Below are 53,784 nucleotides of genomic sequence, written 5' to 3'. Positions count from 1 at the left end.
TCCATACCGATTACATCTCATTTGGGTAACTTTCTAAAATCACTAGATTTTGTGTTCTTGATGTTTTTAACTTATAAAGTTGTTAATTAGTGTCTATGGCTCAAGTCTAACATGAATATATGATTTATATGTTCGATTTTGTTATTTGAAGTAACTAGCATGAACATGAACTTTGGTGTATTTGATTTGGTGATTTGGTTGCTTGAATGTTGTTAAATGTTATAAGTACATGTATTAAATGTGTTTCTAGTATCGCTAGCTTCAATTTGATGTGTAGGTTGCTTTAAAAAACTCCATAAACTTGATTAGTGATTTTGGTGAATTTGAGTTAGGGTTTGATGAACTTGAAATGAGCTTTTGATGTATTGAATGCCATGAATTGTTGTTGGTAAGTGGTTAGTTAGATTGTATGCTTGATTACCTACGAAACAGCGTGTCATATGTATGCATTTAATTCCCGAATCATAAATGTGCATTTATAAATTTGAAGCATTAATGATGTGCATTGATTGATCATTTAAGTTGGAAAGTCGATTGTTGCAAATGATGTTTTCGGTTGGTGAAATGTATTTAGTTGTGTTCTTTGTCAAATTACCTTTCTAACGATATAAGATACGTGTTTTAAGTGTTTACGGTTCACAAATTACGCTTGTTTGAAGTTTGGCTCGACACTTAGAAAATTCAGCATTTCAGCACCTGGAGGACCAAAGTTACGGCCGTAACCCAGGACATTGCGGCCGTAACCCAGGCCATTGAGGCCGTAACCCAGGACATTGAGGCCGTAACATTTTGGTCTGTCAAAAATTGTCATTTTTCGTTTAATTCTAACTATGCTACGCACCTCCGATTAACATGAAACTTGTTCTAACATGCTCATATATGATTATTAGACTTAGAAAAATAGTTCGGGACCTGACCCGAATGTGTTGACTTTTTCGTTGACTTTGACCCGACCCAAGTTGACTTTTAATCAAACTTAACCAAATACTTATGCAATCATTCTAACATGCTTTTATACTTGTACCTTACATGAAACATGACAATTTGATTCACATGCTATTATGATCGAGTCTTAACGAGCCATAGGACTAATTGAACACTTTGACCGACCGTGTTTACCGATATTGATACAAAACTATTTGTTTAGGTCAAGACTAGCATTCGTTCTTGCACACGTTTACTTGTTGGAGTACTTTTACATACGTGCACTCAAGGTGAGATCATAGTCCCACTTTTACTCTTTTTGATCTTACATTTGGGATGAGAAAACATAAACGTTTCTTTTACTAAGTGAACACAAGTACAGGAAAACAAACATTCTACATACGAGTTTAGAACAAAATCCTCAATTCAATTATCATTAGTTACACTTGCCAGGTGTAAGCGAGAACTTATGTTGTATGGATCCATATGGGTTTGACAAATCCTCATTCAAACGGTTCGCTACCGTTTACGAATGGAATATATTTTTGAGAAACAGTGTATGTTCTAACACTATTGTGATGGGGTTCTATGGAAGGAATGTTAAGCACTGATAATTGGGTGCTCGTGAAACAAACTTTTGGAATGTATTACTATTATATCATGTTACAAATCTTGTGGTTCACTTGTACTTACTTACTTAAACCTATGATTTCACCAACGTTTTCGTTGACAGATTTCTATGTTTTTCTCATGTCCTTGAACATTTTGTGACACATGCTTCCGCTCATTACTTTTGATACTTGCTTGGATGTCGAGTATACATGCATACGTGGAGCGTCTTTTGACTACTTTTAAATTGGGTCTCATATGTTTCATTTGTACTTTAAACTTTGTAACGTAACTAGTTGTCGAACTACTTTGTAAACCTTGAAACATCTTTACTTTTGAAATGAATGCGACATACTTTTGGTCAAACATTGTTTTAAAGACTTATGACCATGTAACGGGACCTAAGTAGACGGCGCCGTCAATGACGATTTTGTCGGGTCGCTACAGCGACTACCCCACATTTCATTAATTTCCGGAGTGGTGTCTTAACACAGCGACTAACCCACTTGTTACGTATTATGTGGTGTCTTAACACGGCGACTACCCTACATTTCACGCCACACAAATAAATACATTATATACATACATGCATAATTATTCCACTCACCTTGGAATGCCCGCACAAGTCATGTACAACATGATCTCCGTCCTCAAATCCGAGCAAGTAACCACCTATATTACACATAGGCACAAATATACACATAAATATACATTCTCTAAAAGAGAATCCGTCACAATCATCCCTTAGCCAAGGGATCACACATTGCTCGTCAAAACTCACCCATTTAACACCTAATGGACATAATTCAATTACCACTTCGGGTGGTAATTTAAACCCACATTACAAAGTACAATTTAGTCAAAATTATACTTTACATTAATTAGACCAACCTAGGTTCCGACACTAGATTACTACTTAGGTAGTGACCATTTCAAATGCCATTTACACCAAAACCCCAATACGTGCAATATTGACCCATATTGCATTTGACCACGTTTGACTTATGTTTAAAATACCATTTTAACCCAAAATCACTTCTCACGATTTCTTTCATTCAAAAACGTCATTTAACACTTAACAAAAGTGTTTAACATCCATTTATCCAAAATTAGCGTCATTATCAAAATTCAGCCCAATCAAAGTCATCCCATTTTGACCAAAGTCCCAAAAAATGTCCAAACTAACCAATAATCACTAACACAAGTGAAAATGCCCCTAATACACCAATTAAACCAAATCACAAGTGTTAAACACTTATCTTACTCAATTTGACACATAAACCCTAATTTTGACCCATTTCAAAATTAGTCAACCAAATAAACCCAAATGTGTTTCAATACTTTCATAATCATTAAACCTAGTGATTAAACTCATTTTGCAAGCCTTAAACTTGACCAAAACATCAACCAACCCAAAATCCACCAACGACACTATAAAACCCGATTACTAGTAACACTAAACTCACTTCATGAGTTTAAATGGGTTTCTCAACAAACCAAGTTTAAACCCTAACTTTGAATATCAAATCAAACAATGAAATTCGGAGTTAAAACTTACCACTACATCCAAAACGTAGCCAAGAACGAGATGAACAACTTTAACACTAGCACTTTGGTGAGATTTCCACTTCTTCTTCTCCAAATCAAGCTTTCTCACTCTAAAAGTCACCCTCTGTAACGACCCGACTTTTTTGACTTTTAATTATATTTATTACTTTCACGAAACTGCGTATTTATGCGTACTAATTTAGACTATATACTGGGATCATTAATTACGTTAATTACTTCCGTTAATGCCTTACAACGTGTTATTAAGTGCTCAATCACTTAACATGATCCTTGAATGCATTTACGACCGTTAGTGTCACTTATTGAAGCGACCCATCTTAATCCATCCAGATGAAGTCCATATCGATTACAAATGATTCACAATAGTTGGTTACATCGCGATACTTGACCTCTATATGATACATTTTACAAACATTACATTCGTTTTAAAAAGACAAACTTTCATTTCGTCGAAAGTTGACAGACATGCATGCCATTTCATAATATATCCAACTATAATTGACTTAATAATAATCTTGATGAACTTAACGACTTGAATGCAACGTCTTTTGAAATAGGTCATGAATGACTCCAAGTAATATATTTAAAATGAGCAATTGCACAGCGGAAGACTTCTTTCATACCTGAGAATAAACATGCTTTAAAGTGTCAACCAAAAGGTTGGTGAGTTCATTAGTTTAACATAAATAATCCTTTCTATCATTTTAATAGACCACAAGATTTCATATTTCCAATTCTCATAAATATACGTCCCATGCATAGAGACAAAAATCATTCATATGGTGAACACCTGGTAACCGACATTCACAATATGCATATAAGAATATCCCCATCATTCCGGGATCCTCCTTCGGACATGATATAAATTTCAAAGTACTAAAGCATCCGGTACTTTGGATGGGGCTTGTTGGGCCCGATAGTTCTATCTTTAGGATTCGCGTCAATTAGGGGTGTCTGTTCCTTAATTCTTAGATTACCAGACTAAAAAGGGGCATATTCGGTTTAATAATTCAACCATAGAATGTAGTTTTGATTACTTGTGTCTATTTCGTAAAACATTCATAAAAGCAGCGCATGTATTCTCAGTCCCAAAAATATATATTGCAAAAGCATTTAAAAAGGGAGCAAATAAAACTCACCTAATGTATTTTGTAGTAAAAATACATATGACAATATTGAACAATGCAGGGTTGGCCTCGGATTCACGAACCTATATCATTCATATATATATTTAAACATATACTTGTGATCGAACACTTATATATATTACTATTAGTGATATAATTTTTATAACTTATTTATCTCCTTAACTATATTTATTTTATATATAACGATATTAATATAGATAAGTTATGTGTTTAAGTATATTTTTATATAATATCAACTGTTTGTTAAATTAATGATAATACTAAAATAATGATAATAATAATATTAATAATAATAATAATAATAATAATAATGATCATAGCCTATAATAATAATACTACTTATGTAATATTAGTAATAATATCAATAATACTAAGTAATGATAATAATATTAGTAATTAATAATTTTTAACAATAATAATTAATATTATCAATAATAATAACAATTATACTAATAATAATAATAACACTAATAATAATAATAATAATAATAATAATAATAATAATAATAATAATAATAATAATAATAATAATAATAATTGAAATAGAAGTAATAAAAAGAATATACCCTTTTAAAGCATTTTGTAAAAAAGAATAGCCCACAACGAGGCTCGAACCCGCGACCTCCCGAATACCCGCTAACACCCTATACCATCTAGCTGATTCAGTTTTTCTGATTTAGATGACAACTAAATATTTTTAACCCAATATTCCTGTGTGATCATCTTCTTCCTCCATCGACCCCAGATCCAAAATTAACAAACCTAATAACTAACCTAAGGTTTGTATTATAAATTGAAACATAAATAAACGGTTTTGTATTAATTAGTAAACGAAAAAAAAATTTAAAATTTAAATGAATTAAATAGCAGTAGCTGCTACTGCAGTTCGTGAAGAACACATATGCACTACCTAATTGATTTTGAATTCTAGATGCTATCAGGTTGTAGTTACAAAACTAAATATGTTCCAAATCCTTTCTTTAAACTTCTGAAATCCTCAATTTTACCTGAAACTTAACAGACAACTCGAATTAGTTTGAAGAACAAAGGTTGACTTTTTGAAACTTAAACTTTGACTCAAAAATTCATACTCGATATTAACAATTGGAAAATGGAACTTTGCAGATAGTTTAGATGAAGGATTCCCAATACAACTACAATTAAGGATTTTTAATTTCATTAAGAAATCGTTGTATTTGAAAAATTATATGAAAACAGGGCCGTACCTGTGTTCTTCAAGTGTTTTGATTTAAATTCGTTTAAATAACAGCTGTAAAGGATTTTTGTGGTTGGTGACTAATAATGTAGGTCATCTGATTTCGTTTATAATTGAAATTGTTGGGATTAAGTAAATATTGAAGGTCGACAACAATATATTCAGGTACAGAAGAAATTATAAAAAAATAAAAAGGGGAAAAGGATTTCTAACAGAATTTGTAGTCTTGTGATTGTTTGGAATCGATTCGTACTGGTTTCAAACAAGAAAACAAGATCATCTATAGGCTGAAAATGATTGAAAACTGAGTACATTCCATCTTGTTTATATATATATATATATATATATATATATATATATATATATATATATATATATATATATATATATATATATGTAACTTGTAAGTAACTGTATATATATCGTATATATCTGAGTATCTGATTAAATTTGTATTCTGCATTTTAAAGAATCTTAATATTATTAATAATACAAATTTTATTACTTAACATTAATATTAATCTTAATAATGAATCTAATATTAACAATATAATATAAATAATAATATTCATGATATCATAATAATGATAATAATAGCTTTAAATAGAATGGAAAGTTTTGTAATTAAGTTAATAATACTTTTAGTAATCATAATAATAACTAAGATCAATGATACTAATAATGATAATAATACTATTAATAATATTAATAATAATATAACAAATTACATGTATCCATGTTCATATTTATATATTTTAATTAGTAATACTAATAATACTGATTTTATTATTTGTATTAATATTTATTTTTAATGATAGTAATAATAACAATATTTTTAACTTAGGATTACTCTTAATATTTTAACATTACAATTTGTTTATTATGTAATGTTTAATAATTATGTACTATGTATAATCGAATTCTTATACATTACAATATACATATAATCATGTTCATATATAAAAATCATATACACTTATGTACAGATTTGTTACAACAATTATTTGGATCCTATTTTACATTTTTAATTCTAATGATTAACTTTGTATTTTATTATTTCATATTATTATATATATACTTATCTTCAAATTTTTTACATATATATATACACATACATATGTTACGTATAAATTTACACAATGGTTCGTGAATCGTCGAGAATAGTCAAAGGTCAAATGATTACATGAATACAGTTTAAATTGTTATGTGACTCAACATTACAGACTTTGCTTATCGTATCTAAATCATATAAAGGTTAAGTTTAAATTTAGTCGGAAATTCTCGGGTCATCACAGTACCTACCCGTTAAAGAAATTTCATCCCGAAATTTGAGTGAGGTGGTCATGGCTAACAATAAAAATGTTTTCATGACCAATATGAGTTGATAATTAGAGGTTTATCATCATTGAATAATAATGATAAAATAATTCGATTATTCTAAGAATACGAATGAAGCTATCGCAAAGAGTGAGTTGAAAAAAATAAGATTTTCCTTAGCTTTTGACGTAAACAGGGTTGAATTCTGGAATTCAAGGGATTTATAGAAAAATCTTCGAAATCTAAAAGATTTGATTCTTCGGCGAGTAAGGAAATTAAGATCTCTATAATTAAATACGGTGATCTGCCTTGATTACGCTGTCTGATATTTCCACTATAAATTAAGCTCTTCCGTTCAATTATTCTCATCATTTCTATACTTTCTTTCTTAGTTCATACATCCAAAAGATTGTGAAAATGCTTAAATCTAGTTCTAATCCTTGATATTTTTCTAATTATCATTTCTGTCATCCTTCTTTTCAATCTTCCACCAGAAGAATCTGTTTACTTCTAGTATTACCTTGGGGTGATACTATTCTTAATTATACCGTGTTTTTATATTGCTATTCGTATTAATATCCACGGTTTGTAATCTCCGTGTTGTTATTGGGCTTTATATTTTCTCTTATATTTCGAAATCCCTGCTTCCGTTTTCTATAATCATTGTCATCCACAGTTAATGCTCTCCTATTTTGCTGCGATTTATACTCCAATTTTCTATTTCTTTTAGAGCTTTGTCCCTTCGTTTCTTCTTTTTACGATTGGACATCTCTGGTAATGGTCCAGAATTCGTAGATATGGAGTTTCGAATGAATTTAATGTTCTAAATAAGAAAGAACGTTATAGCACGATTTGATTTGTCAAATTACCAGAATCACTAAGAATAGAACTATCAAGAATATACTTTCTTGATATGTTCAGAAGTTAAGCAAAATGAAAGAGTTATGTAGCATGACACATGATGACGTTATGATTTGTGAATCATCATGTCCCAATAGAAACTCAACATGACTTACTGTAATATAATCACGTTGATCAAGTGTCATTATATTATACTAACTCATACATCAGTTCCCAACACTACTTCAAAAACATTCATATTTTAAGCTCGAAAGTTTACAGAATATAGAAACTAACAGTTTCTATATGATGTAACACTGATAGCACGAAGAGATTATTGATTTCCGATAAGAATAGTTATGAAAATATCTTCAGAAATATGGAGGATATTTGTAATGAAAGATACGATAATATCTTTGAATATCTAAGATCAGAGGATGATGGAAACTATTGTCTGCAAGGGTTTAGAGTAAGGAGCAAGATATTCGCTAAAGACTTCAGCAGGCATTGAATCATTTGGATTCTTTGAAGTCAAACTTATTCTTTGTGATTTGTCCACGACTTCCTTCTTAGTTTCGCATAATCCGCTTTTCGGTACTAAATTTTCTATTGAGTGTTTCCAATACTCCATTATTTATCATCAAACTTTTGACGGTTAAGGTCGTTTACGGTGGTCTACGGTTTCTGCTGCTTCATTCAGCTTCCTCAAAATTTGGAGTATTGATTCGTTGACTGGGTGCTTTTCAGGATTTCAGAATAAAAGATCATAATTCTAAGATATAAATGTTATATGTATTCATATATCTGTTGATGTAGACATGCTGCGAGATTTCAAAATATACTGATTGCAAATTCTCGGTAATTAGAATGGCAATTATCGTTACATAACGCGGATGAGTATATGATAGGGTATTAATGAATAAATATAGTGATTTATCTAAGTGACTTTCGCCAAAGAGTAGTGAAGTTGCTGGTATGTTTACTGTTAATGTGGCGGGATATAAACAGTTCCCCGGTAACGAAGGCGAAAAGACAACGTATATATCAAGGTTATAATAAGGTTGTTTTCGCACGAAAAATTGAAGTTGACTTGTTGAAGCTGTGACAAAATTGGCTAATTTGGAAAGAGATTGCAAAGTTATTTTTGGTAATAATAACGCTAAAGGAATTAGCACAGCTCGTGTTAAACATTTTCTCAGTTTTCGAGAGTTTTCAGGTGCATAACTAGAGGCATCGATCTTTTCTTCCGTAGATAAAGTGTCATTGGTTCATCCTCTCGATTGAGGTGTTTTTAAGAATCATGAAAGGTTTGAACGCAGAATGTAATCGTGAAGATACAAATGAGGTTTAAGACGAAATCAAGTGGCAAACTTGAAGAATTGTTTAGTTTCATATGTTATAATTAATATTTTAATTCATTTTAATTGTCCAATGTTATTAGTCCACAGTCGATAGTCCACAGTCGACAGTCCAATAATTCATATATAGTTTAATATATAATATTCGAATTAATTAATACGTGTCGTGACCCGTATACGTCTCAGACTCGATCACAACTCAAACTATATATATTATTGTAGAATCAACCTCAACCCTGTATAGAGAACTCGATCATTACTGCGTATAGAGTGTCTATGGTTATTCCAAATAATATATATAGATGCGTCGATATGATATGTCAAAACCTTGTATACGTGTCCCGATATTTAAAGTGCGTAAAATAAATAACAGAAATAAATGATGATAAATAAAGTGCGTAAAGTAAATAACAGAAATTAAATGACGATAAATAAAATTGCGATAATTAAATTGCGATAAATAAACTGCGATAAATAAATTGCGATAAATAAATTGCGATAAGTAAATGTAATACGAAATTAACAGTTAGCTAGGAACAATTAGCTAGGAACAGTTAGCGTGGATTCTTAACAAAATTTCTCATAGTTAATTTGTTTGTTTCTAACAAATTTTATTTTGTCCAATGTTTTCTTCATTATGCCACTTGTTGGATTCTGATAAATCAAAATCCAAATATGAATTTGAATAAAAATGGTTATTCTGCGGTGAACGGATACATATATCTGTTTGTGTAAGTAGGATAGTAAATGACTGTTGAATCAGATTCGAAGAATGTACAGTGTAACTTGTTAATGTGAAATCTAAATATTCCTTAGGTATTACCTACCCGTTAAAATATTTTCACCATTAACAGTTTGTACGAAAGAATTTTTAATTACAATCTTTATGAAAATATACTTACATATATATTTTCTTCAGATGTAATCATAGATTTAATGAGTTAATATAATATTAATCTCAATTGATTTACCGTTATAACTAGAATACATAATCTCTAAAACATTAGAGATTACATAATCGTCATGAAGAACGAAGATAATTGATGTAGAACGATACGTAGAACGTTGATTATACTCGAGGTACAGAATGAGATGTTGAGGCGTGTGATGTTGAAACTTGGGTTGTTGGTGCCGGTGGTGTTGTTGAAGCTGTTACATTTTGCACTACATTTTCCAAATTGATTACTCGAGCGTGAAGTTCGTTGACTTCTTCCATTATTCCGGGATGATTGTCGGTTCGAACGAACGGATGAATAAAATCTAGAATTTGGTGTAGTATATAATCATGACGAGATACTCTGTAAATGAGAGAGAAAATGGTGTTTCGGACGGGTTTGCGGTAAGTGCTTCAGGTTCTTCGCCGAGAGGGCAATGTGGTGGATGGAAGGGATCGCCTTCTTCTTGTCTCCAATGATTAAGGAGGCTACGAACCCATCAGATGAATTGGGGATGGCTGATAGATTGATTCATTCTGGTGACACCGCTTTCGGAGCTTAGGTGAATATCCATGTCGGAATAGTTGTCGGAATAACTATCGGAATAGCTATCGGGATCTGAGGGACTCGAACTGGTTGAGGAATTCATCTCGTACGATCAGATGAAGGATTTTCGATAAGAAATAGATTATAAGATGTAAATTAGTACCCTGTAATACATAATTTACATATGCATATATAATACTAAAATCCCATAAGTTACAGAGGAATCTACGGAAGCTGTCAGGCAAAGGTAACAATAACCGATACGCTAAGATATGAATTTATCTATACACTGTCTATGCAATAGAGGCAGTAAGACGTGTCTAGAATTTAAGGATGATAAGCAAATAATTTTCGACACTAATGATAAGCAAAACTTTTGACATGCAGACACGGTCGAAGTCCAGACTCACTAATGCATCCTAACGACTTATCAGTTATACACACTAATGCAGACCTGGTTTGCTAAGACCACCGCTCTGATACCAACTGAAGCGACCCGTCCTAATCCATCCGGACGAAGTCTATATCGATTACAAACGATTCACAATAGTTGGTTACATCGCGAGGTACTTGACCTCTATATGATACATTTTACAAACATTACATTCGTTTTTAAAAGACAGACTTTCATTTCATCGAAAGTTGACAGACATGCATACCATTTCATAATATATCCAACTATAATTGACTTAATAATAATCTTGATGAACTTAACGACTTGAATGCAACGTCTTTTGAAATAGGTCATGAATGACTCCAAGTAATATATTTAAAATGAGCAATTGCACAGCAGAAGACTTCTTTCATACCTGAGAATAAATATGTCAACCAAAAGGTTGGTGAGTTCATTGGTTTAACATAAATAATCCTTTCTTTCATTTTAATAGACCACAAGATTTCGTATTTCCAATTCTCATAAATATACGTCCCATGCATAGAGACAAAAATCATTCATATGGTGAACACCTGATAACCGACATTCACAATATGCATATAAGAATATCCCCATCATTCCGGGATCCTCCTTCTGACATGATATAAATTTCGAAGTACTAAAGCATCCGTTACTTTGGATGGGGCTTGTTGGGCCCGATAGATCTATCTTTAGGATTCGCGTCAATTAGGGTGTCTGTTCCCTAATTCTTAGATTACCAGACTAAAAAGGGACATATTCGGTTTAATAATTCAATCATAGAATGTAGTTTCGATTACTTGTGTCTATTTTGTAAAACAATCATAAAAGCAGCGCATGTATTCTCAGTCCCAAAAATATATATTGCAAAAGCATTTAAAAAGGGAGCAAATAAAACTCACTTAATGTATTTTGTAGTAAAAATACATATGACAATATTGAACAATGCAGGGTTGGCCTCGGATTCACGAACCTATATCATTTATATATATATTTAAACATATACTTGTGATCGAACATTTATATATATTACTATTAGTGATATAATTTTTATAACTTATTTATCTCCTTAACTATATTTATTTTATATATAACGATATTAATATAGATAAGTTATGTGTTTAAGTATATTTTTATATAATATCAACTGTTTGTTAAATTAATGATAATACTAAAATAATGATAATAATAATATTAATAATAATAATAATAATAATAATAATAATAATAATAATAATAATAATAATAATAATAATAATAATAATAATAATAATAATAATGATCATAGCCTATAATAATAATACTACTTATGTAATATTAGTAATAATATCAATAATACTAAGTAATGATAATAATATTAGTAATTAATAATTTTTAACAATAATAATTAATATTATCAATAATAATAACAATTATACTAATAATAATAATAACACTCATAATAATAATAATAATAATAATAATAATAATAATAATAATAATAATAATAATAATAATAATAATAATAATAATAATAATAATAATTGAAATAGAAGTAATAAAAAGAATATACCCTTTTAAAGCATTTTGTAAAAAAGAATAGCCCACAACGAGGCTCGAACCCGCGACCTCCCGAATACCCGCTAACACCCTATACCATCCAGCTGATTCAGTTTTTCAGATTTAGATGACAACTAAATATTTTTAACCCAATATTCCTGTGTGATCATCTTCTTCCTCCATCGACCCCAGATCCAAAATTAACAAACCTAAGGTTTGTATTATAAATTGAAACATAAATAAACGGTTTTGTATTAATTAGTAAACGAAAAAAATTTTAAAATTAAAATGAATTAAATAGCAGTAGCTGCTACTGCAGTTCGTGAAGAACACATATGCACTACCTAATTGATTTTGAATTCTAGATGCTATCAGGTTGTAGTTACAAAACGAAATATGTTCCAAATCCTTTCTTTAAACTTCTGAAATCCTCAATTTTACTTGAAACTTAACAGACAACTCGAATTAGTTTGAAGAACAAAGGTTGACTTTTTGAAACTTAAACTTTGACTCAAAAATTCATACTCGATATTAACAATTGGAAAATGGAACTTTGCAGATAGTTTAGATGAAGGATTCCTAATACAACTACAATTAAGGATTTTTAATTTCATTAATAAATCATTGTGTTTGAAAAATTATATGAAAACAGGGTCGTACCTTTGTTCTTCAAGTGTTTTGATTTAAATTCGTTTAAATAACAGCTGTGAAGGATTTTTGTGGTTGGTGACTGATAATGTAGGTCATCTGATTTCATTTATAATTGAAATTGTTGGGATTAAGTATATATTGAAGGTCGAAAATAATATATTCAGGTACAGAAGAAAATATAAAAAAATAAAAAGGGGAAAAGGATTTCTAACAGAATTTGTAGTCTTGTGATTATTTGGAATCGATTCGTACTGGTTTCAGACAGGAAAACAAGATCATCTATAGGCTGAAAACGATTGAAAACTGAGTACGTTCCATCTTATATATATATATATATATATATATATATATATATATATATATATATATATATATATATATATATATATATATACTTGTATATATATATATGTAACCTGTAAGTAACTGCATATATATCGTATATATCTGAGTATCTGATTAAATTTGTATTCTGCATTTTAAAGAATCTTAATATTATTAATAATACAAATTTTATTACTTAACATTAATATTAATCTTAATAATGAATCTAATATTAACAATAAAATATAAATAATAATCTTCATGATATCATAATAATGATAATAATAGCTTTAAATTGAATGGAAAGTTTTGTAATTAAGTTAATAATACTTTTAGTAATCATAATAATAACTAAGATCAATGATACTAATAATGATAATAATACTATTAATAATATTAATAATAATATAACAAATTACATGTATCCATGTTCATATTTATATATTTTAATTAGTAATACTAATAATACTGATTTTATTATTAGTATTAATATTTATTTTTAATGATAGTAATAATAACAATATTTTTAACTTAGGATTACTCTTAATATTTTAACATTACAATTTGTTTATTATGTAATGTTTAATAATTATGTACTATGTATAATTGAATTCTTATACATTACAATATACATATAATCATGTTCATATATAAAAATCATATACACTTATGTACAGATTTGTTACAACAATTATTTGGATCCTATTTTACATTTTTAATTCTAATGATTAACTTTGTATTTTATTATTTCATATTTTTATATATATACTTATCTTCAAATTATATATATATATATATATATATATATATATATATATATATATATATATATATATATACATATGTTACGTATAAATTTACACAATGGTTCGTGAATCATCGGGAATAGTCAAAGGTCAAACGATTACATGAATACAGTTTAAATTGTTATGTGACTCAACATTACAGACTTTGTTTATCGTATCTAAATCATATAAAGGTTAAGTTTAAATTTAGTCGGAAATTCCCGGGTCATCACACTTATCGTTTAAAACGAGCTACGTACTTGGTATACGTTAAACTTTTGTCATAATTGGGATATTATGACTACGTAAACATAATTGTTATTTATTTATGACAATTACTTGGCTTGATGGTTTATTAATTACGCTTAGTGTTTACTAATGCTCACTAGTAGCTTTATTGGACTTAACACCTTATTGGACCTAGTTAATTAAAGGCCCAACCTACTCAACTTAATGGACTAGTTAGTGGGCTAGTTAATGGACTTATTAATCCATTAATACATGAGACAAAACCCACTTAATATTAAGACAAGATTACTAGCATGCTTGTGTACAATACTTACACATTTTTAATTTAATATCCCATGCCACCCAACATGTACCTACACCACCATGTACCACCACCCATGAAAAGCAAATGATCCCCCCCCCCTTTTCTCCCAAAACCGTCGGCACCCTCACCACCCCACCACCACTTTATTTTTTTTTAAACTCTCATTCCATCCTCATTTCATTTCATTAAAACATACACACACACACACACACACACACATATACACATTTTCTCTCAAATCTCTCTCTAGTTTTCTCTCAAATACTTGAAGAACTTGTAAGTGTTCTTGATCTTCTTTTCTTCTTTTTCTTCATCATTTTCATGAATCATCATCATTCTTACTTAAAGTTTCAAGTTTTGTAACTTGAATCTTCATAACTCTTGTAGATTCAAACTTTGTTTTGAAAAATGCAAGAACATGGAGGATTAAAGCTTCTTAGCTTTAAATCTTCTTTACTTATGTTAGATCTAAATTATTAACTTAAGATCTCTTTAATTATGTTAAAAGATCAAAACTCATGTTTGTGATCTTCATGTAACTTGTAGATTCAACTTTTTACTTTATGGATCTTCAAGAAAGTTTGAAATACAAGCTTACTAGCTTGAGATTTCTACAAAAAGTTAGTTAAGATCAAAGTTTATTAACTTATGATCTTCTTTAATTTCTTGTACTTTAGATTTGTGACTTGTGTTTTCATTAAATAAAAGATACAAGCTTACTAGCTTGAGATCTCATAAGTATTGTTAAGAATCCAAGCTCTTTAGCTTAGGGTTTCATTATTGTATTTGATCTAAGTTGTGTAACTTATGGTCTTTTACTTTGCTTAAACAAAAGCTCATTAGATTATGTTCACTTCACTTTACAAGATCTAAGTTTCATAACTTATGGTTGTGTAAAAGTTGAAAGTCTAAGTGTTATGACTTAGGGTTTCACCAAGAACATGAGATCTAGACTTTTTAGTCTAAGGTCTTTCATATTTAGTTAAGATCTAAGTTCTATAGTTTAAGGTCTTGCTTATTTAGTTTGATTCAAAGTTTATAACTTAATAGAACTTGTACTTGTGTTGAAACTAAGAAATTGATGTAACTTTGGTTCATCATCTTGCTCAAACTATCACATGAGTTGTATTTTATTTCTTAGTCTTAACTTTGTGTGTTGATGGTTAAACCTTGGTTAAATTGATGCTAAAACATCAAGAGTTGTAGACTTGAGGCTTATACGCATCAAGGATGAGAACCGTGATGAGCATCAAACACCAAGAAATCCACCGGAGCACTTGCTTTCTATTTTTCAGGGTCTGATCAGACTCCTGGACTTCTGGAAAAGTTAATTTCCAGATAGTTCGGTTCGAGTAGATGACTTTTCGTTTAAGACTCGTCTTAATCCGATATACGGTTTAGGATTTATAGCCTTCCGAAAGTCACTACGCCTTTGTAACGACGTGCTGAAAATTCCGACCTACTCATGCGTGAACCGTCTCCACGGTCAAACGACATCAATTTAGGTTCTAAAAATTTGATAGCAGTTAGAGGACTCACATACGGAGCCTTGGCCACTGACCGCGCGTCATTTCAGTTTGTATAGAGGTCGTAGCAGCAGAACGAAGTCAGCCTTTGTTTCGATCTCTATTCTTGATTGAAAACTTACTTTACATTTTACGTATGATGTTGATGATGATGATACTTAAGACTTAACTTACGTACTTTTAAACCCTTTGAGACGAATTACTGACTTAGTAACTTTTGACTTTGGTTGAGGACCTTTCGGACCAACTTACTTGCTTACTTACCTCGTACCGACTTTTACCGCATTTTCACTGTGAGTTATAGCTCCCTTTTTACTTTAACTGTTTTTGGGACTGAGAATACATGCGCTTTTTATATTTTACTTACTAGGCACGAGTACTTAAACTTTATATATGTGTGGGTGATATAACGGCATAAACTTTCTCCTTAGCTCGATAACGTTTAGTCACTGGTTTTTGAACCGGTGAACGCGAATCTTAGATATGGATCCATAGGGTTTGACATCCCCACTCGTGCTAGTCATGCTAGCATTTAATGGGTGTTTAATACTTCGTAAACTTATGCACTCGCCAAGTGTACTTTTAGGGGGTGATATTTATGTTAAGTTAGTTACCAAGTGCCCACGGTTAAGCATATACTTTTCATACTGTTTTGAATACGAAATCTCGTGGCCTACATTACATTAGTGTTACAATTAAACTATAGCTCACCAACATTCGTGTTGACTTTTTAAGCATGTTATTTCTCAGGTGCTTAGACGTTTTTCGCTTCCGCTGTATTAGACTCTCGGTGTTAGATTGCCGCTGCATTGCTTAGAGATGTCTCAATTACGAAACTTTTACTTTGCATTCATAACTTATGTTACATTGAACAATGGCTTTGTAATGATCTTTGTGTCACGTACTTATGTTAATGCTTTCTATTCGTAGAAGCACGCTATCTTTTGTAAAACGTTATCTTTCCATGAATGCAAACTTATTTTAAAACAGCATATAGTATTGTAACCGTGTAATGGACCTGTTGTTGATGATCCGTACACGTTAATTTTTTACGGGGCATCACACCCTCTCTCTCTAAAATAAGATGTTAGTGTTTTGTGTGGGTGAAAATGAGGCTTGAAAGAGCCTTGGATCAGTTTTGATGATCCCAAACCGAACCCAAAGTGAAAATACACAAATACCCCTCATTAAAACTCAAAATATCAAGAAAATCACCAAAAATACGTTCCAGCCGTAATTTGCGCCTACTGGTCGCAAATTACGGTCAGCCGTAAAAGTGGCCACAAGAATACACCCATTTGGGCTCTGAACAACCCCAGCCAGCCGCAAATGGCGCCTACCAGCCGCAATTTGCGCCTGGGCCCTTTTTCGCATTTTTCTGACACTTGTTTTGGTCGTAACTTTCAAACCGTAGCTCCGTTTTTGATGAATCAAATATCGTTAGAAACGTAATAAGGTGTACTATCCAATGGTAAGGTTATAAAAATTCAACTCAAACTTTATTTGGGGTCAAAATATATGATTACATGCCTCGTAATTCAAATGATGTCCAAAATAACGCGTAACTGAAAAACGGGATGTTACATGTAACATTCTATATCAGTTATATTCAATTGATTTTAAAAATCTACAAACCTTAACATATAGCATTACAACTCATACTTATAACCGAAGTTATAGACGAAACCAATTCTGATATTTTAACCACCCACTCATTTCTCCATCTCATTTAATCACTAATAACTTTTCGGAAGTTAAACAAAAATCATAAAACATTATGTAGTTAGAAGTCAAACCAATGAGCACTTTACTTATAGCATAACATCATTTCAAGTAATCAATAGTAACACCATACACCTATATATTTAGGAAAAACGCACATTACTTTTAAACAGACGATATATACACTTATATACATAAATTTTGAGTATTAATAAAAACAAAGATATCTACACTAACAATAAACAATAGAATATGTATATCATAACCTTTCAATAAATGCCAGAATACCTTGGGCGTGATTAGATGAGTCATCGTATTGCTTTAAATGTAAAAGAGGAAAAATTGCATATGGTATATGTCTTTAAAAATTGCATATGGTATATGTCTTTATGAATGTTAAAAATTGCATATGGAAAAATTGCATATGGAAAAATTTATGTGAAACTAGACTATCACATAAATTAGAAACTGGTCATGGTCTAACTGCTACAGATTCTTACTTAAGTGAAATCTTAGAAAGTTTGAACCATAGAGTAATAAGTAACAAATTAGACCCATAATATCAAACAAGTGTTATCACACACACTACAACAAAGTTGCTTGTTTCTCACAGTTTATTCTTCACACTTTATGAAAGTGAGCCAAAATTTAGCAAATTTAACATTCATAAGTGTGTGAAAACTTTTATAAATTTATAAGTATGAAAACACAAAAAGTCATAAAATACATCACATTTATAAGCATAGATAGAAAGTCTTCACATTCACGAGCGTAGATAAATTTACTCACGCTTTTGAATGTTAATATAAATATAATTTACTCACGTTTTAAAATGTGTAGAAGAGTAACAAAATAAAATATATAGATATAGATACTGTTAGAAGCGTGAACAAAATAATAATAATAATAAATAAAAATAAAAATAATATATTACGGAGTATATTAAATATTAATAGTTAACGTGAGTTTTGCTTTTCCTCTCTACCCGAGCTTTATTGCTTCTCTCTATAAAACCAGATAACAAAATGCCCTAAATCAAACCTAGAACTCAAATGCCCTAAATCTAATTCGTTGATTTATGTGACGCCCCGTATAAAATCAAAGTGTACGGATCATCAACAACAGTTTCATTACACGGTATAACACAATATGCTGTTTTAAAACAAGTTTTGCATTCATGAAAAGATTACGTCTTTACCAACGTCAAATGTTTTACAAAAGATAACGTGCTTCTACGAATAAAAAGCATCAACATAAGTACGTGACACAAAGGTCATTACAAAGCCATGTTCAAAAATAACATAAGTTATGAATGCAAAATAAAAGTTCCATGCTTGAGACATCTCTAAACAATGCAGCGGAAGTCTACACAGCGAGTCTGTAACAGCAAGTCTATAACACCAAGATTATAACAGCAAGCCTAACAGCGGAAGCAACAACGTCTAGGCACCTGAGAAATACATGCTTTAAAATGTCAACACGAATGTTGGTGAGCTATAGTTTTTTTGTAATCAGTAATGTAATGTAGACCACGAGATTTCGTATTTAAAACAGTATGAAAAGTATATGTTTATCCGTGGGCACCCGGTAACTAACTTAACAAGTAATATATCACCCCCTAAAAGTACACGTGGCGAGTGCGTATGTTTATGAAGTATTAAACACCCGTTAAATGCTAGCGCGACTAGCCCGAGTGTGGATGTCAAACCCTATGGATCCATATCTAAGATTCGCGTCTACCGGTTCATAAACCAATAGTTAAACGTTAACGAGCTAAGGGGAATCTTTGTGCAGTTATGTCACCCACACATATATAAAGTTTAAGTACTCGTGTCTAGTATGTAAAACATAAAAAGCGCATGTATTTTCAGTCCCAAAAATAGTTAAAGTAAAAAGGGAACTATAACTCACAGTGAATGTGCGGTAAAAGTCGATATGAAAAGTACGCAAGTAGTAAGTCGGTCTCAAAGGTCCTCAACCTAGTCAAAGGTTACTAAGTCAGTAAATTGTCCCCAAAGGTTTAGAAGTAAATAAGTTAAGTCTTAAGTATCATCATCATCATCATCATTCGTAAAAGATAAAGTAAGTTTTCAACAAGAATAGAGATCGAAACAAAAGGATGACTTCGGACAGCTGCTACGACCTCTATACAAACCGAAAAGACGTGTGGTCAGTGGACAAGGCTCCGTATGTGAGTCCTATTACCGCTTTCCTATTTTCAGATCCTAACTCGATGTCGTTTGACCGTGGCGACGGTTCAAGCGCGAGTAGGTCAGAATTTTCAGCACGTCGTTACAAAGGCGTAGTGCTTTTCGGAAGGCTATAAATCCTAAACCGTATATCGGATTTAGGCGAGTCTTAAACGAAAAGTCATCTACTCGAACCAAACTATCTGAAAATCAACTTTCCAGAAGCCCCAGGAGTCTGATCAGACCCCGAAAAATAGAAAGCAAGTGCTCCGGTAGGTTTCTTGGTGCTTGATGCTCATCACGGTTCTCATCCTTGATGCGTATAAGCCTCAAGTGTACAACTCTTGATGTCTTAGCATCACTTTGACCAAGTTTCAACCATCAACACAATGTCAAGACTAAGAAGAAATACAACTCACTTAAGAGTTTTAGAAGAATGATGAACCAAAGTTACATCATGTTCTTAGTCTTAACACAAATACAAGTTATATTCAAGATTAAAGCTACAAACTTTGATTCAAATCAAGCAAGACCTTGAGTCACATAACTTAGATCAAACAAAGTAATGAAACCCTAATCTAGGAAGCTTGGATCCCTTAATAAATAATTATGAGATTTCAAAGCTAGAAAGCTTGAATCTTTTATGTCCTTGAAGATCTTTAAAGCAAAAAGCTAGATCTTCAAGTTTCATGAAGATCATAAACACAAGTTTTAATCTTTTAACAAAATATGGTGATCTTAAGCTATAAAGCTAATATCCATCAAAGTAATGAAGATCCAAATCTAGAAAGCTGGAATCTTTTATGTTCTTGAAGATCTTTAAAGCAAAAGGTTAGATCTTCAAGTTTCATGAAGATCATAAACACAAGTTTTGATCTTTTAACAAAAATAAAGAGATCATAAGCTAGAAAACTTAGATCCAACAAAGTAATGAAGATTCAAAGCTAGAAAGCTTGAATCTTTTATGTTCTTGAAGATCTTTAAAGCAAAATGTTAGATCTTCAAGTTTCATGAAGATCATAAACACAAGTTTTGATCTTTTAACAAAAATAAAGAGATCATAAGATAGAAAACTTAGATCCAACAAAGTAATGAAAATTCAAAGCTAGAAAGCTTGAATCTTTCATGTTCTTGAAGGATTCAAATCAAAGCTTGAATCTACAAGATATAACAAGATCAAAAAGCTAAAAAGCTTGATCTTATGATGATGATGATGATGTCGTGATTAAGAAGAAAAGAAGAAGAAGAAAATTAAAACTTACAATTTTAGTGTGAGAGAGACTAGAGAGAAAATTAGAGAGCAAGTGTGTAAAATGAGAATGAGATCAAGTGTGAAATGAAGGAGAAGGCTTGATATATATAGTGGTGGAGGTGATGGTTGGCCGACGACCTAGGGGGGACAAGGGGGGACAAACTTTGTTTTTTGCATGGCGGTGGTCTAAATGTGGTGTTTGTTGTTGGGATCCCATGCAACATGTGTACTAATGGTTAACAAAAATGCTAGTATGTTGGCTCATATTAATGAGTTTTTGTCCTACTTCTTAATGGGTCATAAATCCATTAAAATTGGGCTAATTCAATGATCCATTAGCTAGAATAGGGTGGGCTTAAGTCCATTAAGATAAAAAGTCCAATAAGACTAACTAGTGTGCATTAGTAAATTACTAAGCGTAATTAAGCAACCAATAAGCCAAGTAATTATCATTAGAAAATAACAATTAGTTTTACGTAGTCATAATATTCCAATTATGACAAAAGTTAAACGTGTACCAAGTACGTAGCTCGCTTTAAACGACAAGTGACACCAACGGTCATAAAAGCATTCGGGGAACAAGTTAAGTGATTAAGCACTTAATAACACATTTTAAAATATAAACGAAAGTAATCAATATGAATTAAGATCCCATAATATAATATAGCTCAGTACGCACAAATACGCAGTTTCGTGTAAGTAATAAGCGCAAATATAAGTCGAAAAAGTGGGTAGTTACAATTGTGTACCAAATCTCACTGTGACACAATCGTTATTCATTTTATCCGGTAACAATTGACTAAATCTCCACCTAATATTTGTTTTCTATCCGGTAATAATCGTTGCTTATCTGAGTTTTTTATTCTAAATCTCCACCGATACAGTTGTTGTTGATCGGAGTTTTGGACTCTATAAGGTAACAATCCTCAATTGATTTTATAGCACATATATGTATTACTCGGTATATATATACGCCTATTCAATCGGTGTTCATTAATATGGAAACCTAGGTTCTTTTTCTTCGTTTAGTTTGTGTAAAATCACTGTGCTAAGTGTTTAATTGATTACAAATGCTAACTATTATAATCACTCTGTTATGGTTTCCGTTTCATTGATGGAGCTTGTTTATGAGTTGATTATGTTCTCATCTTCGCTACAGTTTTTATATTTGGACTAAGACTTGCAGTTTCTACAGATTAAGCAATTCAATGAACGTATAAAGGTCAAAACTACGGAGTGGTGTTTGGCTCATGGCTGATGACTGACTCAACATCGTAAAGTTCTTGTTTTTACACTCCATAACATCATAGATGAAATTAGTACTGATTTTCCATATTTTTGCTATTTGTTGGTAAGTTTGACAGCAGTTATACCTATCTCAGAGATTATGTAATTATAAAGTCCATTTTGTAGCTACTAAGGTAGTTGAAAGTTGAAACATTTGTTTCTTAAACCAGTGATTTGAAAGATGTATCAGAAGTGTTTAACGTCTATGTTGGTATTACATATGGTATGGGTCTTTTGTCTTGCTTTCTTTAGGTGGTTTTATTTATTTCATGATCTCTGCAATAACTTGTGTTATTAGATTTTAGATGTAGGAAAGAAGGTCGTGCATCCTATTTGTGGAGGACATATTAGTGGTATGTGCGGGTTCTTTTTCACTGATGGCCCGATATATAATGTTGAGGATGCTAAAAAGAGTGATACGGGTAAATTTGCTAAGTTTTTATAGAGGAATGTTGGAAGAAGGTGTTTATTTGGCTCCTTCTCAGTTTGAGGCCGGTTTACTGGGTTGAAGCACATGCAAGATGATATTCAACGAACGATAGATGCTGCTGAGAAGGTTTTCAAATAACAATAATTCAGTTGAGCGGTAAGTTACTAGCTTTACTGTTCTTTTGTAGGTGATATCCATGTAATTGTAGGCAGTTGATCTGGAATCTATTTCTTGCAACTGGTATCTGTTATGTTTGTTACATCTGGATGGCGCTCGAGAATTATCATTTTGCTGAATTTAATTTTTTAAAACTTGTAGGGGTCTGCTGTTAATTCTGGACGAACACAAGTCGATGGAAAGACAATTCCTGTTTCGTACAGAGTTCAGTCATAACAAAAGATTAGTCACTTCTTACAAAGGTGTGTATTGTGTTATATTTAGTGTTTCTTTTTCAAGCTATTCGTATATATGACCACAATCTTAGTTTGAATTTCTTGTTTTGGCTACAACACTCTGAAATCAAGCTGTTAATTTTGAATGGAAGGATTTAGGCATGAGACCCTAGTGATGCATTGTATGTTACAGATCTACACAATGGAGACGATGTTGTTAAAGCCTGCATCAGTTAAAGTAAGTTGAAACCCAATTCTTTTATGCCTCCTTAATTTTTTTAAAAATTGTGAAGTAGATAAACTGTAATGTTATTAAATAACTCATCGTCGTTTAAATTTGGCGAGCTTTTTGTTATCATTTTTGAATTTGCCCTCTTTACAGGTATATCCGTGTATTCTTCAGGTGTATTCTTCAGGCTGAACATGACTTAGCAACTCTATTTCGTATCCTACTTAAAACCTATAATGTGAAAAAATACAAACTTACAGACCTTTTGTGTACTCTACTTTCATGAAGTGTGTTATATTATTTAACTATACCAAAGTTATTCATTGGCTAGATCGATTGGTTTCATGACTTCCTATTCTTGCTAGAAGTGCTTCTTGGGTTGTTATTTTTAGGCAACAAGTAATATTGATAGAAGTTCTTTTCTCTAGTTACAAATGAAGCTCAGTACAACCACTAACCACTGTTTATGCTCTTATTTTCATTTCATCGCGACACGACAAAATGGGCCGTCTGGGTGGGTTTGGTAACGAGTCAAAGTGATTTTTTCTTGAGTATGAGTTGAATTGACCCAAAATGCCTTTTTGTCCAAAACCTCTATTTATATTTTTTATATACTGATTAGTGTGTGAAATATAATTGTGTTTCTAAACCAGTGTTTTGAATAATATCATTAAGGAATTTATAAGCATTAGGTCACGGGATACCTTGTTAGGCCACACCGCATACATGTTAGTAACTATAAGCATTAAAACAACCTTTGGGATGTGCAGGTAGCTGGTGCCCCAGGAGATGACGAAGAGAACATTTTGAACAAACAAGAACTCAAGTAAAGTCATTTTTAACCTTTTTGTATTACTAATATTGTTTTGACTATTAGAGTATGATATGTGCTTGAAATGGGATGTGCAGGTAGCTAAGAGACTAATAGAGAGTGATTGTAAGTTCTTTTACTATACTTGAAAATTTTAGGATATTTTTAGTTTTTTACACTTCTGCTATAATTTTCTAGGATGAAATTTGAGTAAAGAGAAATTAAATTGAAGTCTATTTATGCAGGTATTTGGCATAGTGCTTTATCGTTGGTGGCTGGGAGGGATACAATCAAATTTTGAAGATTAGATTACAGATGATTTAGAATCAACATGAAATGAAATGTCTGTATAGTGATAGAAAATTCAAACTGTTGAAGAATAAACAGCTCATTCTGTTACATGACACTTTGATTTTTTTTTCAAATTTGCAAATTCATTACTCGTATTTGATTAAAAATTCTGGCAAATAATTTCACACACACACACACACACACACACATACATATATATATATATATATATATATATATATATATATATATATATATATATATATATATATATATATAGCGGTAGGATCAAGAGGGAAGTAACCAATCGGGAGGAAGCGGGGGGAAGCAAAAACTTTTTTTTTTTTTTTCGTTTTTTGAAAAAACTTTGTTCACGAACATTATAGATGAGATAAAAATATGAACGTTTAGTATAGACACTTTGTGATAAATGTTTTTATTTTGGTGGAAAAACGCTCGAAGAAGTAATATATAACAATTATCGCGTTTTTCGAGCGTATTTTGAGGTTTTAGCTATTGGGGTTTAGATATTAGGGTTTAGATATTAGGGTTTATAGGGTTTAGATATTAGGGTTTAGAAATTTAGGGTTTAAGGTTTAGATTTAGGGTTTAGATTTAGATTTAGATTTAGATTGAGTTTTTAACACGAACGGTTTAGAGTTTAGGGTTTAGGGTTTAGGGTTTGATGTTTTGGGTTTATTGGAATAAACCCAAAACACTAAACCCTAAACTCTAAATCGGGCTAAATTTTACTTCACAAAACATGAAAAAAAAAAAAACGTTCATATTCTTCACGAACAATATTATCTTGAATGTTATTTTTGTCGATCGTTTTCCCGCCTAAATAATAACATTCATCACGAAGTGTCTCTTCTAAATGTTCATATTTTCGTGTAATCTTGATGCCGGAAAAAAAAAAATTTTAAAAAAAAAACGAAATTTTTTTTTTTCTTCCCCCGCTTCCCCCGATTGGTTACTTCCCCATTGATCCTGCCCATATATATATATATATATATATATATATATATATATATATATATATATATATATATATATATATATATATATATATATATATATATATATATATGTGTGTGTGTGTGTGTGTGTGTGTCAAAACCTCACACTTATAAGTGTGCATAACTATGTGAATCCTCACGGTTTTAGTTGTGTAGAAATAGGTAGAATACATTTTGAACCGTCAATAATTTTGAGAATACTTCACAAATAAAAGCGTGTACAATCGCTTCCTACTCTTCACGCTCTCAAGTGTGTGGATTACTCAAGTAAAAGCACAATTAAAACCGTGTAGACCTACTGAAAACTTGTTACGGCAAATTTCCACACACGTTAGGCAAATGTGAACTTTACTTTTTTACACGCTTCTCAACGTTTCAAAATGCATAAAAAAACGTGTATACTTGATTACTTTGCTGTAGTGACATATGCTAAATGGGTCAAATGTACCTGATCGAAGCGACATCTTCAAATATATGGAGTAACACAAAACTCAACCTTGATTTCAGGAAGTTCACTGAAAGTAACTCACTATCATATGTCTCATGATCTCGATCGAACATTTTCATTCTTAAACCTTTTCCCTCAACTGGATGCCTAATGATACCGCAACCAGCATGCGCACCTCATATGCATGCGAGCGCTTAATAGTGTACGTATGCGTGTGCTTGTGTGCGCTATGCGGTATGCGGATTGTATCTGATTCCTTTGTTCTCGGTACATCGGTTGCTTAGCTGTCAAGTAAATATCTTTTCCATAATTATATCCGTGATTCGGGGGAGTCATTTATGGATGAGGTTATTATGATCTGGGACGGTTCTAGAATTAGGGTTTGCCTATAAATACAAACCCTAATCATCACCTACGATACACAGCATATTACGTAACCATCACCTACGATACACATTACGTAAAAAAGCATCGTTCAGCATCTTTTCAAGGTTAACAGGTTAGTCTTTCGTAAGCTAGTACCTACGGCCTTATTTGGGGCCTCTTGATCGACGACCGTTATCGGAGGTGGACTTAATCACTTGGCCACCCCGCCGACATCATCATGTCGGCCAGGGTTATTCACGGTAGCCGGACCGGAGATCCACGTTCTAAGATCCTTAAACCCCTCTACGTATTGAGCAGGCATATTTAACCATATGGTAAAAATATGCATGATCAGTGGTGCTTTCATTGAGAGAGTGAGAGGCGAGATTGAATGACCGCATGAGGGTGTATGCGATTGGGAGCGTGTGAACTTGATGTAGGTTTTGCACCATATTTATAGATGGGAATTAGGGTTACTTGACTTGGGGCCCAAGTTAATTGCGTAGACCCAAATTGGGCCAAACCCTACGTCATCAAGTCCCCCAAGTTCGGTATGATATTTTTGTCAAGTATCGTATAGAACTTCTCATTATGCTGCGGAAAATAAGTTCACAGGAGCCTGCGCAAACAACTGTGCGTAAACCCGCGAACATATGCGCAAAAAACCGCATGCAGAATGCGTGGGAAACCGCATGAACTAGCATGCGTAAAACCGCATGAAAATTGAGTCTAAAGTCGCGGACAACTGTGCGCAAAGTGTGCGTAACCTGGACAAAAGCGTGTGGACAGTTGCGCAAGCGCGCGAACATCTGCGCTAAATATTCATGTACTTAAACCGCATATAACGAATTAAAAGCTCAATAAGAAAAGACAAACCTTCTCAAACTGAACGATAGACGGTAGAAACACGAGACATAATGCATCGAGTCCCACGGATGGCGCCAATTGTTCATGCATATTTTTTCCAAGGGAAGACCTACACACGAACATCAATGAGAAAGGGTTTTTTTAGGCGTCAACGTCGTTGATCTCCGGTCCGGTTACCGTGAATAACCCGTACCCGAGATGATGATCTCGGGAGGGTGGCCAACGAATTGCCCGCCGGTCGATAGTCGGACCCTATTGACGGCAAAGGGAGAAAAAACCCTACAAGACCCGTAGGTAAAAACCCTAGTGTTGCGATCGTGAAGACGATCGTGGAGAAGATCCGGCTATGACTGCCGGGTGCTTTCATTGAGAAAACCCTAGCCAATCAGCATTGGTTTGCTTGTGCGTAATTACTCTCGCATTGGTTTGCGCGAGGAACTCTTAAGCATAAAAGCATTGGTTTGTTTTTAGTTGCGTTGCTTACCATACAACTAAAGTGCACCCCTAGTACGTGACAAAGCAATAACGCAGTAGCTTTTGAGTCTAAGTTCAAGGTAAATTGCTAAAGTATTGGTTTATTTTACGCAGTACCTGCCTATACGCGTAAGTTTTGGTTAACTATGCGCATGGGCATGCGGTTACTTCTTTGTTTTGATTCGCGATATATAAACAAATTAATACACTACGCATGCATAACACGATAACATATACATGAAGTTATGACAAATGGTAATTGTTTTAAACGCCTGCCCATCACGGGACTTATGGCTCAAAAATTGTATTTACAATTGCCTGCCTAAGCATAGGACTTACGGCGCAAACTATTACAACAAACTAAAACTCCTCCTTGAGGAACCCATCAATCGACATATTAGGGTCCGTGGCAAACGCATTAATTAGGGGGATCGGGATGGCAGTGATGGCTTCTTCCGCTTCCATGAGCACCGCAGCCGTACCCTCCTTCAATTTTTTCTGCACGACGTCGGTGTACGGCGGTGTGAGCCCGCAGGCTTGGATCACCTCTAGCACTGCCTTGTTGATTTCGTGGTCTTTAACCGCGTCAACATAGGCGTTGAACTTGTCGGACACAGGCTCGGAATCCATTACCTTCTGCGCAATGGTAGGAAGAGCGGTGCGGAGTTTTGTCAAGTCCGCCTCCGCTAGCTCGCGACTTGTAACCTCGTCATCCTTTTCCCTCGTCACCCTTTCCAGCTCCATCCGCAGGCGCTCCGCCTCCCCCTTGGACTGGTCAACCGCCCCAACCAGCTCGCGGTTTTTCTTTCTCTCTTCAATCAGTGCAGTTTTGGTTTCCGCCGCGGTTAACTCCACCGCCTTGCGCGCTTCTTCTGCGGCGTCCCTGTCTTTCTTCACCTGATCAACCCCCGCTTGCAGCAGCCCTAGCTCTGTTTCTTTCCGCACGGCCACTTGATACAAGTTAGTGGATCGGCGGGCTTGATCCGCAACCATGCCAAAAAAGACGAGGCCATTTTGGACGAAGGCGTTGAGCGCCTGATTAAAAGGCAGTGCGACTAGTTGGTTGCGGAACTCAGCAGGGAAGATTTGTTGGAGGAAGGCGGATTGCTCTGCGGCATTTTCCGCAGATGACTGGGTGAGCTGCGCCAGGTTCGCCAATCGAAAGCTACCGTGTGGCGGGGTTGGTGTAGACTCGGAGTCCAGGTGTATCGTCTTGTCCTTTGACTCGGCGGTAGCTTCGAGGTCCGGATTGACCCGCGGTGGGGTGTGATGAGTCTCTTCAGCATGCCCTGCGTATTCATAAATGGTTAAATAAATGCAAACTTAAATGTGCGGTATGCGCGCAAGCAGAACTCTTACCAGAAGATGGGGGAGGTAGATCCGCAGAACGAGGTTCGATGGGAACGAAGTTGTCGTTCCGCTTGTCCTCCCTCTGTTTGGGAGTGGGTTTCTTCTTCTTCTGTTGGGATTGGGAGGCTTCGGCGGCCTTGCGCTTATTGCCGGAGGTGGCAGGTGCATTCTCGCCAGTCTTCTCCTGCTCTAACGGCTGGTTCACATTCTGTTTGCGGAAGGCGATGCCCGCAATCTCCTCCGCAGTCAGTACTCTCTTCATCTTCATCTCTGCAAACATGCACGCATGCGTTAGAACACATAAATAGCAAACTGTTGTTAATACGTGATTATACTATTCCTACCCTTTCCATCCGGTCCGACTATGGCTGGACGCACATCCTCCCATGGCCAGTGTGCGGATATCTTCCCTAGCCGCAACATCACGTTCCCGTATGACCGGTGCACCAGCTGTGCGTTAGCGCACTCCGCTAACAGCTTTGTTTCCTCGTCATCAAGGACCGGGGTTTTGTTCACATCCTTTTCCACCTTCTCGCACCATATAAGCGTTTGCGGAAAAGTGGTACCAACTACAGTTTGGTCAATGAAAAAGAAAGTTTCTTTCCAGTTACCCGCATTCGACTTTGGGGTTTTGGTGAAATTTTGTCAGGCAAAGAAGGTGAACCAGGATTTGTGGTGATTGGCTAAGCGGTATAGATGACAGAAAACTTTAACCAACGGAACCCTATCGAGTGCGGCGCACCACATTTCAAACAGAACTATTTTGCCTATGGCATAAGGGTGTAGTTGTCCTAATCCCACCCTGAAGTGATCTAATACGCCTAGGAAGAAGTCGGATGGGGGAACCCTAAAGTTACCATGCTTGAACGCATGTTCGTAGATGGCCACCTTTTTCTCCGGTGGCTCGTGAGCACGCTGATTGGGCAAGGGTGGCACCGGATTGTATTTTACTAACGGCGGGTATTGTTTAACTAAGTGGTCAATATGTTTCTGCTCTATAATCGATCTGACACTATCTACATAGGTTTCGTTAGCCTTAGTCATTTTCTATAGAATGGTTAGAGAATCACTAACCTTTAGACGGTGGCCGGAGTATTTAGGATTTGATCGGAATTGAATGTAGCAGCGTATTGAGGAAGCTTGGAGCAGAAAAATGGAAATGTGTGTGATTTGGGGCTATTTATAGAGACGATTTGGAGCCATGGGTTGGAATGGGTTTATCGTGGCTGTACACGTGTTCAGCGATCAACGGTTAGCATTTTGAGTGCGCGTGAGGATGTCAGATGGGTATGGTTACCTATGAGCGCGTGGCTGACACGCGCCTGCCAACTGCCACTTTATGTCTTGTCAGCCGAATGGTCTTCTGCGACAGTGACAGGCATTAAATGACCTCGAAACGCACGCGGAACATTGAATGCTAGCCGTTTTCTTGTTTTTTCCGCTTAATAGTTTGATGTCATGTGTCTTGCGTCATATAACATCAAACTGGGGGGACATAATGATACCGCAACCCGCATGCGCACCTCATATGCATGCGGGCGCTTAATAGTGTGCGTATGCGTGTGCTTGTGTGCGCTATGCGGTATGCGGATTGTATCTGATTCCTTTGTTCTCGGTACAGCGGTTGCTTAGCTGTCAAGTAAATATCTTTTCTATAATTATATCCGTGATTCGGGGGAGTCAGTTATGGATGAGGTTATTATGATCTGGGACGGTTCTAGAATTAGGGTTTGCCTATAAATACAAACCCTAATCATCACCTACGATACACAGCGTATTATGTAACCATCACCTACGATACACATTACGTAAAAAAGCATCGTTCAGCATCTTTTCAAGGTTAACAGGTTAGTCTTTCGTAAGCTAGTACCTACGACCTTATTTGGGGCCTCTTGATCGACGACCGTTATCGGAGGTGGACTTAATCACTTGGCCACCCCGCCGACATCATCATGTCGGTCAGGGTTATTCACGGTAGCCGAACCGGAGAGCCACGTTCTAAGATCCTTAAACCCCTCTACGTATTGAGCAGGCATATTTAACCCTATGGTAAAAATATGCATGATCAATGCCCATCTTCATAGAACACGTAGACCTAATCAATTTCATAAATATGTTAACATAAATTACTAACTAATAAATAGAAATGTACCAATAGATTTTAAACCAACTACATGGACTACATAATACATACATTGAAATGAAAGAAGTGATCGTCAACAATTAAGATGTGAACGTAATATGATTTGTCAACAAATGGACTTTCTCACCCTTAGTGGCTAACATGTGTCTAGTCATTGATGAATTTTTTCGTGAACAATGTCTTATCTTCTGGACAATATCTAATCCGTGTGCCTTGAATTGCAAAAAGACAACAAACCATGTAAACATTTATGCTAATTAAAAGTTGCTTGTGTCATATATACAACAACACAATGAGATTAACTCCCAAAATTCATTTGCCTAGCTCTTATTTCATTTATATTCTTCATGTGATTTTCACCCTGATTAATAATATATGGAACCTAATTTTTAAAATATCATAACATCATGTCTATCATATATTATTCATTATTAACATCGAGAAAACATTAACATATATTACCATTTATATAGCGTAGACAACAATATATAGATGAATGTTCAACAAAATATTTGACAAAAAGCAATCAACATTCTTATTGGAGTTCAAAACTATGTCTCAATGCAACTAACACCTTCTTGGATGATCCACTAAAATGAATGAAGTAATCAAATCAAAGAAATAATGGTTTTGTATCACTAATTCCATTAAAGAAATCAAATCAAATATATAGACTTCTTACTCTACTCGAAGTGTTATTCTTATTCAGAGATGTCAGTAAGTGTTATTCTTTGATGTTTACATATCTCGTTATGGCTTTGAGCAGTGAAGGAGGATAGTGGAGGCAGGATGGGTCACCCGCCCCAGCTGGATTTTATTTTTTTATTTTTAAAAATTTACACTAAAAAAAATAAATTTTACTAAAAAATAAGGTTTTTATTAGTGTTTACTCCAGCTGTAACGAAAAATTTAATAAATTTTTACATCCGCCCTATCTATGGTCGGGTTCAAGTTCCGCCCCTGACTTTGCGTTATACATACATTGTATTATACTCGAAATATTTGGTTGAACATATTTATGTACTCGAACATATTTATGTTCAAACCACTTCTTATTTTCAAACACATTATGTTCAAACCCTTCACCGTACTCGAACATATTTATGTTCAAACACTTCTTATTTTCAATTAGTTATAGCCGAAATCATGCTATTCGCACACACAACGTTTATTTCGTATCAAAAAATAATAGAAACACACATAGAGTCTTAATATCAAGCATAAAATTATTACACAACAAACACACAACGAAATTATTACACAAACAAATACCAAACATCGTGTTACCTTTAATCGTCACTTAAATTAGGAGTGTCGTGATATTGGGATAGGGTTGAGATTGACACTTTCTCTCTAACATTTGTGCTTGATTTTTGAGATTTTTTCCTTGGCTTCCTTGTTTGAGTTGGTTGAGATAAGTCATAACTGGCCGGGCAAACCAATCGTCCATTTTAGTGTGTTTTAGTTTACTATTTTAATTGTTTGAATTGTGATATCATCCACTCATAGAGCATTGTAGTTAAAGAGTTAAAATTTCCATCCTTTATATTATAATACATTGGAACATAAAAGTGTGCAAATTCCATTAACTTTTTTTCGTTAAAGCCATCTTATGTTCTGGCGCTGTGCATTACACAAGTATTCGAACAACACTATATTCGGATTTCCTCTAGATACTGAAATTTTAGATCGAATTTAATCCTATAAAAATGTCAGATAAAGCTGTTAAAGTGATAAAATATTATCCTTCAAAATGTCAGTAAATCTTAGAAAATCCTATCCAAAAATATGAAAATTTGTATCCAGAAAAATTCTATCCCAAAATCTTAGCCTAATAGTAATATATTTGAACAATATTGTGATCGAACTCCTATAGATACCATTAGGTTAGAATAATTTGGTGTTTGAACATATACTTCTTACAATAAGGACAAAATTTCATTCCTCGTCCCTGAATTTTACATCGACTTTGACTCCCGGTCCTTTTTCTTTTTTTTGTGCATTCCGAGTCCCTAAACTATGAAAAGAGTACATCCCTCGTCCCCCCGTCTAGTTTCTGTCAATTTCAGCCGTTTGTTCAGTCATGTGCAAATCATGTGAGGGTAAAAAGGTCATTTTGTCTTAAATGTATTTAATTATTAAAGGTTCACCCATTTTAGCTTATTTTGGCTTGTATGAAAAAGGAGGGACAAGGAGAATAAATTGTGGGACCCACCTGCCAAACTTCACAAATATTACACTCAATCCACCGTAACTACTGGTGTTGCTGTTTCTTCTTCATACATACATACATACATACATACATACATACATACATACATACATACATACATACATATATATATATATATATATATATATATATATATATATATATATATATATATATATATATATATATATATATATGTATATGTATATTTTTTTTTATGTTTTTGAACAGCAACATCATAAGTTTTCGAACACCAAGAACAGAGTGTGGCCGAAGATGGGTGGTTAGCGGCGGTTGGTGGTGGTGTTAATGGAAAACACCTCAAAACTCCATGAAACTTAATGAAAAGTTGCAAATAGCTGCAGTATCAACCATTAAACACATCTCCATTCTTAGATTTTGCAGAAACACTACCAAAATCGATGAACAATTCAATTTTAGTTTCAATTTTTTTTCAAAATAAAATATACAGATCTCAGTGATGACAACGAATTAGCTTCTGGTATTTTGAACACACCTTCACGAAAGGATTACCAAGCTTTCCATTCAAACACAATTTCCAATTTTGTTCTCGATTTTCAAAACCCAAAAGTCAACTAAAAAGTCAAACTTTCAAAAAATAAAAATTGGTTTTTCAGCAGTTGAGATGTTGTTTTTGGATTATATATATATGAACCTTCACGTTTGACTCGAGTGAATCCGGATTTTGGTGGTGGTGATTGTAAATGTGATGAGATTGAAGAAGATGAAGAATTGAAGTGGGTCCATTTGGGATTTTGATTTTTTTTTTCTAAAGAATGAGTGGGTGATAAATGGGATTTAATAAAAGATGATAACTTTGTTATGTGAAGAAGAAGACATAATTACGCTCCTCATCCTTGTAGTTTAATGACTTTTTTACCCTCACATGCCCTGCATGTGATAGGAGGGTAACGGAAAAATAGACAGAAAATAGACGGGAGGATGAGGGATGTAGATTTATGATACATTAGGGACTCGGAATGCACAAAAAAAAAAAAGAAAAAGGACCGGGAGTCAAAGTCGATGTAAAGTTCAGGGACGAGGAATGAAATTTTGTCTACAATAAGTGCACACTTAATATTGTTCTAATACCATATGTATCCTAAGTTTTACATTATAATATATCCATTTAGATCTCATTTTTTCACACAACATATATATTTCTTTCTCTCGAACTTTTAATTTCAAATACAATCAATTATCATTGTTTTCATGTCTTCGTGCATCATTTCATTTGACGTGTTTTACGGTGGGGATGTTAGTGATGACTGGAAGTCATACGTTGGTGGGTTGCAACAATCGATTGAAGATATTGATGTTGGTGACATTGATTTAAAAAAGTTGTTCGCATTTCTCAGAGAAAAAATTGATTGGAAGCACATGGGTCACTGTTATTTGAAAGTAGACGTCGTTAAAGACAATAAAGCAAGGTTTCTTATATGGGAGGAATATTGAAAATATATAAAATAAAAGGTAACGGGTCAAAAAATTGTATTGTATCTTATATATATGGATGAATTCATGAATATATCATTAACATGATGAAAATTTATAATGTGGCAGATTTTGATGGTTATTCAGATTAGATGTTTTGTGTATTTCTATTTAGTTTATGTTATGTTTTTTATGTAGTTTATGTTATGTAATTGCTATGTGTTTATGTTATGTAATTGTTATGTGTTTGAAAATTCTGATTTTAACTACAACTAACTGAAAATAAGAAGTGTTCAAACAGAAATATGTCCGAGTACAGTGAAGTGTGTTCGAACATATATTCGAACAAGATTGCGGCTTATGTGGCGGCCATCCATTGCTTGTTTGTTTCATTTCTAATTATGTGCAATGTATCTCAAACACCATCCGATTTAGATGGCAATCGAGACTTTGGTTTATTCAGCATAAGGCCTTGATGTCCAGCTGCGTGTGCTCGGTGAGTATGTCTCCTTCTTCAGCGACTCTGCATATATTGACTTGTTTTGTCCTTGAGGTTCTAACATCTTAAGGTCTCGAGTGGAGTAAGAGTTCTTTGTTGCAGGTTTATATTCGTCGGATTTTGGAGTCTTGGAATTTAACTTTTTTCATTTTATTTGAATACGGGTGTTTGCCCTAAATTTGTTTATAGGAGTTTGATAGGATTGTTAATGGAGTTTTACGGCTCCATAATGTGTGATTATTTGTAGTGTTGCCTTATGGTCTAATCCGAATACTTGCACATGTTCATCATCAATTTATCAGTCGACATTTCTGATGATTGTTTATGTTGCTACTAGCTGAGGAGTCAAGTAAGTTGTTTCGAATGTTGTTTGGTTTGTAGGTCTTGTAAGTTTAAAAAGATTGTAGGATCCTATCTGTGATGACCCGTCCAAATCCATTTGGACGAATACATCATTCATTGATTTCATAGTGAGGTTTTGACCTCTATATGATACGTTTTGTAAACATTGCATTCTTTTGAAAAGGCACACCATAAATGAATATATAAATCCAAGGTTTTAGACATCTGATGATTTCTACGTATAGACAATCACCGTATATAATAGTTTTTAACAATACATCCGTTGACAATACAGTCAAATAAGATACATGGTGATGATTTTGTGAATGCAAAGTTTTCTCGAATAAAGCATGTATGACTCCATGCACATAGCTTGTATAACGTATAAACAAACAGCGAAAGACTTCTAGAAACCTGAGAATAAACATGCTTAAAAGTGTCAACACAAAGGTTGGTGAGTTCATAGTTTAGTGTTGCGCATTGATAATGCTAAAAACGAACATATATTTCATAGCATTATCCTTCAAGAAAGACAAGCTTTTGGTTGCAATTGTTCTATTTACAAGTGATATTCGTTTAAATAATAAAAGGTGAAGACAAAAGACAGATTCGACGATTTGAGGATGCAAACGACCAAAAAGCTAAAAAGTACAAAGTACAATCAAAGTGGTTCAAATTATTGATGAGAAACGTCTAAAAGTTACAAGAGTACGAGCTGCGAAACGCAAAGTACAAGATATTAAATCGTACGAAAGGACGTTCGAAAATCCGGAACAGGACATGAACCAACTATCAACGCGCGACGCAACAGAGCTAAAATTACAAGTTAACTATGCACACGAATATAATATAATATATAAATAATTCTATAAATTATTTATATATTATATTTATATTAAAAACCGTCGGCAAACTAGCAAACAAATCATTATGAGCTGGAATCTGAAGCCATACGATCGCATGGCCTGGAAGCACAATTTCCATGCGATCGCATGGGGCCAAAAGTTAGGCCAAGTGCTATAAATTGCAACATTTTCAGCCGAGTTTTACACATCTTTTTCTTTCCTTTCTCTGCACTCTCTCAACATATATATATATATATATATATATATATATATATATATATATATATATATATATATATATATATATATATATATATATATATATATATATATATATATATATATTATAATTTTAATTTTAATTTAAGATTAATAATAATAAGGTTATAGTGACGAATGTTCTAAGTTTGTAAGTCGAAATTCTGTCCGTGTAACACTACGCTATTAATACCCGTTGTAAGTTATGTTCAATCTTTTTAAATTAATGTCTCGTAGCTAAGTTATTATTATGCTTATTTAAGTCGAAGTAATCATGATGTTAGGCTAAATATTAAGATTGGGTAATTGGGCTTTGTACCATAATTGGGGTTTGGACAAAAGAACGACACTTGTGGAAATTGGACTATGGGCTATTAATGGGCTTTATATTAACTAAACAATACCTCGTTAATTTAATATAAAGGTTACAATTTGACGTATATATATATAACCACATACGCTTAATCGGGTACGGTGGACGGGATATTTATAAATACAAATTATTGTTCATTTGACCGGACACGGGGATGGATTAATAGTTAATGGACTCATTAAAACAGGGGTGGATTACATTCAAGGGTAATTGGTGTAATTGTTAATAAAGTATTAAAACCATGGACTACACGCAGTCGATAACCTGGTGTATTCATTAAACAACGTATTAAGACCTTGTTACAGTTCGAATCCCCAATTAGTTGGAATATTTGACTTCGGGTATAAGAATAATTTGACGAAGACTCTCGCACTTTATAATTATGACTGATGGACTATTATGGACAAAACCGTATGGACATATCGAATAATCCAGGACAAAGGACAATTAACCCATGGTAATAAATTAAATTCAACACGTCAAACATCATGATTACGGAAGTTTAAATAAGCATAATTCCTTTATTTTATATCTTATCGCATTTTTAATTATCGTACTTTTAATTATCGTAATTTTATTTACCGTCATTTTATTTATCGCACTTTAATTTATCGCACTTTAATTATCGTCATTTACTTTACGTTTTAAATTAAGTTATATTTATTTTTAATATTTTACATTAGGTTTTAATTGCGACTTGAGACATAAAATCGACAAACCGGTCACTAAACGGTAAAAACTCCCTTTTTATAATAATAATAATACTACTACTTATATATATATATATATATATATATATATATATATATATATATATATATATATATATATATATATATATATATAGTTTAAAAATATAGCGTTAAACTTGGCTAGCTCCCTGCGGAATGAACCGGACTTACTAAAAACTACACTACTGTACGATTAGGTACACTGCCTATAGTGTTGTAGCAAGGTTTAGGTATATCCACTCTAATAATAAATAAATAACTTGTGTAAAATTGTATCGTATTTAATAGTATTTCGCAATAAAAATATAACTATTTCGTATACACCTCGCATAACATCAAATATTTTTGGCGGCGCTGCCGGGGATACTTCTTAAACACCAAAGCGAAACGCAATAAAAAAAATCTTATTAAGTTTTAATTTATTTTTGTAAAAATACGTTTTAAATTTTAAAAAATAAATAAATTCAAAAATATAAAAAATATATATATATTTTTAAGAGTTGTTCAAAATATATAAAATTATAAAGTATTTTTATTTCTATTTTTAAAATATAAGTTTTTATTTATTTACATACTTTATATAATATAAATCAGAAAAAAATAAAAAAATAATAAATAAATAAACTGTAAACGGGCCGAGAACTGTAGCAGTCCAAGATCTGAGCTGGATCCAGAAGCCATGCAATCGCTTGGCCCAGACACGTAGAACACATGCGATCGCATGATCCTGTCTGACACGCCTGATACCTCTGCCGACAGGATTAGGGTTACGAATTAATTATTATTATTATTATTATTATTATTAAACCTAATTAGGGTTTATATTTAATATTAATTAGTTTTAGTTTATTTATTTTTGTATTTTTAAGTTTTAATTAGTTTTAATTAGTTTTAAAAATTAATACTTTTATAAAATAATAATATAAAATAATATTTTTATAAAAATTAGTAATTTTATCATTTTTGTATCTTTTTATTATTTAGTACGTAGTTTATTTTTATCGTTCGTAATTAGTTTAAACTTAGTTTTTGCCGTAGTTATTTTATATTTCTAAATTTTTAGGCTTTGCCATAAAATCCCTTAAGTGATTTTTTTTAGATTAAAATTTAGATGCTTTAGAAATTTACGACATCGCTTATCGCTTTAATATTTTAGAAATTTTAGTGCCTTTTAAGTTATTGCCGTTTTGGATATAGAATTCCTTTTAAGCTTTAATACCTTTAGACGTAAGTTTTAATTTTTAGTTTTTAGACTTTTAAGTTTCGACGTTTTTCTTTCTTATTTTTATTTTTTGACCTTTTATTTTCGACGTTTTTCGACGCATTCTTTTTTTTTTCTTTTCTCGACGCTCTAGTTTTTAGAACATAGATTTTTTCTTCAAAATTTCGACGAAAAATTATTTTAAGCGGTTAAATTGATAGACATCCAAAATTTTCTGGTTCGTAGTAATAGTTGGATTTGTTAGTGGCGAGTTGTAGGCTTCCGATTTAAAGGGTCCTGGCTACCTGCTGCATCTATTGGCTATTCGAAACGTGGGCAAAATCAGAAAAGTCTATTAATTTGATAACTTTAATAATTTTTATCTTTTATAACTAATAGGATATTCAGTGAATGCACCGAGCAAAACGTTCACCACCTTTTATACGTTCACCACCTGTAACTCGATCAAGACATCTAGCCAACATTGTCGCCGTTGATTTTTCTTTAGAATCGTCATCTAGTCGACCAAGTACTCCAATTTAAATTTTCGATAATCCATTTTTTGAACCCGACCTCACAATTGAGAATCCGGAGGATATTCAAGGACAATTCAGAGATCCTGAAACACTAATCATTCCTCCTGAACCACAGATTACTCATTCAGAGATTGTCGAGGAAGAAACCATTAAGTCAGAATCCTCTAGTGATTCAGATTCAACAAATTCAATCATGGAAAATCTGGAACCTCTAAGTATGGAAGACCGAATGAGGGCTAAACGCACTGGCCAAGATCACGCAATTACTCAACCAAACATTAATGCGCCAGATTATGAAATCGAAGGACAAATCCTACACATGGTAACTAATCAATGCCAATTTAGTGGTGCGCCGAAGGAAGATCCAAACGAACATCTTCGAACCTTTAATAAGATCTGTACTCTATTCAAAATAAGAGAGGTTGAGGATGAACAGATCTATCTCATGTTATTTCCCTGGACTTTAAAGGGAGAAGCCAAAGATTGGTTAGAATCGTTACCTGAAGGGGCGATTGATACATGGGATGTTTTAGTTGAAAATTTTCTTAAACAATTCTTTCCGGCATCTAAAGCCGTGAGACTTCAAGGAGAAAACGTTCACACAAAAGCCAAATGAAACTCTATATGAGGCGTGGACAAGATTTGGAAAGTTGTTGAGAGGATGTCCTCAACATGGTTTATATACTTATCAAATAATACAAATATTCTACCAAGGATGCGACATTACTATACGAAAAGATATCGACATAGCAGCTGGTGGTTCTATTATGAAGAAAACCGCAACTGAAGCTTACAAAATTATTGATAACACTGCTTCCCACTCACATGAGTGGCATCAAGAAAAAGACATCGTTAGATCATCTAAAGCGGCTGGAGCCAATTCTAGCCATGACTTTGATTCCATTTCTGCAAAGATAGATCCTTTCGAGAGACGAATGGAAAAGATGACTAAAGATATTCACGCAATACGAATTAGTTGTGAACAGTGTGGAGGACCACATTTGACAAAAGATTGTCTCAGTATTGAACAAACAATGGAACAACGAGAGAATGTTTCATATATGAACCAAATACCTGGAAATAATTATCAAAATAATTATCAACAGCCAAGACCAAACTACAATCAAAATCAGAATTATAACCGAAATGTTCCATACAGCAACCAACAAGGTCCTAGCAATCAACAAGTATCTAACAATACTTACAACCAGCAAAGACCTATTTTTCAAAATAAACCACCACAAACTGATGATAAAAAGCCAAATTTAGAAGACATGGTGTCGAAGCTAGTTGAATCTCAAACGCAATTTTTCACATCTCAGAAACAAACCAATGAACAAAATGCTCAAGCATTTAGAAATCAACAAGCTTCTATTCAAAATTTGGAACAAGAAGTGAGTAACCTAGCAAGGTTGATAGGTGAAAGAAAACCAGGGAGTCTATCTAGTGATACAAATGGTAACCCCCGGAATGAAATAGCTAAAGCCATTACCACGAGAAGTGGTATTACACTTAAACTGCCTGAAATACCTGAAATTTCTGATGACTCTATTCCTACTACACATGCACCACAGCCTGAACAAGAGAAGGAAACAGAACCGGTAGTTGAAAAGGTTAATGAAGATAACACAGTTAAGGCTAAGCCTTATGTTAAACCATACCAACCACCACTTCCTTACCCAAGTAAAATGAGAAAAGAAAGACTTGAAGCCGAGCAATCCAAATTCTTGGATATGTTTAAACAAATAAATGTCAATCTTCCTTTCATTGATGTGATTTCAGGAATGCCAAGATATGCTAAATTCTTGAAAGATCTAATCACAGATAGAAAGAAAATGGAAGAACTTTCGGCTGTTACAATGAATGCTAATTGTTCTGCAGTGCTATTGAATAAGATACCAGAGAAACTCTCAGATCCAGGAAGTTTCACAATTCCATATTTTTTGGGTAGTCTTAGTTCAATAGAAGCATTGGCAGATTTATGTGCTAGTATAAATTTAATGCCATATTCATTATACACTAAACTAGACCTTGGAGAATTGAAACCAACACGAATAAGCATACAACTAGCCGATCGAGTAGTAAAATATCCTAGAGGGATAATGGAAAACATACTAGTTAAAGTTGGTACTTTAGTATTTCCAGTAGATTTTGTTATTCTGGACATGGAAGAAGATTCTCGAGTTCCTCTTATATTAGGAAGACCATTCTTAAACACGGCTAAAGCAATAATAGACGTGTTCGGTAAGAAATTGACCCTAAGTATAGAGGACGAGAGTGTTACATTTTCTGTTGATAGAGCCATGCAACAACCGCAATCTGCAGATGATGCATGTTATTATATTCAAACTAAAGATTCACATGCAGAATTGTTACAAGAATTTCCAGAATTACAAGGAACAGGAGAATGTTCTTTAGGAGAAGGAACTGAACCAATTGATGAAGCTGAAATGTTAGCCGCACTCATGGCTAATGAATACGAACCAACAACAGAAGAACTTAAAATGCTAAAAGAGGAAGACAGATATCGATACAAATCATCGATAGAAGAACCACCGACATTAGAGTTATAGCCACTTCCAAACCATTTGGAATATGCTTATTTACATGGTGAATCTGAATTACCTGTAATAATATCATTTTCTCTTACTAAAAATGAAAAATCTCAACTCATTTCTGTGCTAAAAGCTCATAAACCAGCTATTGCATGGAAGATTCATGACATTAAAGGTATAAGTCCTTCGTATTGCACACATAAAATCCTTATGGAAGAAGGCCATAAAACGTATGTGCAATGCCAACGAAGACTAAATCCTAATATGCAAGATGTTGTTAAGAAAGAAATTATTAAAGTGCTTGATGCAGGTTTAATTTATCCAATTTCCGATAGTCAATAGGTAAGCCCAGTTCAATGTGTACCTAAGAAGGGTGGCATGACTGTCATCATAAATGAAAAAATGAGCTTATTCCTACTAGGACTGTAACAGGATGGCGTGTTTGTATTGATTATAGAAAATTAAATGACGTCACCAGAAAAGATCACTTTCCCTTACCTTTCATTGATCAAATGTTGGAAAGGTTAGCTGGGAATAGTTACTATTGTTTTCTTGACAGTTTCTCCGGATACTTTCAAATTCCAATAGCACCCGAGGACCAAGAGAAAACCACGTTCACATGCCCTTATGGTACTTTTGCTTACAAACGCATGCCATTTGGACTTTGCAATGCCCCTGCAACCTTTCAAAAGTGTATGAATTAGAAGTTCTAAATGAATCGGCTATACAAGATAACTTTCCTGATGAATATCTTTTGAAGATCGATTATAATGAAATTCCATGGTTTGCAGACTATGCAAACTACTTAGTATGTGGATTCCTTGAAAAAGGGTTGTCGTACCAAAAATGAAAGAAATTCTTTAGTGATATAAAACACTATTTCTGGGAAGATCCACATTTGTTTAAAAGTTGTCCCGATGGAATAATACGCCGATGTGTATTTGGAGATGAAGCTAGTCAAATCTTAAACCATTGTCACACAGGACCAACAGGAGGGCATTATGGGCCTCAACTCACAGCAAGAAAAGTTTATGACGCTGGATTCTATTGGCCTACAATTTTCAAAGACGCGCACCTTCTTTGTAAATCCTGTGATGCTTGTCAAAGGGCCAGAAAAATAAGTCAACGTGATGAAATGCCAAAAATGTCATTCAAGTATGTGAAGTATTTGACGTTTGGGGTATTGACTTTATGGGTCCATTTCCAAAATCTCATAATAATCTCTACATTCTCGTTGCCATTGATTATGTATCTAAATGGGCGGAAGCACAAGCTCTCCCAACTAACGATGCACGAGTTGTAGTCAACTTCTTAAAACGTCTTTTTGCTAGGTTCAGAACACCGAAAGCTTTAATAAGTGATCGGGGTACTCATTTTTGTAATAATCAACTTGAGAAAGTTCTCAAAAGATATGGAGTAACTCATAAAATCTCAACTGCTTATCATCCACAAACAAGTGGATAAGTTAAAAATACCAACCGAGCATTATAACGTATTCTAGAGAAAACCGTAGGATCAAATCCGAAGGAATGGTCCATGAAATTGGAGGATGCACTCTGGGCTTTTAGAACAGCCTACAAAACTCCAATTGACACCACACCTTTTAAACTTGTTTACAGAAAAGCATGTCACCTTCCAGTAGAAATTGAGCACAAAGCATTTTGGGCTTTGAAGACATGTAATCTTGATTTACATGAAGCCGGACGTCTACAGTTAAGTCAACTAAACGAATTAGAAGAATTGAGACATGAAGCATATGAAAATTCGTTAATTTATAAGGAAAGAACGAAGAAATGGCATAATAAAAGAATCAGAAGTTCAAAAGAATTTAAAGAAGGAGATATAGTTCTTCTTTTCAATTCACGATTCAAGATATTTCCTAGAAAATTGAAATCAAGATGGTCTGGACCATTCATAGTCAAAAGAGTTTTCCCATACGGAACAATAGAGTTAATAAATTCAAATGGGATTGAATTTAAAGTTAATGGTCACAGAGTTAAACATTACATACATGGTCTGATGGAAGTTAACAATGAAGTTAATCATAATTTTGACACCACAGCTAATTAAGTGTGGGGAGAATCAAGTCTTTTTAAGGATAATATATATTTCTATTAGAGTTAGATTTTCTGTTTTCGTGTAGTTCTCGAAAATGAAATCCGAATGGTCTTTCCCTAGCAGACCCTAAAGAACTAGTCTTCTCCCTCCATTCTGAATTTTTATTTCTTTTAGGTTTCACGAGATGAAGAATTTCTTTGATCTGAACCATGGTCTACTACTACACGCTATGATTACTAAACGTAATAATAACATCTTTCCAAGTGAACTGGTATCATTCATAAGAGGAAAAATGGACGAAGTGAGGAAAGAACTCAGGAAAGATCATCATAAGACACATTTTGGTAAAGGAAAATCAAAATCCGCAACAAAAAGAAGAGCACGACACCTTGAAAGATGTCATAAATGCGGAAAATGGTCACACGAAGGTAAATGTTCGAACAATCAAACATATTCAAATACCGAATTTGTTACTCTATGCAGAGAAGGACCGTTCATATGTTTAGAAGAAAAGTTATTGAAGAATCGAGGTTACGCTTACGTAGCTATGGAGAACCAAATCACACGACTCTCCTATGAGTCGGCTAAAGCAGGTCTCTGAGAATTCTATCTCACAGGTAAGTGTGTACAATTTTATTTTTATTTTTTTATTTATTGCTTTTAACCTTTTGATAATAAACGCTGAATCGTTCACTATAAAGTATTAAATTGATATTCAATAAAATTAGGTATGCGAAACTGAAATTATTGATGTCATACAAAAATTTATTACATCACTGCGAAATTTACCGTTTATTCAAAAGGTATAAATATCTTTAATCAATCAATTCAAAATATTTCAAAAATTCGTCAGGAGTAAAACTAGGTAAAATAGCCGAAATTACTTTACCCAAAAGAGGGACGTATATTTTTGATAATATTTGATTGATTAAAGTGGGATAAAAGACCAAAAAGATTTTTAATTTTAATTTTTACCTTGTTTTTAAATTAATATTAAATTATTATTGTAAATTTTTTAAAAACCAATATATTTAAGTTTTTAAATATTTTAAAAAAATTAATATTTTCAATATAAGTTTGTAAAATTAATGTATAAAAATATTAATGATATGAATCTTTAATTTTATGCATTTTAAATTTAAGTTTGGTGTGAATTTAAAAACAAAAATGTACTTTATTTCATTAAGTTAAAAATGTGATTTCTAAAAATTCGTCGTGAGTTGAAGACTAGGTCGTTGAATCGAAATTGCTTAACCCAATGGAGGGACGAGAAATTTTGTTATCATTATTTTTAATCTTATTGAATTAAAGTATGCCAAAAATATTAAAAAACCCAAAAATCTTTGCTTTTAAAACAACGCTTAAAAATGACAAATTTTAAAATTTTGTTGAGAGACGAACTAGGACAAAGATCCGAAACGCCCTCATTCTAAAAGAAAACAAAATTTTAAAATTAATTAAGTGTTTTATAAGTAAAAGGTTTTAATAAAAAAAAAAAACCTGGACTCCATGCGATCGCATGGGAATTGCACAGGGTAGCCATGCGATCGCATGGCCCTTAAAAACTGGTCAGGAACAAAAGGCCAGTGAGCTGGTCTCTGCTCCTCACTCCACACACACATACATACGAACACACACCCAAATCCACTCTAAAATACCAATTTTTCACCAAAATTCACCAAATTTCTTGCTATAATTCGCTCTAATCATGCGTCTGTTCAGAAATTTTTCAAAGAAGGTAACGATTTCACCCCTAAAACTCTTTAAATTCGAATTTTAGTATTCTTGAGCTAAAGTTTACCTAATTTAATTTTGTTAATTTCTAGTGTAATTAGAGTTAAATTGTTAGTATATTATGCATGAATAACCTAGATTGATGGTATTTGTCATGATTTGAAGCCTTAAACTTCAAAATTTTTAGAAATCTAGGGTTTGTGTTCTTGAGCAATTTGGGGCTTTTTGATATAAACAGGTTATGGTCGATTTTTGTTATGAATTAGTGCTAAATTAGGTAATGTAACATGTTTAGGTAGCTAAATGATACAAACTTTGATCCTAAACATGATTTTTGAACATCAAAGTGGACTTTTTAAGTCTAAAATTCATAAACTTGATTAATTTGATATAAATGCCATTTGAAACTTGTTTAATTGCTAGTAATGATTATTTTGACATGTTATTTGAGTTGAATACTTATGAACTTTGTAAACATTTTCATATATGCTTATTTGAAAAAGTGTAGAATTGATAAAAATATGAAAATGAGTATAAGTTTAATATGGATTAAACATGTTATTGTAATTGTTTTAATTTGTTATTTTGCTAACACTAATGCATATTTAGATGCACAAATTTTGTGTTTAATGTGTTTTGCAGAGAAATACCGATACTGATGGTACATCATCATCATCTAGGCAACCTGTTCCAGAACCACAGCCAGAGATGCAATATCACGAACCGGAGCAACAACAGGAATAACAACAACAACATTATGATCAACACGTGCCATACTATGAGCCGGAGCCACAATTTTTTATTACCTACGTAGTATTTCCCGTTCTCCATATAATAGAACACCCAACAATTCATGAAGAACAGTTGCATCCCAATTTAAGGATTGATAGAAGTTGGAGAGATTACCTGACGTACCAAAGTAACAAATTTAAGCTTTGGACCAAAAATGTAGAAGTACCAAGGGTAATAGATTGGAAGCCTTTGGAAAGAGTCCACCTAGCTAACCCAGTTAGGCAGCATCTAATCCAAAGGTATGGCAGCTCTTCTTTTTTCGATTAGGAACGTTTATTTACCACTCGTAGGCCTGTATATAAAGAGTGGTGTGTTGAGCTAATGAGTACTATAGCTTTTAATAAGGATGTTGATAGGTTAGACGATAAGAGTTTTCTTAGATTTTTATTTAGCCGTAGGATGTACAGGATGTCCAAGCTGGACATGGCCAGGGCTTTACAGATTTACACTCCCACTGAATTACTATCACCTGATTGTACAAATTTGATTTATCATGGTGAGCGGGTAGATAGAAATTTTGACGCTAACGCCATCTGGAGGCGTATGTCAAATTTTAATGTATTTACGCGGGGAGGAAGACACTCCTATTTAGATATTAATAAAGCCGAGCTTCGTATAATACATAGATTCTTAGCAAACTTGATTACACAAAGAGGTAACAACAAGGAGAAAATGACCTTACACGATTTATTTTACCTTAAGTGCATTCGAGACACTAGAAGCTTTGTTAATATCCCCTACTGTGTTGGTTTTTATCTGTCTAAAATGGTGGAAGTTATACAGGAAGGGGGAATAATAGGAGGAGGTATTTTTGTTACTCTCATTGGAGAGTATTTAGGTGTAGATAGGGATCAAGGGGGTCCGATGATGGTATGTAGGGAACAGGACGAGACTTTAGGTGTGCAAGTCTATCAAGGTGCAAAGGTATTGAGTAGGAGACGCAATCAGGCAATACCATATCAGGGCCGCCATCCACAGGTAGAGAGGGGTTCGGATGAGGAAATGGAGGAAGCGGATAACATTAGGGATGTCATTAGGAATAGTGCTACTGACGTTTTCCAGCGTATAAATGAGGTAGAAATGATTAATGAGGATAGGCATCGTCGGTATGAGTAGTGGCAAGCCGCGAATGAGTATGAGACTTCTAGGCGATGCCAAAATGATAGCTGGCAAGTTCATCAGCACCAAATCATGAGCCAGCTATCATATCAGGTACCAAATAACTACATCCCGACTCGGTCTGCTTACTATCCACCGCATCTGTAGTGACCCGAACTTTTCCATGTTTATATATATTAAATGAAAATTGATACTTACATGATTAAGTGTTTCCAACATGTTAAGCAATCAAACTTGTTAAGACTTGATTAATTGAAATAGGTTTTATATAGACAATTGACCACCCAAGTTGACCGGCGATTCACGAACGTTAAAACTTGTAAAAACTATATGATGACATACATATGGATATATATATAGTTATCATGATATTATGATAAGTATGTACCTCATTAAGTATTTTAACAATGAGTTATATACATAAAAATGAGACTATCGAATTAAGAAACTTGAAAACGGTATATATAACGATTATCGTTATAACAACGTCTTACTAATTACATATGAATCATTTTAAGATATTGTTACACTATATATAAACATGTTAAATGATAAGTAAACATATCACTAAGTATAATAACAATGAACTACATATGTAAAAACAAGACTACTAACTTAAGGATTTCGAAACGAGACATATATGTAACGATTATCGTTGTAACGACATTTAACTGTATATATCATATTAAGATATATTAATACATCATTATATAATGATAATGTAATAATTTAACATCTCATTAGATATAATAAACAATGTGTTAATAACATTTAACAAGATCGTTAACTTAAAGGTTTCAAAACAACATTTACATGTAATGACTAACGATGACTTAACAACTCAGTTAAAATGTATATACATGTAGTGTTTTAATATGTATTCATACACTTTTGAAAGACTTCAAGACACTTATCCAAGTACTTCTACTTAACAAAAATGCTTACGATTACATCCTCATTCATTTTCATCAACAATTCTACTCGTATGCACTCGTATTTATACTTGTACAATACACAGCTTCTAAATGTATTTACTATTGATATATACACTCCAATGATCAGCTCTTAGCAACCCATGTGAGTCACCTAACCATGTGGTAACCATAAATTTAACATCTAGCATGACTTATGAGCAAGGAAACAAAAACAAGAACTCCTTTTAACCCCACTTACCTTCACCACTCACCACCTACTCCATTTCTCTTCCTATTTTCTTCCCAATTCTCTCTCAAAACACACATACTCTTCCATGAACGTCTAAGTTACTATTTTTCCAGCAAAAATTATCAAATACAAGCTTTGGTTATTACCTATAATCATCATAAAAACAATTACTCAAGAACACATCAAGAACACTTCCAAGTTTACAAGTTTACTTCCAAGTTTCCTAATCCATTTCAAGCAATCATCTAAGATCAAGAAACCTTTGTTATTTACAGTAGGTTATCTTTCTCAATCAAGGTAATATTCATATTCAAACTTTGATTCAATTTCTATAACTTTAACAATCTTATTTCGAGTGGAAATCTTACTTGAACTTGTTTTCGTGTCATGATTTTGCTTCAAGAACTTCCAAGCCATCAAAGATCCTTTGAAGCTCAAGTTATTTTTTCATCATTTCCAATAGGTTTACCTAATAAACTTGAGGTAGTAATGATGTTCATAATATCATTCAATTCATATATTTATAACTATCTTATTCGAAGGTTTAAACTTGTAATCACTAGAACATAGTTTAGTTAATTCTAAACTTGTTCGCAAACAAAAGTTAATCCTTATAACTTGACTTTTAAAATCAACTAGACACATGTTCTATATCTTTATGATATGCTAACTTAATGATTTAAAACCTGAAAACACGAGAAACACCGTAAAACCGGATATACGCTGTCGTAATAACACCGCGGGCTGTTTTGGGTTAGTTAATTAAAAACTATGATAAACTTTGATTTAAAAGTTGTTCTTCTGGGAAAATAATTTATCTTATGAACATGAAACTATATCCAAAAATCATGGTTAAACTCAAAGTGGAAGTATGTTTTCCAAAATGGTCATCTAGACGTCGTTCTTTCGACTGATATGACTACCTTTACAAAAATGACTTGTAACCTGTATTTCCGACTATAAACTTATACTTTTTCTGTTTATATTCATAAAATTAAGTTCAATATGAAACCATAGCAACTTGAATCACTCAAAACGGATTTAAAACGAAGAAGTTATGGGTAAAACAAGATTGGATAATTTTTCTTGTTGTAGCTACGTGAAAATTGGTAACAAATCTATATTAATTATATCCTAGCTAACTCATATTGAATTATACATGTATTCTAATATATTATGTAATCTTGGGATACCATAGACACGAATACAATATTTTGACATATCATATCGACCCATCTATATATATATATATTTCGGAACAACCATAGACACTCTATATGCAGTAATGTTGGAGTTAGCTATACAGGGTTGAGGTTGATTCCCTAATATTATATATACTTTGAGTTGTGATCTAGCCTAAGGATTGTATACACGAGGTCGTGGATTAATTCGAGATAATATATATTGCTTTATTTCTGTACATCTAATTGTGAATAACTAGTTGTAGGTTACTAACAAGGACAGCTGACTTAATAAACTTAAAACATTAAAACGTATTAAGAATGTTGTAAATATATTTTGAACATACTTTGATATATATGTACATGTTTGTTATAGGTTCGTGAATCGATCAGTGGCCAAGTCTTACTTCCCGACGAAGTAAAAAATCTGTGAAAGTGAGTTATAGTCTCACTTTTAAAATCTAATATTTTTGGGATGAGAATACATGTAGCTTTATAAATGTTTTACAAAATAGACACAAGTACATGAAACTACTTTCTATGTTTGAACGATCGAAGCGGAATATGCCCCTTTTACTTGATAACCTAATAATTAGTAAACCAGTCTACTAATTGATGCGAATCCTAAAGATAGATCTATTGTGCCCAACAAACCTCATTCGTTGTAGCGGATGCTTTAGTACTTCGAGTTTTTATATCATGTCCGATGGATGTCCCAGAATGATGGGGATATTCTTATATGCATCTTGTTAATGTCAGTTACCAGGTGTTCACCATATGAATGATTTTTATCTCTATGTATGGGATGTATGTTGAAATATGAAATCTTGTGGTCTATTATTACGATTTGATAAATATATAGGTTAAACCTATAACTCACCCACATTTTTGTTGACGTTTAAAGCATGTTTATTCTCAGGTGATTATTAAGAGCTTCCGCTATTACATGCTAATATATGGACAAGATTTGGAGTCAGAATGCTTGTATAATATTGTTTAAAACTGCATTCGAAATTTACTTTGTTGTAATATATTAATATTGTAAACCAATATGTATTGGTAGTGTGTAAGCGTGATATTTTTAGATTATCATTTCTGATAATCTAGGTGGTGTCCTTTTAACCTTGTTGATAAAATAAAGGTTATGGTTTGTTTTAAAAACGAATGCAGTCTTTGAAAAACGTCTCATATAGAGGTCAAAACCTCGCAATGAAATCAATTAATATGGAAAGTTTATAATCAATATGAACGGGACATTTCAGTTGGTATCCGAGCATTGGTCTAAGAGAACCAGAAATTTGCATTAGTGTGTCTTATCGAGTTTGTTAGGATACATTAGTGAGTCTGGACTTCGACCGTGTTTTCTTTAAAAACGGTTGCTTAATACTTTTGTTGGAAACTATATATTATTAACATGTAAATATTATGTGATATATTAACCTCTTAATGTGTTTGATACTGTGTGATAGATGTCTACCACTAGTACAAATTCCATCGACTCACCTAATAATAATGAAGAGTCGAATATACTTTGGGAAGATTCACAAATTCCGGAAGAGGAGGAATTGGAAGAGGAGGAACCGGAAGAAGAGGAACCGAAAGAGGAGGAACCAGAAGAGGAAGAACCGGAAGAAGAAGAAGAGGTTCCGGAGGAAGAAATAGTGATACCTACAGTAAATCGCTTAAATAAAAGAAAATCCTCAACCAACGGACCAAAGTTAATAATGGTCAATGGTGTTTCCGCTGAGGAAGCAAAATATTGGAAAGATTACCAATTTTCCAATGAATCGGACCCCGATGAGGATTCCGATGATGTTATAGAAATTACCTCGACACAATTTAATAAAGCAAAAGAAAATAATAAGGGAAAAGGTATAAAAATAGAGAAACCTGATTCCAACCCCGATGAACTTTATATGTATCGGCAACGTTCGTATTTCCTAAATTGTAACAATAACCCGGGAACCTCTAAACCACCAGGTTTTTCTAAACCATTGTGGAAAATGACGGCTCGTATTAGAGGAACACCATAGAAAATTAGGAAAACGAACCAAGTCCGGAGAAGAAGAAACCAATGATTCAGATTAGAGGGTTGTAATCATGTTGTGTATTATATGTATTGTAGTGTGCTTGTCCTTTTATGTTCTATGCAAAAATTGCTTGTATTGTTTGTTAACTATCTTTTACGAATCTAATCCTTGTCTATTTTACAGTATAAAAACAAAATGGACGTTAAGGGTAGACAACCGAATATTTTAGAAGACCTACCAGAGGATATGATTGAGGAAATCTTGTCTAGAGTCGGTCAGAATTCATCAGCACATTTAGTTATGGCGAAATTAACTTGCCAAACATTTGGAAGACTTTCCAGAAGTGCCTTAGTTTATAAAAGGCTTTCCATTGATAGGTGAGGTATATCACATTGGGGAGACCGTAAGTTACGCCGTGTTTTTTTCAAAGCGTTAAATGCGGGGAACCCAAATGCAATTTTACGCTACGGGTTAAGAACCTATTTTGACTCAACATATCCCAACATAGGATTTCGTGAGTTAGAAAGAGCTTCTAACATGCAACATAAAGAAGCATGTTATACTTATGGGTTAGTGATGTTCGCTTCTTACCAAAGTGAGAAAAAGAACATCGGATTACAACTTTTAAATAAAACCTTCCCACAAGTGACAAATTCAGTAGTTGGGGGTGAGAAACAAGGTTTTTAGATTATTACGGGGCTGTTGGACATTACGAAACCCTCGTCCTTTTGACGACATTACAACATGCTGCCTAGCCAATGGTCATATTGGTTACTTTCCACAAGATCAAGGATGGGAAGTCGTCTTAGTAAAACCTGAATGCTGTGACAACCCGAAAATTTCCAACCAAATTTAAACTTTAATCTTTATATGTTTCCGACACGATAAGCAATATTTGTTAAGTTAAATTGCAAGAATTTTAAACTATGTTCATACATTCATTCAACCTCGACTAAGTTCCAACGATTCACGAACCATTGAACGAATATGATTATATATGTATATGTGTATATATATTATAACTTGAAACGTAAACAAAATATTAGATTAAAATACTTTATATGATTGTATCTGTTTCAAAATGTTTATCAATGGAATTAGAAGATAAGATCAAATGATTGAATTATGATTACAAGTCTCTGTTGAAAGGCCCACGTTGATTTGAGAAATCTTTCCA

General features: G+C 33.2%; 1 protein-coding gene across 18 annotated transcripts; it reads left to right on the top strand.

Moving 5' to 3' along the window:
• Nucleotides 1-22,195: 22,195 nt before the first annotated feature.
• Nucleotides 22,196-25,015, top strand: LOC139839850 (uncharacterized). Of its 18 annotated transcripts, none has more exons than XR_011757104.1 (9): nucleotides 22,196-22,331; nucleotides 22,611-22,689; nucleotides 23,001-23,055; nucleotides 23,148-23,288; nucleotides 23,451-23,551; nucleotides 23,677-23,762; nucleotides 23,907-23,927; nucleotides 24,524-24,690; nucleotides 24,810-25,015. XR_011757104.1 is itself a non-coding variant. In XM_071830025.1 (8 exons), exons 2-7 carry the CDS (start codon nucleotides 23,245-23,247, stop codon nucleotides 24,664-24,666), a joined length of 312 nt encoding a protein of 103 aa, XP_071686126.1. In that variant the 5' UTR covers nucleotides 22,196-22,331; nucleotides 22,611-23,244; the 3' UTR covers nucleotides 24,667-24,690; nucleotides 24,810-25,015. The 18 variants fall into 18 exon arrangements, 2 of the variants coding, with proteins under 2 accessions (XP_071686126.1, XP_071686127.1); XR_011757103.1 differs by having other exon boundaries at nucleotides 22,611-22,925; XR_011757098.1 differs by having other exon boundaries at nucleotides 22,772-23,288.
• The last annotated feature ends 28,769 nt before the right edge of the window (nucleotides 25,016-53,784 follow it).

The sequence above is a fragment of the Rutidosis leptorrhynchoides genome, chromosome 4 (genome assembly GCF_046630445.1).
Source record: "Rutidosis leptorrhynchoides isolate AG116_Rl617_1_P2 chromosome 4, CSIRO_AGI_Rlap_v1, whole genome shotgun sequence".
Taxonomy (NCBI): Eukaryota; Viridiplantae; Streptophyta; class Magnoliopsida; order Asterales; family Asteraceae; genus Rutidosis; species Rutidosis leptorrhynchoides.
Note: the sequence above shows the minus strand (reverse complement) of the source record. Positions and strands in the feature narration are given on the sequence as shown.

Excerpts from the sequence above, each read along its gene's own strand:
- LOC139839850 (XM_071830025.1), top strand. The coding sequence starts at position 23,245 with ATGCTGCTGAGAAGGTTTTCAAATAACAATAATTCAGTTGAGCG. Across the intron at positions 23,289-23,450 it reads AACAATAATTCAGTTGAGCG|GGGTCTGCTGTTAATTCTGG; the intron begins GTAAGTTACTAG and ends TAAAACTTGTAG. Across the intron at positions 23,763-23,906 it reads TAAAGCCTGCATCAGTTAAA|GTATATCCGTGTATTCTTCA; the intron begins GTAAGTTGAAAC and ends CCCTCTTTACAG.